Source organism: Triticum aestivum, chromosome 4A (genome assembly GCF_018294505.1).
Source record: "Triticum aestivum cultivar Chinese Spring chromosome 4A, IWGSC CS RefSeq v2.1, whole genome shotgun sequence".
Classification (NCBI taxonomy): domain Eukaryota; kingdom Viridiplantae; phylum Streptophyta; class Magnoliopsida; order Poales; family Poaceae; genus Triticum; species Triticum aestivum.
In genome coordinates, this window is record NC_057803.1 from 16,841,189 (window position 1) to 16,913,107 (window position 71,919).

A 71,919-nucleotide genomic window follows, 5' to 3' on the forward strand; every position below is an offset into this window, starting at 1 on the left:
TCACCCAGTTACGTTGTGACGTTTGGTAGCACACAAAGTGTTCCTCCGGCAAACGGGAGTTGCATAATCTCATAGTCATAGGGACATGTATAAGTCATGAAGAAAGCAATAGCAACATACTAAACGATCGGGTGCTAAGCTAATGGAATGGGTCATGTCAATCACATCATTCTTCTAATGATGTGATCCCGTTAATCAAATAACAACTCTTTTGTTCTTGGTTAGGAAACATAACCATCTTCGATTAACGAGCTAGTCAAGTAGAGGCATACTAGTGACACTCTGTTTGTCTATGTATTCACACATGTATTATGTTTCTGGTTAATACAATTCTAGCATGAATAATAAACATTTATCATGATATAAGGAAATAAATAATAACTTTATTATTGCCTCTAGGGCATATTTCCTTCAATAACATCTTGAGTTGCTGGGAAAATGGGTGTGTCACCTAGCAGTGCTTCAAGGACATGTGCTTTCTTGGCAACTATGAGGATGATCCTCAAGTTACGGACCCAATCCGTATAGTTGCTACCATCATCTTTCAGCTTGGTTTTCTCTAGGAACGCGTTGAAGTTGAGGGAAACATTAGCGTGGGCCATTTGATCTACAAGACATATTGTAAAGACATTTTAGACTAAGTTCATGATAATTAAGTTCATCTAATCAAATTATTTAATGAACTCCCACTTAGATAGACATCCCTCTAGTCATCTAAGTGATACATGATCCGAGTCAACTAGGCCGTGTTCGATCATCGCGTGAGACGGACTAGTCATCATCGGTGAACATCTTCATGTTGATCGTATCTACTATACGACTCATGTTTGACCTTTCGATCTCTCATGTTCTGAGGCCATGTCTGTACATGCTAGGATTGTCAAGTCAACCTAAGTGTTTTGCATGTGTAAATCTGGCTTACACCCGTTGTATGCGAATGTTAGGATCTATCACACCCGATCATCATGTGGTGCTTCGAAACAACGAACCTTCGCAATGATGCACAGTTAGGGGGAACACATCTCTTGAAATTTTAGTGAGGGATCATCTTATTTATGCTACCATCGTTCTAAGCAAATAAGATGTAAACATGACAAACATCACATGCAAATCATAAAGTGACATGATATGGCCAATATCATCTTGCGCCTTTTGACCTCCATCTTCGAGGCACGGCATGATCACCTTCGTCACCGGCATGACACCATGATCTCCATCATCATGATCTCCATCATCGTGTCTCCATGAAGTTATCTCGCCAACTATTACTTCTACTACTATGGCTAACGGTTAGCAATGAAGTAAAGTAATTACATGGCGTTTACATTGACTCACATGTCATACAATAAATTAAGACAACTCCTATGGCTCCTGCCGGTTGTCATACTCATCGATATGCAAGTCGTGATTCCTATTACAAGAACATGATCAATCTCATACATCACATATATCATTCATCACATCCTTTTGGCCATATCACATCATATAGTATACCCTGCAAAAACAAGTTAGACGTCCTCTAATTGTGTTTGCATGTTTTACGTGGCTGCTATGGGTTTCTAGCAAGAACGCTTCTTACCTACGCAAAAGCCACAACGGTTATATGCCACTTGCTATTTACCCTTCATAAGGACCCTTTTCATCGAATTCGATCCGACTAAAGTGGGAGAGACAGACACCCGCTAGCCACCTTATGCATCAAGTGAATGTCAGTCGGTGGAACTAGTCTCACGTAAGCGTACGTGTAAGGCCGGTCCGGGTCGCTTCATCCCACAATGCCGCTGAATCAAGATAAGACAAGTAATAGTAAGAAAATTGAACAAATCATCGCCCACAACTACTTTGTGTTCTACTCGTGTATAGAATATACACATAGAATCTACGCATAGACCTAGCTATGCGTGGCTAAGGAGGAGGTAGAGAAGAGCATGTCCGTCGAGGAATCGGCGGTGGAGTACCAACGCGAGCTCTGGCGTAGCCACTACTACGAGTACTACAACCTTGAGGGCGGCACCGAGGATGAGGACGAGGACGATGACACGGTCGACTTCAGCCTGGGGGACACGGAGTCCACCAGCGACGACATGTCACCAGGACAAGTCATCGACGTCTCATCTTACACCGACGAGGCATAAGGCGGCGCATTGGCGACTTTGTTAAAATTATGTGCACTTAGCCTTTGTTTATAACGCTGGCCTTTTGTTAGAGCAATGTTTAGGTCAACTGGCTCTATTTAATTACTTAAATTGCTCGATTCAATAAGTGTAGTTTGTGTGATGTAGGCTCTTTTGTGTACCCAAATTAGCAAGCGATGTTAAATTACGCAATGACATGGAAGAGCATAGTACCCAGGGAAATTTCCACCAAAGTTTGAATGATCAAACTCACCGCATGAGCGTAAAGCAGAAGAATCGTTTGCGATGCACACATTTGTTCAAAGTGAATGGTGTCCGGCGGCACCGTGCGCAAATTTCCCCTCACCTTTCGAATTTTTTGGCCTACCGATGAAATATCTAACTCTCCCCATTCCCACCCGCTTTTCTCCCCGACCACAAGTCACATTTCCCTTGTTTCCTCCTTCGTTCCCAAGCTATAGTCGCTTCCTCGCTCTCGTCGTCTCGCATTCGACCACTGCGGTCGCCATGGTATTCTTCAATGACCTCTCCAGCGGTTCCTGCTATGACAACGACTCTTTCACCAACTGGGTATGCCTCTCTCCTCTCTCTCTCTCGGGTTATGATTTGGAATAAAGGATTTTAACCGGCGACCGATTTGAGTCATTTCTTCCTCTTGTAGCTCCCTAGGACTATCACTTGCGATGAATGGAGTGGGTGGCTGAAGATCTACCTGCTCGTTGTCACCATCAATCTCCATGCATGAAGTTAGTTGCGTTTGAATCTGTGGACATTGGTAGGAAGTTTCTGGCATGTGTAGAGAAAGTTAGGCCCATTTTCGTTGTTACAAATCATTTGTTAGATGTGATTCAGACACTATCACTGTGTTATGTTATTCTGGATGTGACCTAGTATCTAAAAATGTTATCATCTCACTAGCGGTGCCTTGAGAAAATTATTTGGCACTGCTCCAGCAGTTTGTGCAGCCAATTTTGCCCCACACATCCGAGCAGCCAAGCAGTAAACTACTAAAACTTTATGGCATGAAGGAACTAGGCACCGGAGCAACTAGGTGCTCCGGAGTCCGGTTCCTTGAATTTTTCCTCTGGCATCGGCCCAGCAGTGCAGGACACCGGTGCCAAATGTAGCAACAGTTGTTTTGGTACCGATTTTGGCATACATAGTGGACGACCTTAGTGCTATTAGTTCCATGTTACTAAATTTGTGCATGCACACCTGTTAGTATCAATTTGACGTCATCCAAACACTGCCGATATGATGTTGCAGTTATATTTAGCTTCCTCATAAAATGTTCAATTTGTTATTTATAGTACAGGACTAAGAACTTGTAGCGTTGTTGCAGTCAATTATAACTTGTGATGTTTCTGAATTTTTTTGTTGTCTTAGTAACAATTAATTCATTTGCACATTGATCTTTTTTAGAAGATATGCCATAATTAATGTGTTTCTTCAGTTTTTCAAAATATGTATGTGCTGATTTTATATGTTGTTAGAAACTCATTTTCCCTATAATTGTTACTGATTTAGTTTTAAATATTGTAGGATGAACATAAGTGTCTTATCTGGAGTGGGTTGATCAAGAGTGGCCATAGTCTTTGAAGATGTGCCTAGCAAAGCTCTGGAGCATGTGTGAGGAAGAGAACATAGATAGCTTAGAGAAAGTGTTGTAAATGCTGAAAAATATTTCAAGATACGAGAGAAAAAGAGGAAGATGAAGAATGAGCTCAGATTTTTTTTGTTAGACTTTGCTAAAATGATGTTGGCGAAGGAGGATGCACTTTCCCAGTTGGTCAGTGCAAAACAGGTTCTTACTGAACTTAAAGTAGAGGTCGAGAAGACGAACATGGCTGATCATGCATCTGTCAATTAGGGAAATGAATATATTCTTCTAATATTGTGCTTATGAAGATGAACTAGCTATATGATGTCCTGTGGTGTTTTCATGTAGTTGTCGTACTGTGATGTTAAAATATATTTATGTGCCTGATATGAAATTGGCAAACAACATATGAAATGTGAATTTGTGTAATACTAGAATTATTAATTGTAAACTAATAAACCTGCTAAATGGGTCATGGAACTTTTAGAAATGGTTCTATCAATAAAAGCGTGTGTGACGGATAACCCAATGTCATACAGTTTTCTTCATCGAATCGTGTGTGATATATTTGAATAAGGCAAACAGTTAATGGAGGCAGAGCATGTGTGATCATTACACCTATCGCACACAAAGCTATACAGCAAATTGTGTGGGATATAGATACGAATGGAAACGTTTGTATGGGATTCACTGTGTGGGATGTGCATACAAACGGAAACGTTTTCTGAGATCCAGAGTTTCAACTTGGCAATGTTGGCCAAGCAATGTTGGAGACTTATTGATAACTATGGTTCTTTGTGTACACAAATGTTAAGAGCAAGGTATTACCCCATAGGAGACATCTTAAATTATCAACTGAAGAAGGGGTCATCTTATGTATGGCAGAGTATTTGGTCCGGCATCCAAACATTCAAGAAGGGATGTATTTGGAGAGTAGGTAATGGAGAAAAGATCAATATTTGGACAGATTGCTGGATTCCGAACAGTACTTCAAAGAAAATTATTACAGTTCGGGGTAACCAAGTACTCACAAAAGTTGGAGAGCTAATTGATCCCATAATGGGAGAGTGGGATGAGATGCTAGTTTGGGAAAATTTCTGGCCAATTGATGCGGATCGCATACTACAGATTGCATTATTTCATGAGACGAAGGATTATGTCGCATGTCATCTCACGAAGAGTGGAGTTTTTTTGGTATGTTCGACTTATTACAAGCAATGGGAAGCAAACTATGATCCAGAGGAGAGTGGGTTGGCTCGTTACTCCACAGCGCCCCATCCAGTTTGGAAGAATTTATGGAATATGAAAGTACCAGCCAAAGTGAAAATTTTCATATAGAGGTGTCTTGCACAACGCCATCCCGTGCTACAATGGTCTTATGAATGGCCACGTCGGAAGGGTTTCTCAATGCCCTTTCTGTCAAGCCAGGGCGGAAGACATTTTTCATATGTTGTTTAATTGTACTAGATCAAAAGCAGTTTGGGATGCTCTCAGGATCGCACCAGATATCAATTTCGCTAGTATGATTGATCCGTCGGGAGCAGAGCTCATGGAGTTTATCCTATGTGACTTATCTTGTCGGCGATTGTATTCTGGATCGTTGGAGTTGCCGGAGCTCATATCTACAGTGTGTTGGTACTTTTGGTGGCAACAACGGCAATTCGTTCGAGGAGAAGACATTTTGTCTCCAGAAAGAATTGCGCCGGCGGCCCTTGCTTTAGCTCTGAATTTTGCTTGTGCAGCGGAGATAAAAAACACGCCTAAAATCAACAGGTGGCCGGTGTTTCTCTCTGGACAACAAATTTTAAATGTTGATGCATCGTTTACTGAGGGTGATTACGCATGCTCATGTGGAGTTGTGATCCGTGATCATCGGGGAAGTTTTATAACGGCATCTACGGCAAGACTGAAACATGTAGCTGATGTGTTCATAGCAGAAGCAGCTGCCTTGCTTGAGGGGCAGAAGCTAGCAAGAAATATGGTATGCTCTAATCTGGTGGTCAGATCGGATAACTGCACGGTGGTGGATGCTATAAACTGCAACGAAGGGTATTCTATGGTGGCGGCGCCGGTTCTTGATGATTGTCGGAGTATTTTACTAGGTTTCGGGAGGGTTAATATTGAGCATTGTAGTAGAGAGACAAATTATGTAGCTCATGAGTTGGCTAGATGGGGACGTGAAAACAACTCTTCTCTTTGGGTTGATGCCCTGCCTAAGTTCATCATAAAAATGTTGGCGGATGATGTAACTATTATTTAATTAATAAAGTAAGCCTTATCATAAAAAAATATGAAAAAGATGAATGCTAATAAAGCTTCCTGGAGAAACTCTTCAAAGAGCTATATTAGTTCGGGCATGGCTATATGTAAGTCGCCTGACTACTAGGACTGTTCGATGAAGATCCTATGGCGCTTGGCCCTTCTTCTTCCCCAGACCGTCGCACGAGCCGCTGGCTGAACCGCCTACGACCACCACCTGTGGCCGCCGGCGCTCCCATGCAACATCGCCGCCTCGCCCTCCCTAAAACCGCCTCCCACCGTCGGTCTTGCTGTCGCCCCCTGGCCATCTCTCTAGCCGCGTCCATGTCCGGGTTTTTTCTCCGACGAAGTTACAAACCACCGCCGTCCTGCATCCCTCCACCACCGCCGTTCTTTCGCCCCCACCCCTTCCTTAAGATTGATGATGGGGCAGCCTGCCAGCGAGCTCCTTCCTTCCTTCGGCCTCCTTGACCCCAAACCGAAGTCAGACGACTGACATTTAGCAAATGTGGATTAGTTTCACCAGCTTTTGTATGCCCTAGCAATCAAGACCTTAATCCAATTATTCCTTGCCCAAAGGTAACGTGAACTATGCCGTTTTTATTCGCCATGGCAACGTGAGCTATGCTCAAGTCACTCAACCTCTCACCACATGCAAAGGTTTGAGAGAAATGCGGGAACAAACTGCGGGCTCATGTGTCCCTGTACAGACGAGCACTCAAGCCGGGCCGTCTCCATCCCGCTCAACGAAACGGCTGATGACTCGCACCAGCTCCCTGTCGGCCTCCGAAGCAGGATCCGCGCCGAAAAACCCGTGCTCCTGGCCGGCGAACACGGCGAGCTCCACGTCCTTCCCCATGGCCTTCATCCGCTCCGCGTACTCCACGTTCCTGTCCCTGAAGAGGTCGCGCTCCGCGGCGACGACGAGCATGCGGCCCACGCACGTTGGCTCCAAGCTCGGGCTGCCCGGCCCAAACGGGTTCACCAGCGGGTGGTCCCTGCTCGCTCCGGCGGGCATCCCGAGCCGGAAGAACCGGTCGAACATCTCCCGCGTCAGCCATGCGGTGTCCGGCGTGTCCAGCTCTGACTGCGTCGGCTCAGCCGAGAACAGCCCCGGCATGAGGAGGATGTACCCGGAGATGCTCGCGGCCGGCTCGAGCCCCGACGTGCCGAACCGGACGGCCATGTGGTGCGCCAGGCTGCCGCCGGCGGACACGCCCGAGACGAACACCCGGCGGGAGTCGGCCGAGCCGGCGAGCCACGAGTCGTCGGAGCCGGAGGTGAGCTGGTCGCGGAGCCATAGGAGGGCCGCGGCGGCGTCCTCGTGAGCGGCGGGGAGGCGGTGCTCTGGCGCGAGGCGGTAGTCGAAGGAGAGCACGACGGCGGGAAGCTCGGCGGCCAGGCGGAGGCAGACGGCGTGGTCCTTAGGCAAGGAGTAGGAGCCGAGGCAGAAGCCGCCGCCGTGAAAGTACACAAGCACGGGGTGCTTCCCGCCCTCTCCGTCGTCGGCCACGTCACGACGGTGCGGCCTGTACATGCGCAGCCCGAGGCCGCGGCCGGCGTCGTACACGGCGTCCTTCCACTGGACGCGGCCGTCGTTCACGTCAGCTGGTTGGAGTGGTGGCGGCCGGGAGCGGGCGACGGTGCCGTCGCTGAGCACCTGAAGTGCGCTCCCGAAGTCATCGACAACGTACGGCGCCGCCGCGTCCGCAGGAGAGGAAGACGACATTGATATATCCGTGGCGCCCTCTCTGAATTGTGGGTTTCCTGGTGCATGCGCTCTCTCGCGCGCGCGTAGGATGGCAATGGCCAATTTGGATTGACTAATAATCGATGGAGCTCTGCCGTAGGATTTATAATGTAGAGTAGCACTGTAGGTACATTGGTCTTTTCACACATTAAAAAATAGTTAATTATTAATATTATTATTATGAGAATATGCTTTTTTTCGAGAAAACTTTTAATCTATTCATCTTCTATCATGGCAGTACAACGAACACTAGAAATAATAAAAGTTACATCCAGATCCGTAGACCACCTAACGACGACTACAATCACTGAAACGAGGTGAAGACGTGCTGCCTCATCACCCCTCCCTCGCCGGAGTCGGGCACAACTTGTTGTAGTAGACAGTCGGGAAGTCGTCGTGCTAAGGCCCCGTAAGACCAACGCACCAGAACAACAACCGTCGCTGATGAAGAATAACGTAGATCGAAAGGATCCAACCTGAAGACGCACAAATATAGACGAACCACAACCAGATCCGAGCAAATCCACCGAGGATAAATCCGCCGGAGACACACCTCCACACGCCCACCAATGATACTAGACGCACTACCGGAACGGGGACTAGGCGGGGAGACCTTTATTCCATCTTCAGAGAGCCGTCGCCACCGTCTCGTCTTCCTGAGTAGGACATAAACCCTAACAAATCTTGAAGGAACCACTAACAACGGAACCCTCCCGTCGGCCCTTGCCAGGATCCACCGCGTCCCCATGGCCCTAGGGCCATCGGAGACGAGGCGGACCTGCAGCGAAGCCGGCGAGAGGCACGAACCCTAGCTTTTCTTGGAAGAGGAGGCGGGGGCTGGAAAGAGTTCCTGCGTTTATTATGCCAACTTTTATGAGAATATGCTTTTAGTCATATTAATTCAGGCCATCAAATTTGCATGAAGTTTATGTTAGAATTATGTGTCCTGCAACTATATTCAATTAACCTGAAATTGTTAAATATTCGGAATATCTCATTATGGAATTATACATGTATTTGTACATGGAATTGTTTCACATGTTCAGCATGGAATTATTACTTGCTGGAACATACTTAAGTTTTATATATACTTAAGAAAGCTGGTCGATTATCGGTGGAATACAATATATTATTTATATTGGAAAGACTACCCGGGTACACTGATGATTGGAAGGAGCTAGATCGTATAATTAGATTACAGCCTTAATGTTGATCTACATAATTAGAGGAATTTACACTCTATTATGACGCGTTGCTCACAAGCGCGTGCTCCGGGGACAAAACGGATAGAATCCGTTAAACAGACAAATATGATCGTGGTTGGTAGTTTGATCTGGACTCTATCCCGGAAACTAGTGGAAAAGACTAGGAATCTTATATTTGTATAAGAGGTGGACTCTTTGGAACGACAATATAAGAAGGTGCCTACTCTCTAGCCTCATATATGCGAATTGTGAGCGGTACCACGGATAAACGCAGAGGAATTAGGGGTAGACCGAAAATCCTAAATTTCTAACAGTTTATGCTTTGATTCCATTTATTAAATTTTAATGTGTCAACTACGAGCATCTTCCGAGAAAAAAAAGCTATGGGCATCCATCCAATCTAGCTGGTATGCGTGATTCTTTTCTTTCCATGTGTTTCATACCTTGGTTGCGCTCTTTTTGGCCATACATGTACTGAAATATCAATCAATCTCTCTGTGTGGATAGGAATGGCCAATGTCGACGACTAATCAATGGAGCTCTACCTTAGGATTTATAATTTAGCATTGTAGATACATTTTTCCTTTCACACGTTAAAAGAAGTGGTTAATTATTAATGTTGACCCTGCAATTTTTTATATTAATTTTGAATATATGCTTTTCAATCATATTAATTCACGCCATCCATTTGCATGAAGTTTATGCTACGATTCCATTTGAATTTTAAGTGTGTCAAGTATAAGCTTCTCCGAGGAAAAAAAAGATATGGCATCTAACCAATTTAGTCGGCATGGGTGATTCTTTTTTTTTCGCGCATGTTTCAGACCCATGTCAAACTCTCTTTGGGCATACATGCAGTGAAATATCAATCTCTACTAATAAGTGAAGTAGCACTGTAGGCACATTGGTCTTTTTCACATATTAAAAAGTGTTTAATTATTAATGTTGGATGCATGCTTTTCTTTTTCTTTTTTTGCGAGAGAAATTTCCAATCTATTCATCAACCATGACAGTACAGAGAACATAAGAGATAATAAAAATTACAACCAGATCTATGGACCACCTAGCGACGACTACAAGCACTGGAGCGAGCCGAAGGCACGCCATCGTCATCGCCCCTCCATCATCGAAGTCGGGCAAACCTTGTTGTAGTAGACAGTCGAAAAGTCGTCATGCTAAGGCCTCAAAGGACCAGCATGCCAGAGCAGCAACCATCGCCGATGAAGAGAGTTGTAGATTGGAAAAATCAAGCCTGAAACCACACGAACAGAGACGAACAAAAATTGGATCCAAATAGATCCATCGAAGATCAGTACCAACCGAATCCCATGAGATCCGACGAAGACACACCTCCACACATCCTCTGACGACGCTATTTGCACCATTCAATTTGTGTGAATCTTATTCTTTAATTCCATTTAAATTCATATTTGTCCGGAGAAGAGGAGGGCCACATTAATATATATGTGGCGCCCTCTCTGAATTGTATACAGGTTTCCTGGTGCACGCGCTCTCTTTTGTGCGCTCGTAAGATGGCAAAGGCCAAACATGGATGACTAATCAGTGGAGCTCTACTATAGGATTTTTAATAACGTTGCATTGTACCACATTGGTCTTTTCACACATTAAAAAAGGTTAATTATTAATTTTGAAAATATGCTTTTCAATCAAAGTAATTCACGCCGTCCAATTTGCGTGAAGTTTATGCTTTGATTCCATTTAATTTTAAATGTGTTAACTATGAGCATCTTCCGGGCAAAATAAAAAACTATGGGCATCTAACCAATTTAGCCGGTATGCGTGATTCTTTTTCTTCATGTATTCTAGACCCTTGTCACGCTCTTTTTAGCCATACATGTACTAAAATATCAATCAATCAATCAATCAATCAATCTCTCTACATGTCCCTATCCCAGGATAGCAATGTCATATGTCGATGACTAATTGATGGAGCTCTACCGTAGGATTTATAATTTAGCATTTTAGGTATGTTTTTCTTTTCACACATTAAAAAGTGGTTAATTATTAATTTTGACCCTGCAAATGTTTATATTAATTTTGAATATATGTTTTTCAATCAGATTAATTAATGCCATCCATTTGCATGAAGTTTATGCTATGATTCCATTTAAATCTACGTGTGTCAACTATGGGCATCTCCTAAAAAAACTATTGGCATCTAACCAATTTAGCTGGCACGTGTGATTAATATTTTTTCCAGGTGTTTCAGACCCGTGTCAAGCTCTCTTTGGGCCACACATGCAGTGAAATATCAAAATATCTCCCTCTCCCCACCTCTCTCTCCCCCTCCCTCCATCTCTCTCTTTCTCACTCTCTCTCTCTCACACACACACACATGATAGCAAACGACCAATGTCAATGACTAATCATTGGAGTAGCATTGTAGGCACAATGGTCTTTTACATGAAAAAGTGCTTATTATTAATTTCAAATATATGCTTTTCAATTGGATTAATTCACCCATCCAATTGGTGTGAAGCTTATGCTTTGATTCCATTCTAATTTAAATTTGTCAACTATTAGCATCTCCCGGGCAAAAAAGTTGCGGGCACCTAACCAATTTAGCCGGTATGCATGATTGTTTTTTCTGCATGTTCCGGGCCCATGTTGTGTTCTCTTGGGCCATACATGCACTGAAATATCCATCTCTCTCTTAGGATAGCAATGGCCAATGTCGAGGACTAATCAATGGAACTCTATCGTAGAATTTATAATAGAGTATTGTAGGCAGATTGGTCTTTTCACATATTGAAAAAAAAGTGGCCAATTATTAATTTTGAACATCTGCTATTCAATCAAACAAATCACACCATCCAATTTGCTTGAAGTTTATGTTTTGATTTCATTTAAATTTAAATGTGTCAACTATGAGCATCTCCTGGGGAAAAAGAAACTATTGGGCATCTAACCAATTTAGCTGGTATGTGTGATTTTTTCCACGTGTTTCAGATCTATGTAGCGCTCTCTTTGGCCATATATGCATTGAAATATAAATCGTTGATGACTCATCAATGGAGCCCTGCCGTAGGATTTATAATGTAGCATTGTAGGCACATTGTTCTTTTCTCAAGTTAAGAAAGTGGTTAAATATTAATTTTAAATAGTTGCTTTTCAGTAAGATTAATTCACATCATTCAATTTGTGTGAATTTTATGCTTTTGGTTCCATTTAAATTTAAATGTGTCGACTATGAGCATCTTTCGGGCAAAAAAACTATTGGGCATCTTGATTCTTTTTTCTTTTTGCGTGTTCCCACCCCTCCTCTCTCTCTCTCTCTCTCTCTCTCCCTGAGGATAGCAATGGCCAATGTCGATGACTAATCAATGGAGCTCTACCGGAGGATTTATAATGTAGGATTGTAAGCACATTGTTCTTTTGACACATTAAAACGGAAAGTGGTTAATTATTATTTTTGAATAGCTGCTTTTCAATCAGATTAATTCACGCACATCCAATTTGCGTGAAGCTCATGCTTTGGTTCCATTTAAATTTAAATGTGTCAACCATGGGCATCTCTTGGGCAAAAAAAAAGAGCTATGGGCATCTAACAAATTTAGCCGGTATGCATGATTATTATTTTCGCGTATACCATACCTGTGTCGTGCTCTCTTTGGCAATACATGCACCGAAAAATCGATCATTCTCTAGTTTTAGCTTTTATGGTATCACATCGAAGGTTGCAAAAAGTTTTTGAGAAATCACCGCCGGGCAAAGGCACATTAGCAGGTGTAGAAAGGCATGACTGCCACGAGAAGGTAGCTCCCTTGTTAGCCATCTTCTTAACCCGGTGAGTCTTTTGTGTAAGGTCTTCGATGATGAGGTGCAACCTGATAGAGTTGTGGTGATAGTTGTGGTCGAGAGTCATGGCGTTCCTATAGGCTTAAATCTTTCAAAGGATGTTGAGTAGCACCATTGGCCAAATACCTTCCGAGTGAGGCACCCGACAAACCCATAGGTTATGGAGGTGGAAGGGCAGATGACTGACGATCTCAGGGCGGAACCACTATAGCGTGAGGGTAGTGGTGCACTGCTCATGTGGTTAGATTTCTTGTGATGGAACCAGCCCATCAAGGTTCAAGTTCTAGATATTTTTCTAGATTTATTTCAGCATTTTCAGCGATGTTTGTTCAGTGGAAGGAGACTTTTCTGTCGACTACGATGGCGCCTGTGGTGACTTTGTCAATCTTAAAATATTGTATTGGTTTGGAGATGCTCGTAGAAATAATGTGTGTGTGCGCGTTTATAAAGATGAGTATGTGTGTGTGTATGTGGGCATGTATGAGTGATCGGAGTGTTTGGACGAATAAGAACCCATGGAGGGTGGAAGGACGAAAGCGGAGAACGGCGAGAGAGACGTGGGGGAGCGGGACAGGGAACTTTATATATTTTTTTAAGTTCTTTTTATTTATTATTCAGTACATATATAAATTTGCCGTCTTTTCTTGGCCATGGTAAGGTGAGGCTATGCTTAAATCTCTCACCCTCTCACCACATGCAAAGGTTAGAGAGAGAAATGCGGGGACAAACGGCGGGCGCGGGCACCCTGCTCCCTCTCTCCCCTCTCCAATCCTACGGAGAATGGGAGCGAGCCATTTTCCCTCCTGTTTACAACCAAGAACCAAGACTTCCTCCAAACCTCTTTGGGGATCTTTTCCCCGCATTTCTGGGCCTCCCGCCCGATCCCGCCATACGCCCCTCTCCCGCATCCGCCCGAGCTGTTGATCTGGAGAATCGCAGCTTCTTGATTTGAGATCCGCAGCAGCACCGGTATGTTCCGCTTCCCGATCACAATCTTGTTTGAATCTGCACGACATGCTGATGCTGTGCGTATGAGAACCCTGAATGGTAAATTGGTGCGATTTCTTTGCAGGATAGATTAGATCAAAAATCGAGGGTTCTTGCCACCAATCTGTATGTGCATTGGCGACTGGGGGAAAACCTGTTACTAGGCTGAGAGCATCGTGATTATTGCAGAAATTTGGCTCATCGGCAAAGTTTCGTTGGGAGAAAAGGTTCCATCTTATGGAACCTGATGTTGGCATGAGTAACCAAGGTTGCAGGACTGTTGTTTCCTCATTTACAATCTGGTGTGATCTGAGCATCTTTGTGCCGCACTAATGGGAGGTTCACAGGACAGGCCGGGCATTTGAGCAACCTACGTGCAAATTGTCGGTGCCCTGATCTTTCATGGCTGCGAAAGCTCGTGCGAGGCCGCGAGACTCTTGGCGGCGATTCTGGCTGGTGCTGGGCCATGCCTTGAGCGAGTGCTTCCTCATCGTAATGCTGCTTGTGGTCGCCGTGGTGTCGTATACCGCGACGAGGTTCGCGCGCATCTGCAGGATCCGGTCACCGTGCATGCTGTGCTCAAGATTGGACAAGGTTCTGCATGGCAAGGCCTGGTTCTCTGAGGAGCTGATTTGTGCAGCACACAGGGTGGAAATCGCGCGTTTATCTTATTGCCAGATTCACAGTAAGCTCGCACATTCTGATGATCTATGTGGAAAGTGCTTGCTTTCATGTTCTGGACCAGTTGGTAAGCCAGGTAACCCAACAAACATGAGCATTAAGGAGAAGGCGGGGCACACACACCGATGTTCTTGTTGTTCAGAGCCATTCACGAAGAGAGACAACGCGCACAAGTTATTTGAGGAGGTGAATGGCAGGTCTCAGAATGATGGAATGAGCAAAGTGAAGGAGAGAAGCATGGCCACGGCAAGCGTTGGGCATTCTTCGGATGAGGATTTTGATCAATTGCCTCACGGAGGTTACAGAAAGCTAAATGCCTGTCATGACTCTCAATCAGAGATTCATGTCTCAGATGATGATGTTGGCGGCTATGCAAAGCCTTATGAAGCTAAACGTCGAACCAGAGATCTCGACGAGCACTCGAAGGCTGTGCCTCAGCAAATTCGTCAGGAGCTTCCGAAAGAGAAAAGTATGTATCGTCTTCCAAAATGCTATAATCCTTATCTAACCCAAACTATTTCTGAGAATGTCAAATTTGTGAAATGTAGCTTTTCTGGTTGGTGTTGAGGAGGTCGGCGATTTAGAGGGTGTTTCACGAAGCCCTGACCAGGAAGCTGCAGAGGCTTTTGCTGCTTCTGCATCTAACGAGGCCCGCTCAACTACAAACCATTATATCAACCGCAACAGTAGCATGAAGAATGCTCCTGGTGGTAGAGGCAATCTTAGGTCTCCTCGATGGTCTGAAGTAATCTCCGCTAAGGAAACCAATTCAACAACACATGAAGAAGTGAAGACATTCATGTCCCAGTTGTCTTCTGCGCGAGGCCTCGATGGTCCTTGGAGTGAGGTGGCTGCTAGCCCCAGAATCAGCATACAGATTGATGAGTACAGTCAATCTGATGCCATTGATGGCAGACAGTTCCTTGATCTGGAACCATCTGATGTTCCAACTGAAGCTGAAGGTGAAATCTCCCCTGAGTCCCTGAAGAAGCAATGCGAGCTTAACAAGAAAAAACTAAGCATCCTTTATAAGGAGCTCGAGGCAGAACGGAGTGCTTCGTCTGTTGCAGCAAGTGAAGCGATGGCTATGATCAATAGGTTGCAAGTGGAAAAGGCTGCAATGCACATGGAGGCGCTGCAGTATCTCCGGATGATGGAAGAGCAGGCTGATCATGACCAAGAAGAAATTGGAAAGCTAAATGACTTGCTTACAGAAAGGGAGAAAGAAATGCTTGACCTGGAAGCTGAACTCGAAAGTTATGAGAGCAAGTTCCGCATCGAACCATTTGATCTCGGGAATTTTGACGCTGTTGATGGAGATATGGCACTCAGTGTCTTGGATAGCTCAGATTTTGTGAGGAATACCATCTTTGGTTTTGAAGATGAGAAGGCCAAAATTTTGGAATCCTTGAGCAGATTAGAGGAAACACTTGGCGTGCCTTACACAAATAGATTTGATTTGGGTGGCGCAAGTGACATCCTACAGAGTGGGTCACTGAGAGATCATCCAAGTGATGGGCCTGGCCAACATGTAGAGAACTCAGAATTGGAATGTGGGAGTTCACTATTGCCTCAGGAGCACATGAACGACGAATCACACTTGAACGATGACTCACTGAGAGATCATCCAAGTGATGGACCTGGCCAAGATCTAGAAAACTCAGAATTGGAATGTCAGAGTTCACTATTGCCTCAGGAACACATGAACGATGAATCACACTTGAAAGATGACTCAATGAGAGATCATCCAAGTGATGGGCCTGGCCAACATGTAGAAAACTCAGAATTGGAGTGTCGGAGTTCACTATTGCCTCAGGAAGACTTGAACGATGAATCACTAAGAGATCAGCCAAGTGATGGGCCTGGCCAATACGTACAAAACCCAGAACTGGAATGCCGAAGTTCACTGTTGCCGCAGGAAGACCTGAAAGATGAATCCGTCTCATTACAACGAAATGATGAAAATCAATCTGTTGAGAACCAAAAATATGTTGGCTCATGTTCGCGCTCAGATGATGATAAAATTAGTTCCGTGGAAAGCATTAAACAAGAAATTTCGCTCTTGAATAGTAGACTCATGGCACTTGAAGCAGATCAGAAGTTTCTCAAGCAGATATTGAGTTCTCTTAAATGTAGTAGTGATGGAGAACAATATGTGCAGGAGATAACTAGTCATTTGAGGGAGCTGCGAAGAATCGTTACCAAGCAGAGAGATAGGACAGCTCTATGAGCTCAAAATTATTCAGCATTCAGAAGGTAATAATAGGCCATAGTTGTAGCCCATCTGTTGGCAATGAGTTTGAGAACATGCTGTGGAAAAACAACGTATAGCTTATAGGATGTGTATCAGGATAGGTTGATGTTCAGGAGACCTTATGCATTGTATGAGGTCCAGCAAATGTATTGCAAATATCTTTTGAAATTATTAGCCTTAGGTTGATTCTTCCATCAAAGCGCCTCAGTCAATAATCTCACAGGACACATCTCACCAATTATCAGTGTAGTGTATGAACTTCCAGGCATTCAGTCACTTGGTGTTATATAATGTGATCCCTAGCATTACTCTACTCTCTTTTCTTGTAACCTACAGCAACAACTCGTTGAATCAGCGTGATCATTAGATCTTACACAGTTCCTCCATTGTGTGTCCTTAAGTAACCTCTGACCTTGTGTCATATCCAAATGGAACATATAGCACAAGTTACTGTTTTTTGGACTGGAAAGAAACAAGTAATTGTTCCAGCAGTGTCGAAATAACCGAAGGACTTGGTAGCGTCTCATGATGTTTATTGACATACTATTACATATTACAATGTGGAGATTCTTTTCCAGTCTCTATTTTCTTTGTCTGTCGACGTGTGTCGATCAGCGACAACACGCGAACTTCATGATGCCTAGTGCCTCCAGTTGGGAAGTACGGCAGTAATCTCTCTGTGGCCTTGCAAAACCTGGGATACGATGCATGCTTTTGTGTCGCGACGAGGCGACTGGGGAACAGGAGAAGGGACATGGAATGTGACTAGGCTGGAGGAGAAGTGGAACATCCTTGGAGCAGAAAATAGCACGAGCGCTTCGAACTTGTTCCCCGGGTTGACAGCCACAGTGGAGCAGTCATGCTTCCACCAGGGCCTCGGATTTCAGTTTGCACTACATGTAGGGAAGATCGCCATCCTGGGAGCTGAGGTAATCACCCAGTTGAAGTTCATCTTGTTCCCCTCATCGTCACACCGCGACAAGGGGGGCAAGCTTCAGACGAGTCGACAGCGCAGGCAGCACACACTGCATTTAGGGTTCGTCATCACTGTTTTGATAGTCAATCTCAGGATCTCAGTCCATGGTGTCATCGTAACTGAGACATAACCGTAGTTAGGGCAAAGATAGACGGCCACTGCACAGTTATCAAAAGATCACACGAAGAAAGGGGGAAACTACCAAAATCACCTCTCTTTTTTTTATCAAATCATCATATGGAAGATGACTTCGCACCACACTTGCCACTTGGTAAAATCACATTCTCATCAACAAAAGGCTTTCAAAGAAGCCTGGGCTTCGAACTATCGTTCATCACCTGAGAGCAGCATGATGAACCAGTAAAAATAAAAAAGAATCTATACGGATTTAAAAAAAAATACAACAATCTACTACTCAGCATGGCATCAAGCCTGGACGGTGCTTCGCTCCGGTGCCACCTCTAGCATCGACAAAAGGTCGGAAACCACACCGCTAACAGGGACAACATTCACAAAGCGCTCACTGGAACCATTGACTGGCGTCTTGGACAGGACTGAAACTTCAGGACAGACTGAGCATCCTTCAACCAACTCAGTCCATGTTTTTCCTTCCTCGTTGAGATCGGATTCTCTCAAGAGATTCAGTACTTTATCTAGGTGAGCGACATTCCTGCCTGCTCCACATCCAGTGGCGGTCGCAGCACCGACTGCATTTGCTAGTACTAGTGTGCTAATCGCCGACAAGCCGTGGAGGAACCCGAAAGCTATAGCAGCAGTGAAGCTATCTCCGCATCCAACCGTGTCCACAACGCGGATCTATGGAAATACAAAGCATGGTGAATACCAAAAATATGACAATTCAGGAAAAAATAACTTCCATTACTTGTGCCAAGAGTACAAAGATCCTTCGTCAGCACAGCAAGTACCTTAAAAGAAGGTGCACATGAAACAGCGCTTTCGGTGATCAGGATTGATCCCTTAGAACCCATTTTGATGACAACCCATTTTGTCCGGGTTCCTCTTCTTAGCAATTCTTGCCCTGCCTGAATTGGGTTTCCGATGTTGGTTAGGGACTCAGCCTGTCAAAGCAATAAACAGGAAGTGGTGAGAAATGAGGCGAGAAAATGCTAGAATAAGTACAGCACACTCAGGCACTGTCCTCTAAGCCAGGTTAAATTCAGCAAATAAAATTCTTCAGAAAAGCAGTTGATGTTTGCCAGTGGAGTATCTCTCAATCTTATTTCAGGATAAGTGTTTTGCATTTTATTTAATTATTGGAAAAGGCAAATATTCAGAGAAAAGTTCAATGTGCCAAATAGAAAATCGTTTTCGTTGGAAAGATAGGCACGACCCATATAGTACTGATCATTGACAGTTACACATGGAATCACATGTATGAAGACAATCTGGAAGAGTGAACGCAAAAAGGAATCTGGAACATATGCTGTTTGATTTGTTTTTACCAGAGAAGTCCATCAAGCAAATGAATGTGACTACAAGATATCTATTGCGCTGGATATATATGATCGCTCTTCTGTAAACAGAAGTAACACCAACTTTCAGGAAGGCATGCAAAGCTGCTTCAGTGATAAAGGTTTATGAAGGCAGCCAAATCAGCACAGAACTTGAATATAAAATGGGTGATAACTCGGATATAACCGTGTGCACAAGCAGCATACATAACCAAATAGTAAATCAGCCATAATCCTGCAAACCCATCCAACTTCAGGGCTTATAATATGGGTGAACTAACCTCATCTGCCGTCAAAAGGAGAACATCGCTGAGCCTCAGAGCGTGCTCAAGCGCTCTCTGTTCATCCAGGTTCCCATGTAAGAGAGACCTTCCACGAGGCCCAGGATCAAAGAATACTGATGTTCCCGCATCAATCGCACAATCAATAGCAGATGCGATCACATCAGGGGAAAATTCATCAAAAGCATATCCATTGCTAAACAATATTTTAGAGTGATGAATGGCTATCTTGGTTTCTGCTGGAAGTTTACGTATCCAACTGAAAGCTGGCTCTTTACTAAAGTCTGCACGGCTGAATTTGCAAAGAAGGAAAGACCAGTAAATATGAAGTAAAAAAACACGTAAATCATACGAGCAAGAATATTGGCTAATCTATTTAATATAATAGGGGGTGCATGAGAACTGACCTGCAGAATCCATGCCTCTGGAATGGATCTACAAGAACCCAGCATAGAAGCGTCTCATAGGCATGTCGACATGCAGTAACATCAGCATTTTCAAGCATCCCGACAACACTAATTCCTTCTGCCTCGAGCACATCAAGAAGAAACTTTCCATAAACCTCCTCTCCAACATGCCCCAGTGTGGAGCAGCGAAGCCCCAGCCTAGCTGCAGCGAATGCCAAGTTGCAGTTCCCACCAGCCTCCCAATATTTCTGTTCAGTTGATAAAGACATAATCAGAACAGCTAAAACGAATGGATGTTGCATAATAAAACAACAACTACTGATGAATCATGAACCTCAGCAGTTCTGACACCTACAATTTTCATCGCACGCTCACATTTCCCTTCACAATACAACAATAATCAGGCAAAGATAGTATGTGTACAGTTTTATATCTCAGTAAAAGCCCCCACTCCCCTCCATCCACACAGTTTACAGGCAGATATAATTAAGCAAGAAGGCTGTAAAATTTAGCGATGGCAGCATGAGCATACCCTAAATTGTAACGGAAGGTAAAGCCATGACAATTCTCGCCCGATAGCATTTCTAACGGCAAATCATAACGACTGATCAGCAGATGAGCCCTAGACTATTAAGTATCAACTACCGCGGAACAGTTAGGGGGCGAATACAGAGGATTCCCGCACCGCAACAAGCGAACGGGGGCTGGGGCTCGACCTGGTCGGGCGGCGAGGCGGCGAGGCCCTCCATGTAGGCCAGGCGCTCGTCGCGGTGCGCGGGCGGGAGGCAGGGCACGCTGAGCACGACGTCGACGCAGAGGTTGCCGAGCGTGGCGAGATCCGTCTGCTTCGCCTCCCCGCCCTCCTGCGGCGGGCGCCTCCTGGCCTCGTTGACCGCGGCGGCGACGGCGGCGCGCGGCCGGACGCCCCCGCCGGCGACGCGGCGGCGGGGAGGGAGGTGCGGGAAGGGCTGCGGCGGGTGGCGCCGCGCGAGGGGGAGCGGGGCCCGGGAGGCGGTGGCGGGGTTTAGGGTTTGGAGGGCCATCGGAGAGGGGAATGGGGGGGGGGGGGGGGGGGGGGGGGGGGAGGTGCGGAGGCGGGCCGGGGAGGAGATGGGGCGGGAGGGAATCGCAAAATTGGAAGGTGAGCTGAGAGAGGGATGCGATCGCGTGAATGGAACGGCTCAAAGTTGCATCATCGGTGTGGGAATTCTCTCTTGGTTATCCGAATCTATTCGATTAGGGAAAGCAGTTGCAATATTCCTCAGCAACTCGGAAAACTTGTACAGGTGGAAGAAGAAAACAAAATTGTGGTGGAGTGAAGAGCATTAAATTCTGACGGAAATTTACGAATAAAGCGAAGGATCGCAAAAGTATATGATATTTGTAAACGTGTGAAGACAAGAAAGTGATCGAATGGGTGTTCGAATGTCATTCCCTTCCCATGCTTCGGCGATGACCCACAGGGGTGCCGTTCTACCCGCCCCCGTCGACGAGACCATGTGCCTCTTCTGCCTCCATCTGTCACGACGTCGAAGGGTGGGGCGAAGAACCCCCGATGCTTCGTTTTAGTGGTAAATTTAGGAATAAGTTTAGTGTGTGTTGTCTTTGGTGTTTGATGGTGAGATGATGACGTTGTCGTTGGCGTGGAACAGATCTTGTCCTTCTCGTCTTGGTTCCGACGATACTTCATGTTGTCATTGGAAGGCAACGGGGTGTGTGTGCGGGGGGGGGGGGGGGGGGGGGGGGGGGGGTGCTGGTGGAGTGTCCCCATTTTTTATTGTTCGTATCCGATCTCTTTTGAGCAGATATTTCTTGCCGGTGTTACCTTGCTGAGCCGAGGACGTGGATGTGTCTTGATCCTACAGCTTTTAATTTTGTTAGGTGAAGGATGGCAACTCGAACTTGTTGCAGGAGCATGTGAGGTTTGTGTTCCCTATGTTTTCTTTTTTTACATGAAAAGGATAATGGGGTTATATTGTAGGTTAAGACTGAGTGTCCGTTCTATTTTTTGTTGTTGTTGTTTTCGACGTTTTGCATACTAAAACATCTAACTAATTTTTTTTAGAGGAAACATCTAACTAGGTGCTAGAAGAAAATGTGAAGCTAACATTTCTCATTAAGATATTCTTTGGCGATTTGAAAGAAACGCCTAATGAACTAGTTAAAAGGCATTGTGAACAACCCTAAATATCTGTCGGCTTGTAATGTCGTTCAAAGAATATCTAATGTATCAAATGCTATAGAGTACTCTAATTTTCTTTTTTGCAGAGGTTCATGGAAAATAAACCGGATCTGTGATCCACACTAAAAATGATTAAAACGCCGCATCTTTTTTTTTGTGTTCCAAATTTCCTTCTATGTTGCGATAGATACCATTTCAAAATCAGTTGAAAAGAAAACATTTCAAACCCCTCTTCCCCCAGAATCCCCAATCTCTCTCCCCGTCACCCGCCGCCCGCGTCGTCTCTCCCGGCGACGACGTGCCGGCCTCTCCTCTCCTCCCAAGCTCCCCAGCCGACCACCCCGCCCGCCCCTGACTTCCTCTTTCCCGCGCTTCTCCCTCCCACAGCCACCGCCGCTCGAGCTGCCACGCCAGCCGCAGCGGCTACAGCCCTCCCCTCTGCTCCCACCGCCGTCGAGGGTGCCCCCGCGGCGCTCCAGTCGCCGCCGTGATCCGCAGCAGGCCACGCGCAGTCGAAACCCATCGGAATCCCCGCGCCGCCATGCTTCGCCTCCAAAGCTGCATCGCCTCCCATCTCCTCTCGTCTCCATCCGCCCATCTCCGCCGCCTCCTCTCCGCGGCCGCGCCCGCCGTTTCCCCGAGCACGGGATTCGCTGCGGAGGAGTACCTCGTCGCCACCTGCGGCCTCACCCGAGCGCAGGCCCTCAAGGCTTTCCCGAAGGTCTCCCACCTCAAGTCCCCCTCCAATCCCGACGCCGTCCTCGCCTTCCTCGGCGGCCTCGGCCTCTCCAGAGCCGACGTCGCCGCCGCCGTCGCCAAGGACCCCAGGCTACTCTGCGCCCGCGTGGAGAGTACTCTGGCCCCCAACTTCGCTGCGCTCAGCGGCATCGGGCTGTCGCGCTCCGAGATCGTGCGCCTCCTCCGCTTGCGCTGCAGATCTGTCGTCTCCAAGCTGCAGTACTACCTGACCCTCTTCGGCTCCTCCGAGGCCTTCCTTCAGGCGCTGAAGTTCAACTGCAACCTCCTCACACACAGCATCGAGAGTGCGGTCGAGCCCAATGTAGCGTTGCTGCGGGAGTGCGGGCTGGGTGATCGCGACATTGCCAAGCTATGCGTTGGTATGCCATGGCTGCTGACTGCCAACCCAGAATGCATCGGATCAATGGTTGCTCGCGCCGACGGTCTTGGCGTGAGCCGGGAATCTCCCATGTTCAGGCACGCGATGCATGCTGTTGCATTCCACAGCGAGGAGAAGATTGCTGCCAAAATGGAGTACCTGAAAAAGACGCTCAGGTGGTCGGATGCTGAGGTGCGCATTGCTTTGTCCAAGTCTCCAATGATGCTGAGGAGTTCTGAGGGCATGGTGCAGCGCATGTCAGAGTTCCTCTACTCTGAGATGGGGTTGGAACCAGCATACATTGCTCATCGTCCGGCAATGCTCGCTTACAGTCTGGAGCGCCGGATCAGACCCAGGTACTACGTTGTTAAGTATCTTAAGGAAAATGGATTGGTAAGTCGTGACCGGGACTACTATTCCGCACTCACGCCGTCCGAGATGGTATTCTTGGAGAAGTACATATGCCCTCACAAGCAAGCTGCGCCGTACCTTGCTGAAGACTATGATGATGCTTGCAGAGGACAAGTGCCCGATAGGTTCAGATTTGCATGAACCAAGAACAAGGTATTCAAATTTTGATGCTTACTGTACCACATATTCCAATCGCTGTCCTTAATTCATTTGTTCTTGCCTAGCTAACTGTTGGTTGTCACATGCTGGAGCTGCTAACACTTGATGAATCTAGTAATTAGGTTCATGAGTCCTAGTATGTGGTTTGGCCATGTCATCACTTAATAAAGAAGAAATCATGGCATGTTATGAGCTTGTTCATTCTTATGTCATGTTGGCAAACATAGTGAAAGTAAGGGTGTGAGATCAGGTCATTTTGGAGATGCATTGAAATCTCAGCGAGTAGTATATCTGCACTCTTGATATCATTCCATGAAGAAAGGCCCTCAGTTTGGCCATGGAAATGATACAAGATAGTCCAATTTGAAATGAACTCGTAAAATTTCCCTTTGAATGACAAGTCTGGACCCTTCTTTAAACAATTCCGGACTTGTTGATGGCCACAATATGTTAATCACTGCTGACTGCCGAGGATGCAGTTTTGATCTGGTTGTTGGTTCCTTGCTCTAGTTCTTGTAAGCTGAAAATACCCGATCTTTCCGCAGCATCTTTGTTTGAACATATTAAGGGCCAGTTCTTTTGTGGCTTCTACCAGCTTATGGCAGAAATAAGCTAGAAGCCCAAAAGAACTCGTTTTGAGAAGCTGGCTCAACTTATTTCCACCGCTAGTTTCTTCACGATGGAAAAAAGCTGGGGGCAGAGTAGCTTCCCGCAGCTTATGACTTAAAACTGAAGGGGTATACCAAAATGGCACTGTTGTTCGCTCAAATTACAAAGGAAATACCCCTCCCAGGTCCCAGCCCGCGTCACCCGACCCGACCCCCCGCAGAAAGGAAACCCGTCGCCTCGCTCGATCCCCTCTCGCTCTCGCGCGCCGCGAAGGCTAGGGTTCCTCGCCGCCGCCGCCACCGCCGGTCCCTGGGCTCCTCGTCGCGGCTAGCTCCGGCCACATGGAAGGTGAGTAGGAGCCTATCTTCCGCCGCTTCTCTGTCCTCTGGCGCGGCTCCTCCCTCGCAACAGCTCCTGGTCGGTCCGGCCAGGGCACCACTCCGGCGGACGGCGCCCCACTCCGGAGCACCGAGGCGCGTCGCAGCTGGCCGGGAGCCCGAGCCAGATCAGCCGTCGCCAAGGCCCTGGTTGTGCGCCCCTGCTGTTCCCCTTCCATACTATTCAAGGGTATTACAGACTATTCACCTGACAGATGAGGAAATAAGCTAAATGAAAGGAAGTGAAAAGAACTGGATAGCTTATTTTCATGGGCTTATTTCCACAACAGCTTATCTGTGACTTATTTCTAGAGTAGCTTATTTCCACAGCGGCACTCAAAAGAACTGGCCCTAACTGTTGTGAAAGTAATTCACGATTCAATAGTTTCTATCAAGCCCCCCCCCCCCCCCCCCCCCCCCTTTTTTTTTTCTCCTACATTTCTGAATGGCTAGGCTGATGCTTTCAGTTCTAGGCACAAAATTGATCTGAAAACTAAATAATGCAGTAATACAATTTCTGTATATGGCCTACTATCTCCCCCCAATACTATGGCTGGTAAAGAGTAAGCCTCCTTTGATCTGCACCAATCAAAGGGCTACATGTGTTCCTTTTTTATGGCCAGCAATGCAACAGGTATGAACGAAGTTATGTTGCTAATATGTTATACCATGGTATAAGCCCAGCAAATGGTTAGAACATTTACCCTTGGTGTTCACCGTAGTATCCAATCTGCCTACATTGATCTCAGGTGTTACATTCACAGGCTATAGCTTTATGCAAACAGAATTAGGCAGTAACATATGCAAGTTGGCTCCTCTAGATGGCATCTGTCCTGTTTTCAGTGTAGTAAAAATATATCTCCACAACCATATCAAGCTTGTACCGCGTCACTTTGTACTAAACTTGTTAAAGCCGGATGTGATACTGGACAGTATGAATTATCAGCTATCTAGAATTTTTCTGTCAGATTGCAAAATCTAGCTGCATATTTAACAAATTTTTAGCTTCCATCTGAACTAGAATTCCTGTTTTCATCTAGGCATGAAATGTCACAATCTTCTGCTATTTCTTAGCATACAAGATGTCAACAAAATTATATGAAAGTGTTTCTTCTCTGCCAAATCGAATTTCTTCATATATGATAGTTGTTTGATCTACTTTAGATAATGGTCCACTTATTCAGTAGGTAATCATAGTTGAATTTATCATTTACATCTCCTTTCGCAGGCCACTGTTGTTGTGTAGCAAGATCCTCCTCCTTGCTACTCCCTCCGTTCCAAAATAGATGACCTAACTTTACACTAAAGTTAGTGTAAAGTTGGGTCATCTATTTTGGAACGGAGGGAGTATATAGGAGTATTAGCATTCTCTTAATCTTTGAGTGTTTTTAATCTGTGGGCATGCACCTGCAATACCTCATGACAAGTGATGTGATCCCTTTGAGTAGGTACTGCTTTTCTTATATTTATATAGTTTCATGTGCACATTGAGGGTTATGCCCTTTTTGTGCTGTTATCAGACTGTGGCTGTATACCTTTTGAAATCGTGAGCACCTGGTGCATTACGAGTCAAACTCTTAATAATCTAATTATACTAGGAGAGGTTGTTATTCCTTTCTGTCTCCGATCATAGTTAAGAACAACTTTATTTGGAGGCACTTGAACATGGTTTAGAGCAATGATTACGTGGCAAGATTGCATCTTGGCTGTCCATCAGTTAGACTCGTCACCAGTATAGATTGTTGATATCAATGGATGTGTTCGTAGTATATAAATAATTGTTTTTGTTAAACAGTAGTACTCCATTGTCATGCATATTTTTGCCATTTAGACCTCACAGTTTCATCAGAATTCGATGTTGTATGGTTCTTCTTTCTGAATTGAATTGTATTACGCTTTACCTTTTCTCGCAGGAAATTACTAATTCTGCACTGACATTTCAATTCAATCCCAGGTTTCCCGTTTGTCTATTAAAAGTGTTCCTTTATCCTTATCAGTGTGCCAGCTCATACACCGTACCGAGCCCGTCTCTGTTGTACTTCGTAAGAATGAGCTATATACTGACTACCTCTTGACCTTGTGTTGGCATAGCAGAGTACTCATGGATGGGCAAGAACACACCTCTAATAAGATGTTTGATGCAGCAGTAGTGTTTTTTTTTTAAGTCTGCAAAAATGTGCATCTTCTCATAAAGCCTCCGCAACTTCTTGCAGGCCGGGTACTGGTATATGGAACTCGGATGTCAGGTTAGATATCATAAGCGTTGCAATGCCTTCCAACAATAATGATGGTGTTCCACGTCTCCAAGTCCGACCAGGGAGGCGCCGCTCGAGTCGAATACCTAGGAAACTGTAAACCCTGTCCGCCATTTGTGCGGATCCCAGGCTTGTAAATGTGGAAAATTTGGCTGAATTATTGACTCCCGGTTGGTTAAAACAGAACCAGAGTCGTTCCCCTGCACTTGACAGGTTTTTCTCCCGTACTGATCTGAGTTTGGACGGACCAACCACGTATCTGGAACGATCCCAAACACCCGCCGTCGTCGGGGAGCTGCCACGGCTAGCCGCCGGCCGCCCGGCCGGCTGGCAAGAGGCCTCGAACCTGGCTGTAGCGGACATTGACATGCTTGTGTAGACTGATATTCGTTCATTCATTTGCTCCCGGTTCGTTTGTACAAGAGCTCCCATGCGAAAACCGGAGCCTTGGAAGCTAATAGCAGAGCTGATCACATTCTAGTGCTATCGTAGTGAATAATAAACTTCAATAAAACGTAGACGTGAGGTCTTGTAACCGAGCTGATTAGTTTATTAATTAACGGGTCAACCTGTGCAGAAAGATTTCCACGGCATGCCGAGGACTTTGCTTCCACTTTGAGCTCGTTGTTCAGGTCCATTTGTTGCACTTCGATAGGCCAGCATTTGCCGATCGTTCAAGGTCATCTCTTTGACATCTCGCGCGCCGTTGGTAACTGAATATCGCTAGTAAAAAGCATGATGTCTGAATTCCTCGGACAAGCGTGAACAGTCTAGTTCAATTCAACCTGAACGACATGTTCTTTGTTTATTCAAAATATGTAGGCAGTCAAGTTCTTTTGGCCCAAAATACTAGTACTCTACACGTCTCAAACAACGTACGGACTGCATGCAGAGACCTGAGAACTTTTTTTGTCTTGTTTCCTACTCCGTGTAAAATATAAGACATTTTTGTAGGCTAGTTTATCCTAAAAAAGGTCTTATATTTTGATATTGGGGCAGTATTTTTTTCTGAAAAAAAAACGTTTATGCTAGCCACGTTATTCGTGGCATTGGCACGAGACACATTTCTAACAAATATTATCAAGCAGAATATCCTATTGGCTTTCAGAATTAATTAACTTGTCCGAACATTTTGGTAATCTACCGCAAATATTATCAAGCAGAATATCCTAAGATAGTTACACATTTGCATGACCCTAAGGATTGTAACTCCGTACAAATCCACACATCTGTACTTCAAATGTGTACTACCATCTCGCTTTGGCCCCCTCAGGCCTAGCCGCGCGCTCTAGCAAATTGTGCCATGTCTGCAAAAGGTGTGAAGGCCACCTCTCAGTATGCGATCGAGTCTTATTTTTGGTACATGAAAATGCGTCACACTTTCTCTCCTTTCCAACATTATTCCAAATCATGAGCAACAATCTTTCACTCATGGATACGAGATCATACGAATAGAAATATGGAGATCTTTATACACTTTGGTCAGTTGTTACGGACCAACACCAAAGACTACTTTATTACAAATTCACGTACTAAAACTAACCAAATTTGAAACAACTACTCTACCAGGGTTCCATCGTTTCATGCAAGCCCTATAATTACATGTACAGAATGAACGAACAAATGAACGAAGAAAATCAATGAAACCGGACCAACTTCCTTCATCTACGCATGTACGCATGCAATTGACTAGCGGAACTCTGCCGGCGGCTAGCCGCCGTGGCATACCGCGCCAGGCGGGTTGTTGTTGACGGGGTCGTGGGTGCAGGGGTTGGGTGCTCCTGCTCCGGGGGAGTGGCCGGCCAGGGTCTGCATGATAAGCGCCCCGGCGGCGCCAACGTCGCCGTGCAGCCAGCCGCCGTCTCCCTCGAGCAGCCTCGCCGCCAGGACCACGTTGCAGCACTGGACCAGCAGCACGGCCAGCACCACCGCCCTCACCATCGTCGCCATATACGTGTCCCTAGTCGAGCTCTCTGTCTCCGAGCACACACGTACGGTGCGTACGGTTGAGCAGCTGTTGCTGATACGGGGCTGGATTGATGAATGCCTGGCTTGAAGTGGCTGATGGAGGAGAGACAGGATGGTGGATTCCTTTTATAGGTTGCTGCATGCGCGCGCCTGGTTGAAACCTGAAAGATTAGGGTTCTACGGGTCTTGTAGTAGGACAAATGGGAAATGGTGGACCTGGTCTGTTCTACGGGTTGTACTTTTACGCTCGTCTGGTCGAGCCAGCAGCGTGTAGTGTAGGCCAGATTCACGCGCTACTCAACCCGGTCCATCTCCTAATGAAGGCTGACCAGCAAAAAGAAAAGAATTGAAGATTGATCAAAGAACACTACCACTACAGAGAAGCAGGCCGTGCTGAAACACCCCATGGCTGTCGGGTAACTCACAATTTGTAAACATATGCACCTTCATATTCGAATGTGGCCTCATATGATTTGAAAGCTAGGGGAAAGAGCTCAGAGACAGTACGGTGTCAACTGGATACACTTTGGATATTGTAGTTTGCAGGCTAAGACGAGGTAGTTCATTTACGGACATTCAAGAGAAATTGCTAGTTAGTCTCCCAAGATAATAGCGCCTGTACTATCGATTATGCATGGGTGCAATGTAGCCAGAGAGAAGACTTTCGGATTGCTAAACTGTAGCGCTACAGAAAGCCATGCGTGGCAAAATTATATATAGACTATAACCTAACTATATGGAGTAGAGCGTTTTGGAGACCCAGCTCCATGCAGGCCTTAATTTTGAAAAACTTAAAATTCAATTTTTTCAGTTTTAAAAAAAATCTGAAAAACAATTACACATATATACAAAGATAAAATGTGTATGTGTGTAAAATTTAAGGTGAAATACCTTGAATTACGAGCTGCACACAAAAAAAATCATGGACTTGGAGGATGAACAACACATATGCTAAAAATCCACATATTTGTCTTTTTTGTGCAACTCTTATTTTTTTTGCGGGTGTGTGCAACTCTCATTTCAACGTATTTCGACCTGAAACTGTATATATATATACAGCATGTCTCTAGGTATATGTGTATTTTTTTCAGAAAATTTTGAAACCGAAATGTTTGAATTTTATAGTTTTCGAATTAAGGCCTCCATGAAACTCGGCCTCCATTTGGCATTTTCAAACTATATAAGCTCAAACCAGCAACTATATATCTCGCATTTAGACAAACCAAAACAAAGTAGAACTACGCTGACTTTGCTGTCACGTGAAAAGGGGGGGACAGGACCGGCCGGACAGTTCGTTGGATCTGCAGCAGTCGCCGGTCGCGCGCCACCCCCACTTTCTCGGAAGCCCTCTCTATTGATTGCTACTCCCTCCGTTCGAAATTACTTGTCTCGGAAATGGATGTATCTAGAACTAAAATACGTCTAGATACATTCATTTCTGCGACAAGTAATTCCGAACGGAGGGAGTAGAATTTTGATAGGGGCTGGACGACTGCAGAATTTGGTCCGGACGCAGCAGCGGCTCACGAGCTCCGTCGTTCGACACTGCACGACCAGACTGCTCATAACGCTATACACATGTACCGACCAGCACGCCGGCCGAGAATTCGTAGACCCAACATCAACAAGTTCACAGAACATGCATACATTACGAACCAACAACGTGTCTAGTACGTAGCGTACTCACGTAGTATATGTCACTGTGCCTTTGTACGCACGGAGGTCACTGTTTTAGTCGTACTAGTACTACATAACCAGCTGCGACTCGGCCGTGAATACCGAGGAACAAACTAGGTCTGTCAAAAGGACCGACCGGACTCAAAGTCAATACTACTACTCCAGAAATGCGTCAAATAACTTGTACCCCCTCCTTTCCTAAATACAAGTCCTTTTAGAGATTTCAATACCGACTATATACAGATATAGATAGACACACTTTAGAGTGTAGATTCACTCATTTTTCTCTGTATGTAGTCCATATTAGAATCTCTAATAGACTTATATTTAGGAACGGAGGGAGTAGTACAGAGTAAAAAAAAGAAGAAACTAAAATTGAAAAGTCAATTCTAGGGTGTGTATAGATTACATTATATTCTCTACACCTCAAATTATTCGAAGTCCTAGTTTTATCCCACGTCAAACTTCTCTCTCTTCTTTGATTCGTAGAAAAAAACACCTTTCTCTTTATGTATAAAAAATCTATTGAAAATGTGTTAATAAGCTACACATAGAATAGAAAAGTCTAAAAAAAAACTTTAACCCCACCATGGTCTTCCTAGCCAGCCGCCGTCTCCAAAAAGTTAGGGTTCTCTGCCTCCCGCCGGCGCCGGTCCATCCCGTCTTCGGTGGCCTTAGGGCATTGAGATGGAGTGGATCTCGGCCCTTGCCGGTGGGAGGGCTCTGTTTTTAGATCTTTTTCCGAGCTTTGTTAGGGTTTGTGTCCTGTTCAGAAAGGCAAGACGACGGCGGCTCCATAAAGATGGAATAAAGGTCTCCCGCCTAGCCCCTGTTTCGTTGTTGCGTCTAGCATCATTGGTGGGCGTGTGGAGGTGTGTCTCCGACGGATCTATCTTTGGTGGATTTGCTCGGATCTGTTCATCATTCGTCTTCGTTTGTGTGTCTTCAGGTTGGATCCTTTTGATCTACACTCTTCATCTGCGGCGGTTGTTGTTCTGGTGCGTTGGTTCTATGGGGCATTAGCACGACGACTTCCCGACTGTCTTCTACAACAAAGCTTGCCCGACTTAGGCATGGGAGGGGCGATGACAGCGGCGCGCCTTCGGCTCGCTTCAGTGCTTGTAGTCGTCGCTAGGTGGTCTACGGATCTTGATGTAATTTTTATTATTTCTAGTGTCCGTTGTACTACCATGATTGAAGATGAATAGATTGAAAGTTTTTCCCGCAAAAAAAAGAATAGAAAAGTCTATTTCATCACAAATCAAATAAAACTAATTTAATTTTCTCGATTTGAATATACTCTATCTGTTTCATAATATATATTGTTTTCCAAAAGTCTAACTTTGTATACGTCACATTTACAGTACCAAATACATATCGATAATATATATTGTTTTCCACGTAAACTTTGACCAAGTTTATATATAGAGAAATACTCACATCTACAGTACCAAATACATATCATTAGATACATTACGAGGCATATTTTCATATTGTATCTGCTAGATATTGTAGGTACAAATATTTTTTCCTATAAAGTTGGTCAAAATATATAAAGTGTGACTTCCACAAAAATGTATATGCATTATATTATTGAACAGATGGATTATTTTTTAAATATAGATTTGGTCAAATGTAAATTAGTTTAACTAGCTTAGGATGAAGCTAGAACCATACATGATTTGCATGTGAGGCAGTAGCTAGCTAGTCTAAGATTGCTAAGCAAGCTTGGAAACCTTAGACGCTTATTGTGGAGAGTTAGGTATAGCACGTAGACTAACGTGAGCGTTATTACTAAAATACTAGTACTAGTACTACGTTCATGGTCTGTTGGGTTAGCTTGCATGCTTTCTTGACCCCGAATTGGCATGCTTTGGTCGATCGATCAACACTAGTATTGCTAGTCGTTTATTCAAACTCTGGAAATGTATGCCCCGCGCTGAAAACCGCGTATGTATGCCCGGGAAAAGTTTCGTAGCGCCTAAAATGAAGTGAAGAACAGAGACCCGGTCTGGTCTTATTTTTGAAACGGGCGCAATTACGCTTTTGTTTGACGGTTAAACAGGCATGCATGCACACATTCTCATTCCCAGCATATACTCCTATAAAAAGGAAGCCACCCTAGCTGCCTCTCTTGCAACAACCAGTAGCTAACCCAGCTCAAGTCTTATAAAAACATATTACAATCCTAGCTGCTACGTGGCTAGCTACGTGATATAGTTTGTCTGTAATCACTTGACTGAATTTCTCTAGCCAGCTAGCAGAAAATAGTGCACGTACCGATCCATCGACGAAATGGCGCCGGCGGCGAGGATGGTGAGGGCGGTGATGTTTGTCGCCGCCCTCGTGCTGATGCAGTGCTGCAACGTGATCGTCGCGACGAGGTTGCTTCAAGGGGACGGCGGGCGGCCGTGGCTTCGGCAGGGCGCCGGGTCGCTGAACATGATGCAGGTCCTGCCCAGGGGCACTCCGCCGGCTGGCTCAGGCAACCAGGTCTGGGTCGACCCCAACCACCCCCGGCCGTAGCTTCTCCCGACGTTTTCACAAACTTATGTAGACTGATATTCGTTCATTCATTTGCTCCCCCGTTCGTTTGTACTTGTACAGTAGCCCTTCGCGTCTAAGAGCTCCCATGCGAAAATCGGAGCCTTGGAAGCTGATAGAGCTGATCACATTCTAGTGCTATACAAGTGAATATTAGAAGTTTAGGTCGTGGAATTCAATAGAACGTAGCGTCTCTAATCTAATATAACGCCGGTCTTGTAACCGAGCTGATTAATTAATTATCAGGTCAACCTGTGCAGAAAGATTTCCACAGCATGCTGAGGACTTCTTACATCCAATTCCAGTTAGGCGTGTCGTTGATGAGGTCCATGTGTTGCACCTCGATCAGTGCTTGCTGAATACTATCGTTCAAGGTCATCTCTTTGACATCTCGTCCTTGGTAACTATCTGAATACCACTATTTTAGTCGCTATGAAAGCATGATGTCTGAATTCCTCGGACAGTCCAGTTCAACGCAGAACGACATGAACTTTTCAATTCAACTTTTATGTTACTTCTTCGTACTCAGTCAATTTCGTTTGGCTCCAAATAGTACTCCACCTACACCCACGCTAGCCAACTACGTACTGCATGCATGCAGAAACCTGAACACCCCCCCCCCCCCCCCCCTTTTTTATTTTACAACTAAAAAGATCGTGTATGTTAATTAATCTATCAGAGACAATCTACCACAAACTCTAGTGGTATGAAGCTCTAATCATAGGGAGTTCGTGAATATGTTGAAATATATAGCCCACACTTCTCCATCAGTTTGGACTTTTAAATTGATTGATTGGAGCATGGATTTCATAGAATAGACTGGATGATTGTGAATAATTAAATGTGAAGGCACTTTTCCTAGTAATGATATTTTATAAAGATGTAACGAACTTAGTAGCTACTTTTAGCCCACCGCTGTCATATGTGACCTTTCTGTTCTTGTTCAAGTCCAACGATGAAAGGTCAAGCTAATGCATGATGCATGCTTGCTAGCCCGTTAGAGATTGACATGCAAGCTAGTCCACCTGGATACCCTTGTTTATTACTAGTGCTTGATTAACTATTGGTTGCCTGCTACAATATTTTGTAGTACTCCCTCCATCACAGTTTGTTGGGCGCATCTTGAAAACCAGATTTTTTTCACAATCCCACTGAAATAGGGCGCAGCTCCTTAACTATCCTATTAATTGGGGCGCATTAGGTTGCTTCCGTTTCTCTTCCTCAACCGCATGCAAGTGTGAACATGAATGGTTTGTGCAGAGTAGTCGGAGGAGGAAGATGCTCGAAACCAGCCGTGCCGATGGAGAAGGAAGGAACACCCGCGCGTCCGGTGAGACCAAGAGGAGGAAGTCCTCCGGGCGACGGTGCTCTGGGCTGGAAAGCGACCCTAGAAAGCCCACGGAGGCCAAGAGGAGGGGGCCGGCGATCTGCTGCACCTTGCTGCGGCGGCGCCATTGGAGCACTAGTAGAAAAAGGGGCTTTGGTTCAGCCAGAAAAGAGCATTAATACCGGTTGCATTATGAACCGGGACTAATGTGAGCATTAGTCCCGGTTCGAGTGGCGAGGGCACCGTACAGGCATTACTCCCGGTTCAAATGGGACCTTTAGTCCCGGTTGGTGCCATGAACTGGTACTAAAGGATTGGATGCCCATTAGTACCGGTTCGTGGCACGAACCGGTACTAAAGGTCTACCGGTACTAATGAGGTTGAGACCTTTAGTACCGGTACGTGCCACGAACCGGTACTAATGGTGCAGTTTTGTAAAAAGCAAAAGAAAATGATAAAAACTTCAAATGTTAAAATCCTTCGAGATGTAGTTATGTTACCACATCTACTAGTTAGGAAATTTTAAAAACTTAAATTTGGACATGTTTTGCAAAAAGTGTAGGAAAATGTAAAACGGCTATAACTTTTGCATACGATGTCGGTAAAAAACATATAATATATCAAAATGTTCAGCACGAAAATCCGCATCCGATTTTGACTGCCTACAGCTTGTTTGCAAATTTTTAGAATCCTCAAATTCCAAAAGGAAAAAAATATGCTCAAATTTCAATTTTTTTTAATTTTTCGTTAAATCTGGTCAAACTACGGACAAACTACTTATTCAAGAAGTATTAGTGTTACTAAATAATTAATCAGGAATATTAGTGTTACTAAATAATTATTTTAGTTTTTTTGAATTTTGGTCAAATCTGGTCAAACTATGGTCAAACAATGGTCAAACTACTTATTCAAGAAATATTAGTGTTACTAAATAATTATTGTTTTTAAGAACAATAGTTTCAAACTCAAACAGTGAAATGTGTGACTTCATGCTCAAGCTAAACTCCTGAGAGTTAATAGAATTGACATCTTACTATTGTCAGGAAAACAACAAGTGCAGACTTGGAAACGAGAGAGAATAGAACCAGGAAGTTAAGCGTGCTCAGGCTGGGGGAGTGGGAGGATGGGAGTGGGAGGATGGATGACCGTTCGGAAAGTTAGATGATTTGGAATGATGAGGGGTGATTAGAGATTAAATTGAGCAGTGATGAGGGGTGATTAGAGATTAGAGGTTAAAATAATTTAGAAATTTGAAAATCGGGAAAAAATTTCAAAAAAAATTCAAATTTTTTTATAAAAAAATCCTTTAGTACCGGTTGGTGTTACCAACCGGGACTAAAGGTGGACCTCCAGGCAGCAGCCACATGGAGGGCCTTTAGTCCCGGTTCGTAACCGGGACTAAAGGCCCTCTAGAACCGGGACCCTTTAGTCCCAGTTCCAGAACCGGGACTAAAGGCCCTCTAGAACCGGGACAAAAGATCCTTTTTCTACTAGTGGAGAGAGGAGAGAAGATGAGCGTTGTCTATTCGTGTCCCTCCTTCGCTACTTATAGAGCGGAACACCGACGGGAACATCGGCGGGAGCTATTTCAACTCCGAAAATTTCGTTTTAGATTTGGCAGCGGAGATCGATCGGCTCCTTCTTTTACTGGACCGGGAGGTTACAAAGCGTTGGTTTAGCGATTCATTAGGCGCATCTCCTTCAATTTCGCAGCTCCAGCGCCTCCTTATTTTCTGCCAATCACACCGCACCTTGGGCCCAAAGATACGCGAGATGCGCCCAACAAACTGTGATGGAGGGAGTATGCACTTGTTAAACTGTACTGATTGTATCATCAAGCAAGAGAAAATAGGGGTAGTAGAATATTACACGGACATGTAACAAACACTACAATTTAAATTCGACCGAACACGCTTCTTTGCATACACATATATTCATTTCAAGACACAATGCAATAAACAGAAATAGTTTGTGAAGAAACCAGGTAGAGCATTGCCTTCTCACTAATTTTATAAAGTGGAAGAGAGATAATTACATATTTGCATGACCCTGAGTATTTAAACCCTGGTAGTAACCCACACATCTGTAATACTCCATCCGTTCGAAAATAAGTGTCGTAGTTTTAGTTGGTTTTAGTTAAAATTTAAACTAAAACCATGACACTTATTTTTGAACGGAGGAGTACATAGTACTGTCAAATGTGTACCATCTCGCTTGCTTTGGTCCCTCGCTCAGGCCTAGTCGCTCTAGCATATTGTGCTATGTCCGCAAAAGGTGTGACGGCCTTCTCTTGGTAGGCGAGTCATTTTTTGTTGAAAATCCGTCAATCCCGTGCTTCCAAATCACATACAACATTCTTTCATTCATGGTTATGAATATAAATATGAAGATCTTTATACACTTTGGTTAGTTGTTACAGACCTACACCAGAGACTACTTTATTACAAATTCATGTACTAAAACCATTCAAATTGAACAGCTACCAGTGCTCCATCATTTCACGGGAGCCCTATAATTACATTTCAAGAATGAAAGAACCAATGAAGAAAGAATCAATCAAACGGGCGATGTACGCAATTGACTAACCGCCGCCGGGGTTGCATGTCCCGCTGGGGGCATGGTTGGGGTTGTTGGTGCAGCCAGGGCCGGCCCATAGGCCGGGCAAACGGGGCGCCCGCCCTGGGCCCCCGGTAGGCAGGGGCCCCGGCCCAGGTATTATTTCCTCTATAGGTAGGAAGCCTAGAAAAATAGTGACAGTAAAGAGAGGGCCCTCAGCGTCGATCTTTCCCGTGCTTCTCGTCTCCTCTTCCCCAAATTTCAGACTCCCATAACAGCGTCGTCGTTCCCGTGCCGTCTTCGATTCCCAGATCGCCGCTAGCCATTAATGGAGACTAAAGGTGCAAATCGGCTCCCCCAATCGTCTCTCCTTCCTTCTTCAAGGTTCTGCTCGTTCCCCATCAGCTAGACGTTAGAGAGGAGACGGTACGTGTTCTTCTTTTCTTCCTCCCCATAACCCCGTTCCTCCTGTCAATTATATAGGCGCGCCCTCCTCCGACTCCATACCTGACATCTCTTCTTCTTATCTCCTGCTCTTCAAACTTCAGTGGATCTAAGTTTCAGCGCTCGGGAACCAGGAGATTAGGAGAACTGCTGAAGTGGAGAAGGGGGGGAAACAATTCAGTTCATGGTGTTGTGTTCTTGTTCGTGCTGACTGCAACCTCCAGATCTACTGATTTGGCCACCTACAACCACATTCAGGTGCTTTTGTTCCTTGTTTTAATCATTTTATGCTGCTTGTTCTTGTTTAGTGAGAGGTCCTCTATAAAGCATTTATCTGGTAGTGCCAAAAGGAAGAGAAAAAAGGAAAAAGATGAAGAGGTAAAATTCCTAAAAGGATCACTTAACAATTTTTTCAGACCTATTAGTTCTTCTAGAGATCCCCTGGAATTGGCCATAGTAAGTGTTGAAGAACAACCAACTGAGAATACAAATTCTACTGATGATGATATGAATGAGGGTAATAACAATTCCAGTGAGCAAGAAAATGTAACTCATTCACCGAATGTCGATAAACAACAACCATTCACTGTTGATATTTTTGATCCACAAAACTGGGATGATCTGGATGATAAGGCTAGGGATATTTTAGTTGAGAAGGGTCCCGTAAGAAATGATGATATTGTGTACCCTCCAGATATTAATTCTAGGCATTTTTCACAATCTTATTATTCCAGAAAGTTGAGCAACGGAGAGGTACATGACAGGAAATGGTTGGTTTACTCTGAACATGCTAACAAAGTGTATTGCTTCTGTTGCAAGCTTTTTAAACCCCATAGCAACAAGAGTGCGTTAGCAGGTAATGGATTGAGTGACTGGAAGCATCTTAGCGAGAGGCTTAAAGAACATGAAAATGGTGTAGAGCATATTAAAACCATGAACACTTGGAATGAGTTAAAAGTTAGATTAGCCAAAAATAAGACCATTGATAAGGATTTCCAGCAGCAGATCAATAAGGAGAAAGAACGTTTGAGACAAGTGTTAGTGAGATTAGTAGCCATTGTTAAATATCTTGGTAAATGTAACTTGGCTTTTCGTGGATGTAGTGAGAAACTTTACCAACACAATAATGGTAATTTTTTGGCATGTGTAGAGATGATTGCTGAATTTGATCCAATAATGCAAGAACATCTTAGACGAATTCAAAATGATGAAATTTATCATCACTATCTCAGCCACAAAATCCAGAATGAGTTGATTTCTCTATTGGCCTCTAGTGTTACTAGTTCTATCTTACAAATTATTAAAGAGGCTAAATATTTCTCCATAATTCTTGATTGTACTCCAGATGTTAGCCATCAAGAACAAATGACCCTAATTATTCGATGTGTTAACATGTCAAATAAGAAAATAAAAATAGAAGAGTTTTTTATGGAATTTTTGACAGTGGATGACACTTCTGGTTTGGGTCTTCTTAATGTACTTCTTGATGCAATAGAGTCTTATGGCTTAAATATTGATAATGTAAGGGGCCAAGGGTACGATAATGGTTCCAACATGAAAGGAAATAAACAAGGGGTACAAAGTCGTTTACTTGAAAGAAATCCAAGAGCTCTATATATGCCATGTGCGTGTCATAGCCTCAATCTTACTTTGTGTGACATGGCAAGTTCTTGCAGTAAAGCTATATCCTTCTTTGGAATTGTGCAATGAATTTATGTTTTATTTTCAAGTTCCACAAAAAGATGGAAAGTTTTACTTGACCATATTCCTTGTTTAACCGTGAAAGGTTTGTCTAATACTCGGTGGGAGAGTCGAATCAAAAGTGTAAAAGCTATTAGATATCAAGCTCCACAATTAAGGCTAGCTTTGTCCGAGTTATGTAAAATTTGTGATGATGCCAAGTCAAAGAGCGACGCAAAAAATTTATTTGATGCACTTGGTAGTTTTGCGTTTTTACTTGGCATGGTTATTTGGCATGATATATTATTTGTTGTAAACATGGTGAGCAAGAAGTTGCAGTCTGCATCTATGTGTGTTGATTCTACCTTGCAACAAATTGAAGGTGTAATGCACTTTTTTGATAAGTATAGAGATGAAGGATTTGCATCCTGTTTGACTATCGCCAAAGGTCTTGCAATTGACATGGGCATAGAACCATCATTTCCAATAAAATGTAATGTTACTAGGAAGAAATAATTTGATGAACCTGATAACGAAGAAGAAGTTCTAAAAGCTGAGAAGGCGTTCGAAGTTAATTATTTCTTAGTTGTGGTTGATATTGCAAAGGTCTCTTTGACAACTAGATTCAAAGAACTCAAAGTGTTCAAAAATATATTTGGGTTCTTACTTAGCTCAAAAGACATGAAGTTATTGGATGATGTTGAACTACACAAATGCTGTGCTAAGTTCGTAGAAACATTTTCACGAAATGGTTCATGCGATGTTGAGTTAGATGATCTTTTTTCTGAATTAAGACTGCTGCAAATGACTTTACCAGAATCAGATTTGCCATTGCATGCTATGGAGATTTTTGAGTTTGTTAGAGATATTGACTGTTTTCCAAATGTTTTAATTGCTTATCGAATTTTGTTCACTGTACCAATGACCGTAGCATCAGCAGAGCGTAGCTTTTCGAAGTTGAAATTGTTAAAGAACTATTTGAGGTCAACAATGTCACAAGAAAGATTAAATGGTCTTGCTACTTTATGTATTGAGAAAGATAAGTTGGATGAAATAAATGTTGATGCAATAATTGATGACTTTACTTCTAGAAGTGTTAGACGAATTTCTAAGTTCTAGTATAGACGTGAAATGCTCAGTTTCCTTTACTATGCCTTGAGCAGGAATGTTTGGAAGAATTGAGTTATTATCCTGGTGAAGAACCTTGGAGTGAAGAACATGGCCAATTGGGGAGGATCCAGAAACAAATGTAAGTTCATGCCTAACTTTTTATCTGATGGTAACACAAAAGATATAAGCAGCAACCAGTTTTGACAGGAACTATTGTTTTGCAGAACAAAATGAAGTCTCCATTTAAATTTAGGAATGCAAGCTTTTGGGGAAACCAAGCTTTTGCCGAACTACATCATTTCATTGTTAGCATGGTGTAGTTCACTTGATCAAATAATAAATTGTATTGTCAGTTTTAGAGTGCAAATTAAGATCATCAGACTATGTTATGTACTGGATATTACTTTACTTTTGAAATATAAATATTTTAAGCTTTTGAGTAAACACAAGGGCCCCTTTTTTTGTCTTGCCCCGGGGCCCCGTATATCTATGGGCTGGCCCTGGGTGCAGCCGTTGGGTGCTCCGGAGAGTTGCCGGGCAGGATCTGCATGATAAGCGCCCCTGCCGCGCCAACGCCGCCCCGCAGCCAGGCGCCGTCTCCCTCGAGCAGCCTCGCGGCGAGGACCACGTCGCAGCACTGGACCAGCAGCACGCCTACCACCACCACCCTTTCCATCGTCGTCGACGACCCCATAAAAATCTTCCTGATCGTTTAACTTTTGGGTCTTTGAGCACGCACGTACGCACACGGGCGGATTGGTCGAGCGAATGTTGCTGATACGGGGCTAGAATGATGAATGCCTGGCTTGAAGTGGTTGTTGGAGGAGAGATGGGGTGGTGGATTTCTTTTAGAGCATCTCCAACAGCCGCGGTAAAAAGCGCGCGCGCGGTAAATCGAGTCTTTTGGACGCGCGGAACATTTCGGCGCGCTCCAGCGGTGGCGGGAAAATCGCGCGCGCGGGAACGTTTTGCGCGCGCGGGGAAAAGGTGGCAGGTCGCGCGCTTTTTTTGTCGCACCGCTTCCGGCGCGCCTATAAAATGCGGCGCGCGCCACACGCCTACTGCACACGCTTCTCTTCCTCTTCTGTTGCCACACGCCCCTCCACCGTTTCCTCGGTTGCTTCCGCTGCCACCGCTCCAGCGCCCCGCCACCATGCCGCCGCGCCGCCGAGGAGTGTCGGGCTACGGCGGCGTCCGCCAGCGCCCCAACGGCGGGTTCTACTCGGAGATACGGTCCGGCCAACTCCGGCTCGGCCTCGGCACCTTCGAGACGGCGTACGAGGCCGCCCGCGCGTACGACGCGGCGGCGTGGCGCCTAGGCAGGCCGCGCCAACAGATGAACTTTCACGATGTCCACATGCTGCAGCAGGCGCTGGACGTCGCCCCACCGCCTCGTCTTCACACGACACAAGACCGTGCGGAGCACGCTGAGCGGCAGAACCGCCTCCTCGTCGCCCATGAGGACGAGCGGGTCATGGCGGAGTGGCGCCAACAACACCCGGAGGACGTATCCTACGAGCAAGCCTACTGGGCAAGGCGCCGTGAGGAGAAGACGCAAAGGCGCTGCGCTGAGCGGTTGGACAGGCGTCGGCGGAAGGCCCTGGCGCTATCCGAGTGCGATGTAGTTGAGAATGGTGGTGAGACGATCTTTACATCTGATGATGATCGTTGGGAAGACATGTGGCTCGATACCTTGGATCAGACCAGCGAGGATGGCGACAATGACGATGACGACGACGACTGGGAGTAGGCTATAGCTGCACTAGTAGTTTTTATCTATGTCCTTGCATTATCTAAATAATTTTTATCTATCTATACTATGGAACTATGTAAAATATCTATGTATCGTTTTTTCTATCTATGAATTTTATTAAAAAAAATGTACGCATTGTTTAGCGCGCGCTGTATTTTAGCACGGCCGCTGGAGCTACGCGCGCGCGCTCAATTTTGACGCGTCTGCTGAAGCCACCGCTGTCGGCTACGCCAAACCAGGCGAACGGCGTGCGATAAATGACTTTTTTACGCGCGGCGGGTTGCGTGGCTGTTGGAGATGCTTTTATAGGTTGCTGCATGCGCGCGCCTGGTTGAAAGATTAGGGTAGTAGTATGGCTAGTGAGAAACGGTGGACCTGGTCTGTTCTACGGGCTGTACTTTTACGCTCGGGTTGAGCCCACAGCGTGTAGGTCGGACACGCGCCACGTTACGCGCTACTCAACCCGGTCCATCTCCTAATTAAGGTTGACCAGAGTACTGTCCAACAAGAATTCAAGATTGGTCAAAGCAATCCACTAACAGCCTGTTTGGTAAATACTTGGGCAAGGGAATGAGAGTTTGTATAAAGGTGTTTATGATGAGATTAGGCATGGGAAGTAGATTTTTACTCCGATTTCCTTGTTTGACATATGATGGGAATTGACGTTGGATAGAACTCTGCTCACGAATTAACAGGCTACCCCTGAGAAAAAATCGGTGGGAATTGGATTCCATAATCCCAGTCCCCTTCCCACTTAAACTCCCATTCCCTCTAATCAAACAATGGACTTTTAATCTCCTTACCCCTCAACTCACATTCCCCATTTCTAATTCTCCCGAACCAAACACGATGTATGAAGAAGCAGGCTATAGTGGTTGGGTGGTTAGAGGGACAGTGGTATCTTTAACCCACCAGGGTTTAAGTCCTGGAGCTCATATTATTTTTGGATTTAGTTTAGGATTTCCGGCGATACGCTTTTAATGGGTGGAGACGTTTCCGTCAACGACGAGGCGCCCACGGTAACTTTGTATATGCGTGTATGTATGCGCGCCTGCGTCTATACTATGTTTAAAAAAAAAGCAGGCCATACTCAACACCCACTCATAATTTGTAAATACACCTGTCGTGTACCGCAGATTAGAAGAGCCCCTATACAATCGATTATCGGTGCAAGAAGACTTTTGGATTGCTAAGCTGTAGCACTAAAGTTACCGAAAGCCATGTGTGACAAATTATATATGCAGACTACAAGCCAAAAATGCCCGGTGTAGCCGTGTAGGACGGGCTACATATATACAGGCCAGTTTCAAATACCATTCTCCAAAGTGCACTTTCTCTTAAAAAATGTGCATACAAAAATACATATTCAACACATTTGATATTTTTTTCTACAACAATATACTTTCAAACGTGGTGTAGACAAAAAAAAGACAAATGCGTACAAAAAAATGGGTCAATTTTTTTTGTTGGGTCATATTTTTACCTTTTGTTGCTTGCAAATCATAATAGTTTTGAACGAAAATGTACAGATCCGTCACGAATATGCACAAGTTATCACAGGATTTTTTTTCTTATTTTGTTGAAATTTAGAAATACCATTTCTGATTTTATTTTTTAAAGAACTGGCTACATGTTGCTCGTCCTACACAACTTCGCACTTGACTATCTATGGTCAAAAAGAAGAGAGACCAACCAAAACAAAATAGAACTATGCTGACCTTGTTATCACGTGAAAAGGGAACATGACCTGCTGGACAGTTTTTTTTAACACAATACAGACGCAAGCGCTCATATACACGCACATACACTCACCCCTATGAATGCACACATGCACACCTATTCCTATGAGCACCTCCGAAAAACTGAGCCGACATATCATCTTAAAATTTACGAGTCACTGTAGGCACCTCGACGTCGATGGAAACGTCTCCTCCCACTGAATATGTATCGTCAAAAATCCTAAAATAAATCCAAAAATAAATGCGAGTACCAGGACTTAAATCCTAATAGGCTGAGATACCACAGTCTCTCTAATTATCCAGGTTCGCCCGGCCCAACAGTTCGGTTCATTCGATATTCGGCAGTCGCCGGTCGCGCGCCACCCCCACTTTCTCGGAAGCCCTCTCTATTGATTGCTAGAATTTTGGTAGGGGCTGGACGACTGCAGAATTTGGTCCGGACGCAGCAGCGGCTCACGAGCTCCGTCGTTCGACACGACCAGACTGCTCGTAATGGTATACCGTATACACATGTATCGGTTCGTATGTATACCGATCAGCACGCCGGCCGAGAATTCGTAGGCCCAAGATCAACAAGTTCTCGGAACATGCATACATTACGAATGAACAACGTGTCTACTACGTATAACGTACTCACGTAACTATATGTCACTGTACCTTTGTACGTACGGATGTCACTGTTGTACTCGTAGTACTAGTAGTAGTACGACATAACCAGCGACCATGCCGTTAATACCGAGGAACAAATTAGATTAATCAAAAGGACCGACCGGACTCAAAGTCAATACTACTTGGGAGTTGGAGACTACAGACTATAGTAATACTCTTTACACCTCAAATTATTTAAAGTTCTAGTTTTGTCCTATGTCAAATTTCTCTCTCTACATATAACAAAATCTACTGAAAAATATGTTAATACCAACATATGGACTACAAAAGTCTATTTTACAATGAATCAAATAAAACTAATTTGATGTTGTAGACGTGAATATACTCCATCCGCTCCATAATATAGTGTGTGTAGGTTTTTTTCTTCAAAAGTCAAACTGCGTAAGCTTTGACTAGGTTTATAGAGAGCGCATCTACAGCATAAAATACATACCATTAGATACATTATCAGACATATTTTCATATTGTATCTACAATTAGGTATTGTAGGTATAATTTTTTTATCGGTCAAAGTCTGTGAAGTTTGACTTTTATGAAACCTAAAGGACGGAGTATTTTTATAGATGGTACTTTGCTAATTCTCATAATGACGTTGATGCTTGGTGTGAGAGAGTTAGGTATAGCATGTAGACTAACGTGAGCGTTACTAGTACAATAGTATTGGCACTACGTTCACGGTCTCTTGGTTAGCATGCATGCTTTCTTATACCCTGAATTAGCAGTGCGTGCGTGGCGTTGGTCGATCGATCAACACTAGTATTGCTAGTCATTTATTCAAACTCAGGAAACGTATGGCCCGCGCTGAAAACCGCGTATGTATGCCTGAGAAAAGTTTCGTAGCGCCTAAAATGAACCGAAGAATAGAGACCCGGTCCGGTCTTATTTTTGAAATGGACGCAATTACGTTTTCGTTTGACGGTTAAACAGGCATGCATGCACACATTCTCATTTCCCAGCATCCTATAAAAACGAAGCCACCCTATCTGCCTCTCTTGCAACAGCCAGTAGCTAGCCCAGCCCAAGTCTTACAAAAACACGTACAACAATCCTAGCTGCTACGTGACATAGTTCATCTGCAGTCACCTGGCTGATCACTTTCTCTAGCTAGCTCGTGGCAAAGACATCGCATCGACCAATCGACGAAATGGCGTCGACGGCGAGGATAGCGAGGGCGGTGGTGTTTGTTGCCGCCGTCGTGTTGATGCAGTGCTGCAACGTGATCGTCGCGACGAGGTTGCTCCAAGGGGACGGCGGGAAGCTGTGGCTGCGGCAGGACGCCGGGTCGCTGATCATGCAGATCCTGCCAAGGTGCACTCCGCCGGCTGGCTCAGGCAACCCGGTCTGGGTCGACCCCAACCACCCCCCGTCGGCGAGCTGCCCGCCATGAAACTAGCACCGCCGGATTGGCTTGCTTGTCCGATCGCCCTGGTGATCGGATGGGCCGGCCGTCTGGTCCGGGTTCTGTTGTATGTAGACGCGTATACGGACGTAGATGTAGATGGAGATGTGTTTCATTCATTTGGTTTGTATATGTAGTAGTTCGTACGTCGGAAATAAGAGTTTCCATGCAGAAAATGGAGCCTGGAGGCCAACAGAGCTGTTCCCCAGTAGATGGTTTATAGTCGGTAATGCAAAAAAGGTTGGTTTATCTTCAGGTAATTTGAAATTTGAAAAGATGCAATGTGCCCTACAATGTTTTTGTCTTTCTTTTTGATACCACAAACAACTTCACACCTACCTATCCACTACAACATATTGTATATGTTATTTTCTTTCACCCTTTATATGATGGTGATAAAGTTTGGTAAGAACCGCACATGTACCGTACACTACCGGACTCGCCCCCTAAGCCGACGGCTTAGGTCTATGCCGACGCCAGCCGTCGGCATAGATCACGTCAGCGTAGTCTTGTCAGACTGTCGGCATAGATAAGCCGTCGGCATAGGAGCCTATGCCGACGGCGCCCGTACGACCGTCGACATATCATCCCCGTCGGCAGTGATTTTCATCTGACGACAACGGACGACGCCGTCAAACGCGCTGACAAACCACGGGCTGCCACATGGCAGAGATATGCCGACGGCCAAGTCGTCGACATAGATTCTCATCGGTGGCCAAGCCGTCGGCTGCTGTAGGCATAGGCTGGGGCTAAGCCGACGGCTGACTTGTGCTGACGGTGGCCGTCGGCATAGCTCTGGATAGCCCGACGGCCACCCTACGCCGGCAGCCTTGTTTCAGATGTCGGCATGTCCAGGAGTAGGCCGACGGTAGCCGTCGGCACCGGCCCCTGTTTCGGTAGTGGTAAAAAATCTCTTTGCAAAATCAATCAAAGTAGCACAAATTTATTTTTCCAAAGTGCAAAAGAAGAAGAAGAAGAAGAAGAAGAAGAAGAAGAAGAAGAAGAAGAAGAAGAAGAAGAAGAAGAAGAAGAAGAAGAAAGAGAAGCACAATTTTCTTGCACTCATTTTTTGTGAAATTAAAGGACCCTAGAACTATATATGAGAGAAATCCAGTGATACAACAAACAAAGAAAGTACATCCAGGTCCCTGGGGAGCCAACTCACCACGCACACCGTTGAGGGAGGAAGACGTGTCGCTGCCGCCGTCGTTGCCACCACTCCCTTCTGGAGCCGGCTTACCCTTGGATACAATAACTAAACCATATGGCAGAAGGGAAGTCTTCAATCTTCGGCCCAAATGGACAAGCACGCTGCAGTCGAAGCAGGAAGCACCAGAAGCTTCTCAATGTCTCCATTACTGATGACCAAGAGGAAGAAATAACTCATTTGTGGTGTATAATGTCACCCAACTTCATATCTTCCATTGTCTCATGGACTGATGAACTGACCCAATTGAAGGACCACACCAATGGAGAGTGATTCTAACTTGTCTGTTGCAGATAAACTTGTACGAGATCAAATATGAACTATATGTGTAGACAAAACTAATGCGAAATTCTCGACCATTACAGTGAAGTTCTATTATTCAGATTTAATTTGGGTACATGTGAACTTCTGGAACTTAGCAAAAGTAGCGTTTTATGTTTTCAAAAAATTACAATTCATCTCTTACAAGTAGAAAATTGATAGAAAAAATTATACACTTTTTACATTTTGTCACAAACTAGCAAGATGCCCATCGTTGCACGAAACATCAAGATGCATTTGCATGAGTAGTATATCTTGTGGGAGAAAAGGATGAACGAGGAAATGCCTTATTTGTAAATGTGGAGAGGGGTGTGGGTATCTTTTTGCAAAATTACCATAGTTTCCTTCCTATTCGTCGGATATAAATCGGACGGCCTATATTGCAGGACGGCAGGCACACCATCATCACCAACTCTGTTTTTTTTATAAGAGTAGAGAATAGACCTGGATAGTATAAGGATGGTATCCTTCCAAATGGGATATCAGAATTTTTATTAGTCTCTTTCTTTCTCTCAATTCAATAAGTAATTGGAAATAAAACAACAAATACATAAATGTGAAGTAAACCCTAGTATAGACTGGTACAATTCAATTCAACATCTTGTTCATTCGGGTTTGATTGAGACCTATTAAGAGCTTTTAAAATGAAGATTAGAGACTAATTTGTGTTGTGCCATATGCCTATATCTACCAAAGAGTGTATGATAATGATGGATTTGGTAAATCAAATCCTTGGTTTAATAATGAACCGTGTTAACTTACAATAACAACAACCTCAATTCCTACCAAATTGCTATATGATTAAACACACACAAGGTGTACACATTGTATATGAATGCAACAAATTCCTTAATTTAAGCACACCTTAAATTTTCTTTAACGATTTGATCTAATTGATCTACTACTTTAAATAGAAAATTAAAGCAAAGAGTAAATAATAAAACATAATATTCCATCTCATAGCTTTGAAATATAGTTGTTTATTTTTACAGTGTTACTACTCTTAATACTGCATATATTATCCTACTATCTTAATTAGATTCTAATTGGTAGTATTCTCATTTTTATTTAATAGTATACTATATATAATTATTAAATATTAAATACATGACAAGATATCCCTTTCTATACCGCAATTGAATATTCCTTATTATTATTTTTATGGATTTTAAATAATAAATAAAAGATAGAATTATCTTAATTGAATATCTATATGTATGCAACTAAGTGTATTCAATTGAATAAAAGATAACACAATTGAATATTCCTTAATTGAATAGAAGAGCCGTTGTCAACGAGACAGTCGCCGCCTCGGCCTGCCATTTAGCGTGCTTCCAAGAAAGTAAGCTGGAGGCAATTGACCCCACGATTGCTGCCTTCCTGGGTGGCTACAGGCTCAAGGGTTGTGCGCAACGATCGGCTGTAGGCACTCGCGGTGGAATCCTTCTGTTATGGGACGAAGATTACCTCAAGCTTGAAAATGTGCATTTCGGAACCTACACCCTGTCGGCTAAGATCACCATTATCAGTTCCAGTACATCTTTCAACTTCACCACGGTCTATGGGCCAATGAGAAATAACCTCAAAGAAGATTTCTTTAACGAGCTTATGGCTGAGAAGCCGTCTTCCGGCGAAGGTTGGTTGGTCTCGGGCGACTTCAAACAAATCTACCGTGCCCGAGACAAGAATCGTTCTAATGCAAAACGTAGCCGCATCGCCCGCTTTCGAGACACTCTCAATGCTTGTGAGCTCAAAGAAATCCACCACCAAAACAGGAAGTTTACTTGGAGCAACGAGCAAAGCAACCCAACCATGTCCAAGCTTGATGGTTTCTTCTGCAATGAGGACTGAGACATCATTTTTGAGAAGCATATCCTTCAGGCTCTATCATCCTCCCTCTCAGATCACTGCCCGCTTTTGCTAGCTAATGTTGATGGCCCCAGACGGCCAAAGACTTTCCGCTTTGAGAACTTCTGGACAAGCATGCCCGTCTTTCGTCAAACCGTCCAGGATGCTTGGTACGAGCCCTCCGTGCACTCTGAGGCGTACCAAAGGCTCTTCCACAAGCTTAAGCGCACTAGCCAGAGGCTCAGCACATGGAGCAAGTGTTGGAAATATGCCCTAGAGGCAATAATAAAAGTATTATTATATTTCATTGTTCATGATAATTGTCTTTTATTCATGCTATAACTGTATTATCCGGAAATCGTAATACACGTGTGAATACTTAGACCACACAATGTCCCTGGTAAGCCTCTAGTTGACCAGCTCGTTGTGATCAACAGATAGTCATGGTTTCCTGACTATGGACATTGGATGTCGTTGATAACGGGATCACATCATTAGGAGAATGATGTGATGGACAAGACCCAATCCTAAGCATAGCATAAAAGATCGTGTAGTTCGTTTTGCTAGAGCTTTGCAAGTGTCAAGTATCTCTTCCTTCGACCATGAGATCGTGTAACTCCCGGATACCGTAAGAGTGCCTTGGGTGTACCAAATGTCACAACGTAACTGGGTGACTATAAAGGTGCATTACAGGTATCTCCGAAAGTAGGTGTTGGGTTGACACGGATCGAGACTGGGATTTGTCACTCCGTATGACGGAGAGGTATCTCTGGGCCCACTCGGTAATGCATCATCATATTGAGCTCAATGTGACCAAGGTGTTGGACACGGGATCATGCATTACGGTACGAGTAAAGTGACTTGCCGGTAACGAGACTGAACAAGGTATTGGGATACCGACGATCGAGTCTCGGGCAAGTAACGTACCGATTAACAAAGGGAATTGCATACAGGGTTTGATCGAATCCTCGACATAGTGGTTCATCCAATGACAACATCGAGGAGCATGTGGGAGCCATCATGGGTATCCAGATCCCACTGATGGTTATTGACTGAGAGAGTCTCGGTCATGTTTGCATGTCTCCCGAACCCGTAGGGTCTACACACTTAAGGATCAGTTACGCTAGGGTTATAGGGATATGTATATGCAGTAACCCGAATGTTGTTCGGAGTCCCGGATGAGATCCCAGACGTCACGAGGAGTTCCGGAATGGTCCGGAGGTAAAGATTTATATATGGGAAGTCCTGTTTCGGGCATCGGGACAAGTTTCGGGGTTTATCGGTATTGTACCGGGACCACCGGAAGGGTCCCGGGGGTCCACCGGGTGGGTCCACCTGTCCCGGGGGGCCACATGGGCTGTAGGGGGGTGCGCCTTGGCCTAATGGGCCAAGGGCACCAGCCCCACATAGGCCCATGCGCCTAGGGTTTAAGGGGGCAAGAGTCCTAGGAGGGTAAGGCACCTCCTAGGTGCCTTGGGGGGAGGGAAAACCCCCCTTGGCCGCCGCACCCCCTAGGAGATTGGATCTCCTAGGGCTGGCCACCCCCCCTTGGCACCCCTATATATAGTGGGGGAGAGGAGGGACTTCATACCTGAACGCCCTGGCCTTTGGTTGCCTCCTTCTCCCTCCCCAACACCTCCTCCACCTCCATAGTGCTTAGCGAAGCTCTGCCGGAGTACTGCAGCTCCATCAACACCACGCCGTCGTGCTGCTGCTGGTGCCATCTCCCTCAACCTCTCCTCCCTTCCTTGCTGGATCAAGAAGGAGGAGACGTGGCTGTTCCGTACGTGTGTTGAACGCGGAGGTGCCGTCCATTTGGCGCTGGTCATCGGTGATTTGGATCACGTTGAGTACGACTACATCATCACCTTGCAAGCTTCCGCACGCGATCTACAAGTGGTATGTAGATGCAAACTCTCTCCCTAGACTCGTTGCTTAGATGAACTCATAGATGGATCTTGGTGAAACCGTAGGAAAAATTTTAATTTTCTGCAACGTTCCCCAACAGCAAGACCCTCTTCTCACAGGCCAAAGTTCAGCTACACATGGCTCTAGAGATCATCTTGCGTCTTGATGAGGCCCAAGATTTTAGAGAGCTTAGTGCGGAGGAGGTGGACCTTCGGAAAAGACTTAAGAAAAGAGTGGTCGGACTAGCTGTGTTGGAAAGAGCGAGAAAAAGCAAAACTCGCGGATAACAAATATCAAAGCGGGGGATGCTAACAGCTATTACTTCCATCTTCGGATCAATGGGAGACGTCGGAAAAACTTCATTCACAGACCCAAGCACGGAAATGGCTGGGTGACTAGCCATGATGATAAAAGTAATATTGTCCAGACACATTTTGCAAACATTATCAAGAGGGGTTCCCCGCGCTTCAAAACTATCAACTGAGCAGCTTTCCCTCCTACGGGTCGTGATCTTACCGACCTTGGGGAGCCCATCACGGAGGAAGAAGTCAAACATGCTCTCTCTGCACTTCCTGGGGACAAGGCGCCGGGGCCTGATGGTTTCACCAAGAAATTCTTCAAAGTTTGTTGGGACATTATCAAAGACGATGTCATGCTTGTGATCAACAAATTCTCTAATCTGCATGCAGAAAACTTCCACTGGTTCAACTCGGCGGATATTGCCCTCATCCCTAAGAAAGATGGCGCCGAAGACATATCAGACTTTAGACCCATCAGCCTGATACGTGCCGTTGCAAAGCTCATTGCCAAAGTCCTTGCAACTCGGTTGGCCCGTCACATGAATAGTATCTTATCCATTGCGCAAAGTGCCTTCATCAAAACAAGGAGTATTCATGACAACTTCATCTATGTTAGGAACTTGGCCAGGAAGTTCCACCAGACAAAAAAGCCTATACTCCTCTTCAAGCTAGATATTAAGAAGGCTTTTGACTCTGTCAGATGGGATTATTTAATGGAGCTTCTAAACCACCATGACTTCCCGAGCAGATTTAGAGGGTGGGTTTCGGCCCTCCTGTCCTAAGCCTCCTCCAGAGCTTTGCTCAATGGTATTGCTGGCGATCCGATCAAGCATGGATGTGGCTTTCGGCAGGGTGACCTGCTCTTGCTGTTGCTCTTTGTGCTTGCCATCGACCCGCTGCACCACATCCTGGAAAAGGCCACCTCCCAGGGTATGCTACACTCGCTAGGCAACTGCTTCACAGGCATTAGGGCCTCTTTATATGCTGACGACGCGGCAATTTTTTGCGCACCTATCAAGGATGATGTCAGTTTCATTGCCATCACGCTTTCCTCCTTTGGTGAATCAACTGGACTTGTCACCAACTATGCGAAGAGCTTGGTTGCCCTCATCCAGTGCGCAAGTCTGGACCTTGATGACATTTTACAAAACTTCCCAGCATGCAAATCTTCCTTCCCAATTCACTACCTGGGCCTTCCACTTGCGATTTGATGACTCAAAAGAATCCATTTACAACATCTTGAAGACAAGACGGCTGGGAAGCTTGCGCCTTGGAGAGGGAGACACGTAGCTACTGCGGGCCGAATGGCCCTGGTCAAGGCAGTTCTCACGGTGGTGGCCATCTATCATATCACCCCTCTGGACCTCCCGTTGGAGGTGCTTCAGAAGTTGGACAGACTGCGGAGAGCCTATCTTTGGGCCGGTACTGACACTTGTTGGGGAACGTAGCAGAAATTTAAAATTTTCCTACGTGTCACCAAGATCTATCTATGGAGAAACCAGCAACGAGGGGAAGGAGAGTGCATCTACATACCCTTGTAGATCGCTATGCGGAAGCGATCAAGAGAACGGGTTGAAGGAGTCGTACTCGTCGTGATCCAAGTCATCGGAGATCCTAGTGCCAAACGGACGGCACCTCCGCGTTCAACACACGTACAGCCCGGTGACGTCTCCCATGCCTTGATCCAGCAAGGAGAGAGGGAGAGGTTGAGGAAGACTCCATCCAGCAGCAGCACAACGGTGTGGTGGTGGTGGTGGAGGAGCGTGGTACTCCAGCAGGGCTTCGCCAAGCACTGCAAGAGACGAGGAGGAGAGAGGTAGGGCTGCGCTAGGGAGAGATCAAATCATGTGTCTTAGGCAGCCCAAAACCCCCCACTATTTATAGGAGAAGGGGAGGAGGGTGCGCCCCCTCTAGGGTTCCCACCCCTAGGGGGCGGCAGCCCTAGATGGGATGGAGGGGGCGGCCAAGAGGGGGAGAGGGGGTGCGCCCTAGGGTGGGCCTTAGGCCCATCTGCGCCTAGGGTTTCCCCCTTCTCCTCCTAGCTGCGCCTTGGGCCTTGTGGGAGGCGCACCAGCCCACTCAGGGGCTGGTCCCTTCCCACTCTTGGCCCATGCAAGCCTCCGGGGTTGGTGGCCCCACTTGGTGGACCCCCGGGACCCTCCCGGTGGTCCCGATACGTTACCGATAAAACCCGAAACTTTTCCGGTGACCAAAACAGGACTTCCCATATATAAATCTTTACCTCCGGACCATTCCGGAACTCCTCGTGACGTCCGGGATCTCATCCGGGACTCCGAACAACATTTGGTAACCACATACAAACTTCCTTTATAACCCTAGCGTCATCGAACCTTAAGTGTGTAGACCCTACGGGTTCGGGAACCATGCAGACATGACCGAGACGTTCTCCGATCAATAACCAACAGCGGGATCTGGATACCCATGTTGGTTCCCACATGTTCCATGATGATCTCATCAGATGAACCACGATGTCGAGGATTCAATCAATCCCGTATTCAATTCCCTTTGTCTAGCGGTATTGTACTTGCCCGAGATTCGATCGTCGGTATCCCGATACCTTGTTCAATCTCCTTACTGGCAAGTCTCTTTACTCGTTCCGTAACACATCATCCCGTGATCAACTCCTTGGTCACTTTGTGCACATTATGATGATGTCCTACTGAGTGGGCCCAGAGATACCTCTCCGTTTATGCGGAGTGACAAATCCCAGTCTCGATTTGTGCCAACCCAACAGACACTTTCGGAGATACCTGTAGTGTACCTTTATAGCCACCTAGTTACGTTGTGACGTTTGGCACACCCAAAGTATTCCTACGGTATCCGGGAGTTGCACAATCTCATGGTCTAAGGAAATGATACTTGACATTAGAAAAGCTTTAGCATACGAACTACACGATCTTTGTGCTAGGCTTAGGATTGGGTCTTGTCCATCACATCATTCTCCCAATGATGTGATCCCGTTATCAACGACATCCAATGTCCATGGTCAGGAAACTGTAACCATCTATTGATCAACGAGCTAGTCAACTAGAGGCTTACTAGGGACATGGTGTTGTCTATGTATCCACACATGTATCTGAGTTTCCTATCAATACAATTCTAGCATGGATAATAAACGATTATCATGAACAAGGAAATATAATAATAACTAATTTATTATTGCCTCTAGGGCATATTTCCAACAGTCTCCCACTTGCACTAGAGTCAATAATCTAGTTCACATCGTCATGTGATTAACACTCACAGGTCACATCACCATGTGACCAACATCCAAAGAGTTTACTAGTGTCACTAAACTAGTTCACATCATCATGTGATTAAGACTCAATGAGTTCTGGGTTTGATCATGTTTTGCTTGTGAGAGAGGTTTTAGTCAACGGGTCTGCAACATTCAGATCCGTATGTACTTCGCAAATCTCTAGGTCATATTATAAATGTTGCTTCCACGCTCCACTTGGAGCTATTCCAAATGGTTGCTCCACTATACGTATCCGGTTTGCTACTCAGAGTCATTCGGATAGGTGTTAAAGCTTGCATCAATGTAACCCTTTACGCCGAACTCTTTATCACCTCCATAATCGAGAAACATGTCCTTATTACTCCAAGGACAATTTTTGACCGCTATCTAGTGATCCACTCCTGGATCACCTTTGTACCCTCTTGCCAGACATGTGGCAAGGCACACATCAGGTGCGGTACTCAGCATGGCATATCGTATAGAGCCTATGATAAAAGCATAGGGGACGACATTCGTCCTTTCTCTTTCTTCTGCCGTGGTCGAGCTTTAAGTCTTAACTTCATACCTTACAACTCAGGCAAGAACTCCTTCTTTGACTGATCCATCTTGAACACCTTCAAGATCATGTCAAGGTATGTGCTCATTTGAAAGTACCATTAAGCGTTTTGATCTATCCTTATAGATCTTGATACTCAATGTTCAAGTAGCTTAATCCAGGCTTTCCATTAAAAAACACTTTCCAAATAACCCTATATGCTTTCTAGAAATTCTACGTCATTTCTGATCAACAATATGTCAACAACATATATTCATCAGAAATTCTATAGTGCCCCCACTCACTTCTTTGGAAATACAAGTTTCTCATAAACTTTGTATACACCCAAAATCTTTGATCATCTCATCAAAGCATACATTCCAACTCCGAGATGCTTACTCCAGTCCTTAGAAGGATTGCTGGAGCTTTGCATACTTATTAGCATCTTTCAGGATTGACAAAACCTTCCGGCTGTATCACATACAACCTTTCCTCAAGAAAACCGTCGAGGAAACAATGTTTTGACATCCTATCTGCAAGATTTCATAAATAATGCAGTAATCGCTAATATAATTCCAACAGACTCTTAGCATCGCTATGAGTGAGAAAGTCTCATCGTAGTCAACTCCTTGAACTTGTCGGAAAACATCTTAACGACAAGTCGAGCTTTCTTAATGGTGATACTTACCATCATTGTCCGTCTTCCTTTTAAAATCCATATGTACCTAACAGCCTTACGACCATCAAGTAGTTCTTCCAAAGTCTACACTTTGTTTCCATACATGGATCCTTTCTCGGATTTTATGGCCTCGAGCCATTTATCAGAATTCAGGCCCACCATTGCTTCTCCATAGCTCGTAGGTTCATTGTTGTCTAGCAACATGACTTCCAAGACAGGATTACGTACCATTCTGAAGTAGTACGCATCCTTGTCATCCCACGAGGTTTGTTAGTGACTTGATCTGAAGTTTCATGATCACTATCATAAGCTTCCACTTCAATTGGTGTAGGTGCCACAGGAATAACTTCCTGTGCCCTGTCACACACTAGTTGAAGAGACGGTTCAATAACCTCATCAATTCTCCACCATCCTCCCACTCAATTCTTTCGAGAGAAACTTTTCCTCGAGAAAGGACCCGATTCTAGAAACAATCCCTTATTGCTTTCAGATCTGAGACAGGAGGTATACCCAACTGTTTTGGCTGTCCTATGAAGATGCATTTATCCGCTTTGGGTTCAAGCTTATCAGCCTGAAACTTTTTCACATAAGCGTCACAGCCCCAAACTTTTAAGAAATGACAGCTTAGGTTTCTCTAAACCATAGTTCATACGGTGTCATCTCATCGGAATTACGTGGTGCCCTATTTAAAGTGAATGTGGTTGTCTCTAATGCCTAACCCATAAACTATCATGGTAATTCGATAAGAGACATCATGGTATGCATCATATCCAATAGGGTGCAGTTATGATGTTCGGACACACCATCACACTATGGTGTTCCAGGCTGTATTAGTTATGAAACAATTTCCACATTGTCTTAATTCTATGCCAAACTCGTAATTCAGATATTCATCTCTATGATCATATCATAGATATTCTTGTCACGACGATCTTTCAACTTCACCCTGAAATTACTTGAACCTTTCAATAATTCAGACTCGTGATTCATCAAGTAAAATACTCAACATCTACTCAAATCATCTGTGAAGTAAGAACATAACGATATCCACTACACGCCTCAGCACTCATTGGACTGCACACATCAAAATGTATTACTTCCAACAAGTTGCTTTCTAGTTCCATTTTACTGAAAATGAGGCTTTCAGTCATCTTGCCCATGTGGTATGATTTGCATGTCTCAAGTGATTCAAAATCAAGTGAGTCCAAACGGTCCATTTGCATGGAGTTTCTTTATGCATATACACCAATAGACATGGTTCGCATGTCTCAAACTTTTCAAAAATGAGTGAGTCCAAAGATCCATCAACATGGAGCTTCTTCATGCGTTTTATACCAATATGACTCAAATTGCAGTGCCACATTTGTGTGGTACTATCATTACTATCTTATACCTTTGGCATGAAAATGTGTATCACTACGATCGAGATTCAATAAACCATTCATTTTAGGTGCAAGACCATTGAAGGTATTATTCAAATAAACAAAGTAACCATTATTCTCCTTAAATGAATAACCGTATTGCAATAGACATAATCCAATCATGTCTATGCTCAACGCAAACACCAATCTTGATGGTAGAGGGAGCGTACGATATTTGATCAACCTTGGAAATACTTCCAACACATATCGTCATCTCACCTTTAGCTAGTCTCCGTTTATTCCGTAGCTTTTATTTCGAGTTACTAACACTTAGCAACCGAACCGGTATCTAATACCCTGGTGCTACTAGGAGTACTAGTAAAGTACACATTAACATAATGTATATCCAATATACTTCTACCGACCTTGCCAGCCTTCTCATCTACCAAGTATCTAGGGTAATTCTGCTCCAGTGGCTGTTCCCCTTATTACAAAAGCACTTAGTCTCAGGTTTAGGTTCAACTTTGGGTTTCTTCACTAGAGCAGCAGCTGATTTGCCGTTTCATGAAGTATCCCTTCTTGCCCTTGCCCTTCTTGAAACTAGTGGTTTCACCAACCATCAACAATTGATGCTCCTTCTTGATTTCTACTTTTGTGGTGTCAAACATCGCGAATATCTCAAGGATCATCATATATGTCCCCGATACATTATAGTTCATCACAAAGCTCTAGCAGCTTGGTGGAAATGACTTCGGAGAAACATCACTATCTCATCTGGAAGATCAACTCCCACTCGATTCAAATGATTGTTGTACTCAAACAATCTGAACACAAGCTCAACAATTGAGCTTTTCTCCTTAGTTTGCAGGCTAAGAAAATTGTCGGAGGTCTCATACCTCTTGATGTGGGCACGAGTCTGAAATCCCAATTTCAGCCCTCGAAACATCTCATATGTTTCGCGATGTTTCAAAACGTCTTCGGTGCCTCAACTCTAAACCGTTTTAACTGAACTATCACGTAGTTATCAAAATGTGTATGTCAGATGTTTGCAACATCCACAGACGACGTTCGAGATTCATCACACTGAGTGGTGCATTAAGGACATAAGCCTTCTATGAAGCAATGAGGACAATCCTCAGTTTACGGACCTAGTCCGCATAATTGCTACTATCATCTTTCAACTAAATTTTCTCTAGGAACATATCTAAACAGTAGAACTGAAGCGCGAGCTACGACATAATTTGCGAGGATCTTTTGACTATGTTCAGGATAATTAAGTTCATCTTATGAACTCCCACTCAGATAGAAATCCCTCTAGTCATCTAAGTGATTACATGATCCGAGTCAACTAGGCCGTGTCCGATCATCACGTGAGACGGACTAGTCATCATCGGTGAACATCTTCATGTTGATCGTATCTACCATACGACTCATGCTCGACCTTTTGGTCTCTTGTGTTCCGAGGCCATGTCTGTACATGCTAGGCTCGTCAAGTCAACCTAAGTGTTTCGCGTGTGTAAATCTGTCTTACACCCATTGTATGTGAACGTTAGAATCTATCACACCCGATCATCACGTGGTGCTTCGAAACAACGAACTGTCGCAACGGTGCACAGTTAGGGGGAACACTTTCTTGAAATTTTAATGAGGGATCATCTTATTTACTACCGTTGTTCTAAGCAAATAAGATGCATAAACATGATAAACATCACATGCAATCAAATAATAGTGACATGATATGGCCAATATCATATAGCTCCTTTGATCTCCATCTTGGGGCTCCATGATCATCTTGTCACCGGCATGACACCATGATCTCCATCATCATGATCTCCATCATCGTGTCTCCATGAATTTGCTCGCCAACTATTACTTCTACTACTATGGCTACCGGTTAGCAATAAAGTAAAGTAATTACATGGCGTTGTTCAATGACACGCATGTCATACAATTAATAAAGACAACTCCTATGGCTCCTGTCGGTTGTCATACTCATCGACATGCAAGTCGTGATTCCTATTACAAGAACATGATCAATCTCATACATCACATATCATTCATCACATTCTTCTTGGCCATATCACATCACATAGCATACCCTGCAAAAACAAGTTAGACGTCCTCTAATTGTTGTTTGCATGTTATACGTGGCTGCTATGGGTTTCTAGCAAGAACGTTTCTTACCTACGCAAAAACCACAACGTGATATGCCAATTGCTATTTACCTTTCATAAGGACCCTTTTCATCGAATCCGATCCGACTAAAGTGGGAGAGACAGACACCCGCTAGCCACCTTATGCAACTAGTGCATGTCAGTCGGTGGAACCAGTCTCACATAAGAGTACGTGTAAGGTCGGTCCGGGCCGCTTCATCCCACAATGTCGCCGAATCAAGATTGGACTAGTAACGGTAAGCATATTAAACAAAATCAACGCCCACAACTACTTTGTGTTCTACTCGTGCATAGAAACTATGCATAGACCTAGCTCATGATGCCACTGTTGGGGAACGTAGCAGAAATTCAAAATTTTCCTACGTGTCACCAAGATCTATCTATGGAGAAACCAGCAACGAGGGGAAGGAGAGTGCATCTACATACCCTTGTAGATCGCTATGCGGAAGCGTTCAAGAGAACGGGTTGAAGGAGTCGTACTCGTCGTGATCCAAATCACCGGAGATCCTAGTGCCGAAGGACGACACCTCCACGTTCAACACACGTACAGCCCGGTGACGTCTCCCATGCCTTGATCCAGCAAGGAGAGAGGGAGAGGTTGAGGAAGACTCCATCCAGCAGTAGCACAACGGCGTGGTGGTGGTGGAGGAGCGTGGTACTCCAGCAGGGCTTCGCCAAGCACCGCAAGAGACAAGGAGGAGAGAGGTAGGGCTGCGCCAGGGAGAGATCAAATCGTGTGTCTTAGGCAGCCCAAAAACCCCCACTATTTATAGGAGAAGGGGAGAAGGGTGCGCCCCCTCTAGGGTTCCCACCCCTAGGGGGCGGCAGCCCTAGATGGGATGGAGGGGGGCGGCCAAGAGGGGGAGAGGGAGGCGCGCCCTAGGGTGGGCCTTAGGCCCATCTGCGCCTAGGGTTTCCCCCTTCTCCTCCTAGCTGCGCCTTGGGCCTTGTGGGAGGCGCACCAGCCCACTCAGGGGCTGGTCCCTTCCCACTCTTGGCCCATGCAAGCCTTCGGGGCTGGTGGCTCCACTTGGTGGACCCCTGGGACCCTCCCGGTGGTCCCGGTACGTTACCGATAAAACCCGAAACTTTTCCGGTGACCAAAACAGGACTTCCCATATATAAATCTTTACCTCCGTACCATTCCGGAACTCCTCTTGACGTCCGGGATCTCATCCGGGACTCCGAACAACATTCGGTAACCACATACAAACTTCCTTTATAACCCTAGCATCATCGAATCTTAAGTGTGTAGACCCTACGGGTTCGGGAACCATGCAGACATGACCGAGACGTTCTCCGATCAATAACCAACAACGGGATCTGGATACCCATGTTGATTCCCACATGTTCCACGATGATCTCATCGGATGAACCACGATGTTGAGGATTCGATCAATCCCGTATTCAATTCCCTTTGTCTAGCGGTATTGTACTTGCCCGAGATTCGATCGTCGGTATCCCGATACCTTGTTCAATCTCATTACTGGCAAGTCTCTTTACTCGTTCCGTAACACATCATCCCGTGATCAACTCCTTGGTCACTTTGTGCACATTATGATGATGTCCTACCGAGTGGGCCTAGAGATACCTCTCCGTTTACACGGAGTGACAAATCCCAGTCTCGATTCGTGCCAACCCAACAGACACTTTCGGAGATACCTGTAGTGTACCTTTATAGCCACCCAGCTACGTTGTGACGTTTGGCACACCCAAAGTATTCCTACGGTATCTGGGAGTTGCACAATCTCATGGTCTAAGGAAATGATACTTGACATTAGAAAAGCTTTAGCATACGAACTACACGATCTTTGTGCTAGGCTTAGGATTGGGTCTTGTCCATCACATCATTCTCCCAATGATGTGATCCCGTTATCAACGACATCCAATGTCCATGGTCAGGAAACCGTAACCATCTATTGATCAACGAGCTAGTCAACTAGAGGCTTACTAGGGACATGGTGTTGTCTATGTATCCACACATGTATCTGAGTTTCCTATCAATACAATTCTAGCATGGATAATAAACGATTATCATGAACAAGGAAATATAATAATAACTTATTGCCTCTAGGGCATATTTCCAACAACACTGTGTCCGGCAGCAAATGTAAAGTTAATTGGGAGAATGTCTGTAGGCCCAAACAGTTTGGGGGCCTGGGAATCCTCAATCTGGGAAAGTTTGCCACCGCTCTCCGTCTTAGATGCCTCTAGTTGGAGTGGGATGACCCGCCAAGGGCATGGTACGGTACGGAGATCCCTTGTGGCAAGGAAGATCAGGACATTTTCGCGGCCGCCACTAAAGTCATGCTTGGCGATGGCTCCAAGGCCAAGTTCTAGGAATCATCTTGGCTAGATGGCATCCGCCCCAAAGACATTGCACCAGAAATATTCGAGCTATCCAGGAAGAAGCATGGCACGGTTGCTTCGGCCCTCGCAGATGACAACTGGGTAAATTTGATCGACACGAGTGCGGGATTATCTCTAGTTCACATAGAACAATTTGTTGCTCTTTGGAACAAGCTCTCGTCCGTTAATATCCAACCAGGTGTCCCATACACCATCCTCTGGAAGCTCTCAAACGATGGGTGTTACTCTACCAAGACGGCCTACTTGGCGCAATTTGCTGGCCTTGTTCAATTCAACTTGCAAACTATTGTCTGGAAGGCTTAGGCACCCCTCAAATGTAATTTTTTTGCATGGTTGGTCACGCAAAATAGGATCTGGATGGCGAACAGACTTCAATGTCACGAGTGGCCAAACTGTGATCGATGCCCACTCTGCAATCAAGTGCGTGAGTTCGCGGCGCACCTGTTGTTCAAGTGCCGCTTCTCTATTCGGGTCTGGAAGGAGGTCCTTGCATGGCTGCACCTGGATGTCAATACCACCCCTTGAATGAGCTACGACACGGTGAGATCTTGGTGGGATGGGATCCTCACCAATAACGCGCAGCCAAGGAAAGCCTTGGCCTCCCTACTCCATCTTGTAGGCTGGGAGATTTGGAATAACCGGCAAAAAATGGATTTCTGGGGGCGCGACTGGGCCGTTGACTGAGCCGTTTTTTAGGCGCTGCCGTTAAAAGGGGCCTGGGGGAGCCTGTTGGGGGCGCATCTGGAGATGCTCTAAGCATGACAATCCTATCTGTCTTCGCATGGTAAATCTGATTGTCAGATTTTTTTTCGTAAAAACTCTTGCGTTAGATTTTTTTCACATTTCTGATAATTAAAGGTGATGACCAATGCCTAGTAATAATATTTCATAAAGATGCAATGAAGCTAGTTACTTAGTTACTTGTAGACCCCAGATTTGATTTTGCTATTCCAACCGCTGTCACATGTGACATTTCTGTTCTTTTTCAAGTCCAACTATGAAAGGTCAAACTAGTAGGCATGCTTGTGAGACCCGTTGGAGTTACTCTTTTTGCAGATGATGTGTTAACATCCAAGCTAGTCCACCTACAAGATGGAGTAGGGAGGCCGCGAAAGAAGGCGGGCCCGCTGAGTCAGCGACCCTCGAGCCTCGTCGTCCTCATCGCCTCGGTTTCCCGCGGGGAATCAATGCTAAGGTTGCCGCTGGTCAGCCTTCCATTGATTCCTCACGGGTGGCGTGGTGTGGCGACGCGCCCCCTCCCGCCATGCGTACACACGCATTGCTGCCCCCCGACCGCTATAAAAACCGCCCCCTCCCTCGCCGGTGGAATCACGCCGCCTGCAACCCTCCTTCTCTCGCTGCCGACGCCGCGAAGAGCGAGCTCGATGACGCGCTCGACGACGAGGCAGCCATGAAGTGGGTGCGGGAAGATTGGGCACGGCTGGAGATGGAGCGCCAGCGCTGTGCCATGGAGGAGATCGTCGCGCGCCGCCGTGGGCGCGAGGAGGGCGGCGTCATCATGCTTGAGGACAGCGACGGCGACGCGCCGCCGCTGGCCAAACCAGTCCGCCAGGGCGACCCCGGCCAGGGGTCCAGCAGGGACGGCGGCGTGAAGAAGGAGAAGGACGACGACGACGATGACGGCGGCGACGCCGCGTTTAGCGAGTTCTTCGGCCTTTAGGCGCGGCCCTTTTGTTTTTCTTTAGTTAAATTTATGTTTTCTATGTAAAAAACTGCCGAACGCCTAAATATATGTCGTGTTTGCCGAATTTATGGCGTGTTTGCCGAATATATGCTCCTGTTTTTCCGAATTTTGACCGAATATCATTTTCAAAACGTTAAAAAAAGGGCATCTGCGGTGGCTGGGAACCGATCGCCCTCACGGCGAAAATATCGCCGGTTCGCCCTCAAGTGACGCTTTTTCATGCTGCTGGAGATGCTCTTATGTATAGGAATTTTCATGCTCTAAAGTGAAAATTGCCATGTAATATAAAATTTTGTCAATTTTTTTTCATGCTGCGGCAATTAATTGCCATGCATTCGATTGGGATGTGACGTACTGGAGGGCGGCATCCGGCTTACCTGCTCCCTTCCCGTGCTCCCACCTCATCCTACAGATTTTTGACACCAACGATTTGTATCGAGATCCTTAATTATGTATAATCACTCAGTTTATTCAATATCTCCCCATGACTGGGGCTTCGTAGCGCTCGGATTTGCGGTAGATTATCAAAGTGTTCCGACGTATTAATCTCTAAAAGCCAGTAGGATATTATGATAATATCTGTTAGAAATGTGTCTCATGACAAAGTCATGAATGACGTGTCTTTTTTCATAAACAAATGTGTCCAAGCTAACGCCGCTACGTGGGTGTAGCCATGTAGGTAGAGTACTATTTAGAGCTAAATAGCCTTTTTTTTTAATCTGAAGAGCTAAAAGGACTTGACTGCGTACATGTTTTGAATAAAAGAACATAAATGTTGAATAGAAAAGTTCATATCGTTCCCGTTGAACTAGACTTTTTCACAGTGTCCGAGGAATTCAGACATCATGCTTTCACAGCGACTGAAGATAAAGATGTTCAGTTGCCCTCCAGCGTGCTACCAACGACGAGCTGTCAAAGAGATGACCTTGAACAACATTCAGCAGGTACGGATCGAAGTGCAACAAGTGGACCTGATCAACGAACTGAAATGGAAAGAAATTCCTCCGCATGCTGTGGAGATCTTTCTCCACACGTTGACCTGTTAATTAATTATTAATCAGTTCGGTTACAAGACCGACGTCAGGGACACCACGTTCTGAACTTCTAATATGCACTACTATAGTACTCCCCTCCCTTTATAAATATAAGATGTTCTAACTTTTTTATAAATCAGATATATGTACATATGTTTCAGTGTGTTTGTTCACTTATTTCAGTCTGTATATAGTCTATATTAAAATATCCAAAACATTTTACATTTTTGTGAACAGAGAGAGTATATCACTAGAACGTGGTCGGCTCTATTAGCTTTCAAAGCTCCAATTTTCGCATGGAAGCTGGCTGGACGCGAAGGACTTTCGACACATTGGTCCCGGTCCGGCGATCAAGCAAGGTAAAAAGGTCGAATATACGCGTGCACTAGTCTAGGAGTAAGAGTATACACATGAATGCATGGTTCGACCGATTGGTCCAACCACGGGATCACATGTATTGTGCTCGCTTCATGTCTGTAATCGTCACTAGATGATCTATAGATTTGGATATAATCTCTATTATTTCTGATGGTCATTGTACTAGCATGATTACACCCTACATCCCTAAAAAAAAGGACCGCATGCATATATACCAATTGAGAGTTCGTCACATATCCCAGCGGCCGGGCACGCGTGAATAGACCCGGCACATCTACGTACGATTCGGATGGACCAAAAGTGAAAATGATAAACACACCAAAAAAATGTTGAATGGACAAATGGTTTGACCAAGAAAACCGAGAATTTGGTAGCACAACAAATGGTACAATGCCGTACAAGCTCGGTACCTGCTTGTCCATCAATTGACTAATGTTCACGAACTGCAGCACTACATAGGTCTAGTGGCCTAATTGATCTCTTGACGCCTCGTGGTCGGTGTCGAACAGGAGTACGTAGTTTTCAAACAAACTCAAGGAGATGGACCGGGCTGAGAACCGCGTAACATATGCATGGCGCACGCCCGAGCTACACGCTGGTTGGACCAGAGAAAATTAAGCGCAAAAGATACAACTACTGCTGCAATCTGAAGAACAGACCAGGTCTCCGTCTGTCTGTTCCACCTTTTCTCTTTCAAACGGCGCACGCAGGAACCTATAAAAGGAACCCGCCATCCTGTCTCTCCTCCAGCAACCACTTCAAGCTAGTCATTCATCCACCAGACGTACGCAGAGCTCGGCCTGTCTCTGTCTGTCTGCAACATTCGCTCACCACCAATCCCTCCATCCGCTCTACTAAGAAGACGTATATGGCGTCCTCGGCGACGATGGCGAGGGCGGTGGTGATGGCCGTGCTGCTGATGCAGTGCTGCAACGTGGTCCTCGCGGCGAGGCTGCTCGAGGGAGACGGCGGTTGGCTGCGCGGCGGCGTTGGCGCCGCTGGGGCGCTTATCATGCAGGTCCTGCCCAGGGGCGGCGGCTCTGCGGGAGCACCCAACGGCTGCACCAACAACCCCAAACACCCACCCGGTGGGAAATGCCACGGCTAGCAAGCAGCAGGCAAAGCTCGACTAGTCAATTAGCATGGAGGAATACATGTACATGGTGCACATGCGTAGATAGAGTCATTGATTCATTATTTCTTTAATAATGGTAGTTACAGGGCTTCTGTGCATACTTTGGAGCCCTCGAGTTGTTCAGATTTTAGTTACCTCATGCAGCCAAGTTGTATATAAAGATTTTGATATATTCTACTCATCAGTTGGGTATGGCACAACGTAGATATCTTATATATTTAAGAAATTCACCCCCACTACTTGATTTATCTCAACATGCAACATAGACACATCAGCATCCATTCACATCTTGCCATGTCACACCTCATGCAGTCCACTCAAGCCCATCTCCTCAGGTCAGAACAAATATTTTCATCATCATTTGTTTTCTGAAATAATTTTTTACAAGTACTAATTAGTTTTCACACCGTGGGAGACAAACCATCCACCCATCTCTCCTACTCTCGCGTCCCCTCTTCTCCGCCCCTATCCCTTCCTATTCTCCCTGAAATAAATCAATAAATAATTCCTTTCCTAAACTCCCATGGCTGCGGGCATCCATCTCCGTGTGACGCACTCCTCCGGCACAATCCGTCCGTCCTGCGCCGCACACTACCTCCGGCGCAACCGCCGGTCTAGATCACCTCCGCCGCTCACCAGGATTCCTCCTTGCGGTGTGATGCGTGCGTCGTCAAGCGGGCGTCGGATCCATCTCCGTGTGAGGCGCTCCTCCGGCACAATCTACCCGTCATGCGCGCTCACTACCTCCGGCACAACGATCGGTCCAGATCACCTCTGCCCAGTCGTCAGGGGCTCAGTCAACAGCGGCCTCCACCCCGGCCTCGCCCTGCAACATGTCTTCGTCAAGTACGTCGACCTCGGCCGGAACTGCGTCCAAGGGCATCGCGAGTGCTGGTACATCGCCGACCTCGATCACTGGTTGGTTCATTGTTTAATGATGACTGTCGATTTTTTCTTTGGTCAAACAGATGGAGGCGGTGTATCTACTATCTAGGGGATGTTGAGCCACCACACATGCCACGGTGGTAGCCATTCTTGTGGCAAGCTGAGCACCTGCATGTTAGTATGAAATCTTGGCCTTGTGCGTCCGTGATGGGTTTGCAGCAAGGGCGGCGACAGGTTCTATAGTATGTTCTTCAGGATTTATTCAGTCTTCAGTACTTCTGTCTTATAAAAAAGGTCACATTAAGCGTAGAATACCGATCAAAATCAGCCCTCTCGTGCCTTTGGCTCCAGCTGTAACTGACTGACTGATCGAGACAGAAAGGATCCCATCACGACGCTTTTTGTCTCCATCGCTCCCTTGGCGCGTGCTACACCAATTTCTCATCTCCCCCACTGACTAATTATGTCTTTCTTTTAATAAACACAAGTGCACGTAGGAATCCAAGTAAATAGCAACGGCTGTTATTAATTGGTTACAAATCTTTTCCCTTTGTCTCTCTCCAACCTTGATCGGAAATAGTTCTCCACAACAATTGAATCCCCCTGCTGAAATTGCTAAACTGGTCCATCGTTTCAGCTTCAAGTTCATCCATCTCTTTAAACTGACCACGAGAAGGAGGATCCATCAAGGCTATGGAGTATGGACGCCTGTACATCGCTCATGACCACCAATTCTTCATCACTCATGACCACCAATTCTTAGTTTGTATATAGTGTGATCATCATTTGATGCCCCCACATGCTCAAGCCGTTGTCTTTGCCACTAGCTTGCACTTTGGAATAGTTGTCCACTCCCAATTTTCATCTTCCCATGCTACTTCTGATCACTGATCTTATGGCTTTAATTTTTCAGGTTACGCTCTTACTCGAAAGGTACCCGAGGTTTTATGGGCAAGGGCCACCACTGATTCATTGTTTCTTAGGTATCTTGCTATTCGCTCTCATCTCTTAATTTTCTTACACACTGAATGAGCAGACACATCTATTTTGTCTTCTTTTATGTTAATTTTGTTGTCCGCATGAAAGCCCCATCTCTGAATTTAAGTAGTGACATTGGATAAGCTTGCAACCTTTGTTTGGAGTTGATAGCATAATAGTTTGGTCCCCTGGATTCTTCCATCCAATGTATTTATTCAAATAGTTATAAACCAAGGCAATTTCCTCGAAAAATACCTGCTCCCCTTAAGGAAATTTCCATTTGTATTACTTCGAGCTATCTTATTAGTCATCCAGTCTAATATTTCTTTTTTGGGTAAGCTAACTGTACAAGTTTAACCTTTGCAATAATGCCATTTTCCCACCATATGCAGGACAGTGTCAACCATGCATGCAAGAATCTCATGAACTACTCTGCTTTGCTCCAAGAATTAAGAGTACTGTTGCTTAAATTATGAATAAGTGATCACTAGGTTGTTCAACTTCAATTGTAGTAAAAAATAGCACTCCCAATTCGTGATGATCCAATGCATGTATCCGCATGAATAGAAAGTATTTCGTTTAGGTAATTTACAATTGTTTGTTCATTATAAATTTATTTTTTATGTTTAAGCAACAAATTATTACATAGAATTCAGAAGGCTGAAAGGCACTATACCATCCAGCCCCTCTCCATTTAGGACTAGATTCCCTACATGGGTAAAACTACATACAGACTTGGGTGTACATTTATAGGCAAAGCTATGTATGGATTTGGGTGTACAAAAATACACCTATTATTTTTTTCAAACTTCTCAATACCTTTGTATGATTCATGTATATAGAACAACATACATCAAGAAATCAGGAAAAATGAGTAAAATTGTAAATCTGAAGGACTATATACACCATTGTTTTGATGTTGGCTCCACCACCAATCCACTACAGTTCATATATGACAAGAATGTGGAGATGCATTATTCACATATATTCTAATTTTATTTTTGAAATTTCATACTATAAATTCTCGCAGCAACGCGCGGGGTATTATCTAGTTTATAGAAACATGTTTGCTATAGGTAAGTTGCCCGAAAACATCATTTGAGTAAGTCAGTTTCCGGTGAGAAGAAGGGAATGCGCGTGTGGAACTCCTATGCCGAGCGGGCGACGTAGCCGGCCATGGCGTCCATGGCTAGGCCTCATCAGGATGAGCCGGAGCCAGTAACGACGCAGCTGGCTGCGGCGTCTCTGGGCAAGGTGAGGTCGCGGGCGCCCTACATGTGCGGGGCTTAGAGGGATGGTCGGGGCAGCAGCAACACATTGAAGAGGACGAGTCGGGGAGGCTGGGGTGGCAAGGTGGCACGGGGCAGCATCCGCCGGTCGTGAGTGGAGGCTGCACATGGTCTGGTCAATGCAGGTGAGCTATTTAGGGTGGTGAAAGATCTAGAGGATGAGGAGGAAGAAGATTGCTCATCCGTTGGGATCCAACGGCTGGAGCATAATTGATTACACTTAAAAATCAAGTGCCTTAAACATAGTCGAGCCTATGACTGCGTTCGGTGGTCCTTTGTTAGACAAATTCTTGTGGCTCGAGGCTTTAGTGAGGGGTATGTCCATCGTATTATGCAGTTCGTCTAGGATGGCTACACCTCTATCTTCATTAACGGGGTTGTTGGCCCTTTCTTTAGGAAGGGTTGTGGCCTCGAGACTATATCTCCCCTTTCCTGATCAATTTTTTCGCCGATGCTCTCTCTCATATGCTCAACCGTGCATTTTAAGGCTGGCCAGCTCCAGGGTGTTGTTTCATATCCTTCCCTCTGGTCACCTTCAGTACGCTGATTATACAATTATCGTTATCGAGAAGAACGACTTCCAACTCGCCAAACTTAAATTTATTCTTCTCTGTTTTGAGGCCACGTCCAGATTGAAAATTAATCTCAATAAGAGTGAGGCCATTGTGGCGCCTCTCAGCAAAACCGCATTGCAAATCTTCTCAATTGTAGACTAAGTTTTTTCCCGACTCAAAGTCCAAAAACAAGCAAAAACAACAACTGCGGACACCCGATTAATAGGTTATTCCAAAAATTAATAAAGTTAGTGTCAAAACATGCTAAACTGATATAAATATAAGATGAAATAATAAAAATTTATGAAGACGTTTGAGACGTATCACATGTATATAAAATGAACTATAATTTCAAGCAAAATCTATATTTAGATCCTTATATATATATATATATATATATATATATATATATATATATATATATATATATATATATATATTGGTAACTCTTCCAAAAAATAGAGATACAAAATTCAAAAGTCTGCTCATGAAAATCAAAATGAACACATGCATTTTATTTTGTTGAGTCTTCGAGTGTCTTGTGAAAAACACTCGGCAAAGTCCCTGATTTATTGGGTGTTTTTCTTTGCCGAATGTAACACTCGGCAAAGCACATGTTTGCCGAGTGTTGTCCCCAATATACTCGATCGAGAAAGGGCTTTTTTGCCGAGTGCCTGATGAGATACACTCGGCAAACAGCTCGACATTCAGCACATAACATTTTCCCCGTAGTGTGGGACTAGTTGGCCAGGTGATATATAGGAGAATTGTACTCCATCCACCTATAAGATAGCGTGTATCGGTTTTCTCATGGGTCAATTCTCAGTAACTTTGATCAAGTTTATACAGAAAGCTATATTTCATAACAAATCCAATGGTATTGATTTGGTATGTTAGATGTTACTAGTTTCTTCTATAAACTTGATAAAAATTATTAAGTTTGAGTTTAAGAAATCTGACACGTGTGCAGTTAAAGGCCAGGCGACCAAGCAAGCCAAAAAAGGACAAACATATATGTGCACCAGTGAGGAGTAAAGAGCATGGGCATGCTGCATGCATGCATACACGGTCCATACATGCATGCATGCATATATCAATCAATGGGGAGTTCACATATCCAACTGACGAGGGCACGCGTGTGAATAGACCGTTGCAGCCGGCACACCTACGTACAATTCGGGTGGAACCAACGTGAGCTTGAACGTTAAACCCACCAAAAAAATAATGTTGAATCGTGTGACTAAGACCAAAAAGACTGAGAATGAACTAGCCCAACCAATGGTACAATACCGTACAAGCTCGGTACCTGCTTGTCCCTGACTTGATTGATGAGCTGAACTGCAGCACTATAGGTCGATCTAGTGGCCTATTTGATCTCCTCTTCATGCTCGATGTTGAACAGTACGAAGTGTTCAAACTTACAAGGATATGGACCGGGCAGAGAACCGCGTAGCATGCATGGCGCGTGTTCGATTTACACGCTGGCTGGACCAGTGAAAATCAACCTTAAAAATGCGACCAGTGCTGCAATCTGAATAATAGACCAGGTCTCCATCTCCATCAGTTTGCGACTTTTCTCTTTCAACCACGCGCGCACGCAGCAACCTATAAAAGGAACTCACCATCCTGTCTCTCCTCCAACAACCATCTTCAACACTTCAACTCTTCAAGCACGTCGTCCATTCGCCGTTCCTCCAACGGACGCACGTAGAGCTCAACCTGTCTGCAACATTCTCTCAACGAATCCGTCCATCCGTACTACGAGTTCAACTAAGAAGTAGTATATGGGGTCGTCGGCGACGATGGCGAGGGCGGTGGTGGTGGCCGTACTGCTGGTGCAGTTCTGTAACGTGGTCATCGCGGCGAGGCTGCTCGAGGGAGACGGCGGTTGGCTGCACGGCGACATTGGCGCTGCCGGGGCGCTTATCATGCAGGTCCTGCCCGGCGGCTCTCCGGGAGCGGGGGCATCCAACGGCTGCACCAACAACCCCAACCACCCTCCCGGCGGGAAATGCAACGGCTAAGCCGCCGGCAGAGCTCCACTAGTCAATTAGCATCTGATGCATGTACATGCTGCACATGCGTAGATAGAGGTCGTGTTCATTGATTCTTTCTTTCTTCAATTGTAATTACATGGCGCCCGTGGAAATTTTGGAGCCCTGGAGTTGTTCAGGTTTAGTTAGTTTTAGTACAGGGAT

At 45.0% G+C, this 71,919-nt stretch overlaps 4 protein-coding genes across 7 annotated transcripts; 2 read left to right on the plus strand and 2 right to left on the minus strand.

The window, feature by feature from the left end:
* Nucleotides 1-6,545: 6,545 nt before the first annotated feature.
* LOC123081594 (probable carboxylesterase 15) lies at nt 6,546-7,798 on the minus strand. The gene has a single exon (XM_044504146.1). It carries the CDS (start codon nt 7,721-7,723, stop codon nt 6,713-6,715), a length of 1,011 nt encoding a protein of 336 aa, XP_044360081.1. The 5' UTR covers nt 7,724-7,798; the 3' UTR covers nt 6,546-6,712.
* Nucleotides 7,799-13,498: 5,700 nt separating this feature from the next.
* On the plus strand, nt 13,499-17,054 carry LOC123084830 (probable myosin-binding protein 4). Of its 2 annotated transcripts, XM_044506340.1 has the most exons (4): nt 13,499-13,737; nt 13,841-14,905; nt 14,985-15,938; nt 16,059-17,054. In XM_044506340.1, exons 2-4 carry the CDS (start codon nt 14,158-14,160, stop codon nt 16,664-16,666), a joined length of 2,310 nt encoding a protein of 769 aa, XP_044362275.1. In that variant the 5' UTR covers nt 13,499-13,737; nt 13,841-14,157; the 3' UTR covers nt 16,667-17,054. The 2 variants fall into 2 exon arrangements, with proteins under 2 accessions (XP_044362275.1, XP_044362274.1); XM_044506339.1 differs by having other exon boundaries at nt 14,985-17,054.
* Nucleotides 17,055-17,862: 808 nt separating this feature from the next.
* On the minus strand, nt 17,863-20,873 carry LOC123084832 (fructokinase-1). The gene is made up of 5 exons (XM_044506341.1): nt 20,543-20,873; nt 19,827-20,074; nt 19,420-19,711; nt 18,593-18,745; nt 17,863-18,482 (listed from the first exon to the last, which is right to left on the minus strand). Exons 1-5 carry the CDS (start codon nt 20,867-20,869, stop codon nt 18,093-18,095), a joined length of 1,410 nt encoding a protein of 469 aa, XP_044362276.1. The 5' UTR covers nt 20,870-20,873; the 3' UTR covers nt 17,863-18,092.
* A 1,368-nt stretch (nt 20,874-22,241) lies between these two features.
* Nucleotides 22,242-27,156, plus strand: LOC123084833 (transcription termination factor MTERF4, chloroplastic). 3 transcript variants are annotated; one of them, XR_006439425.1, is made up of 3 exons: nt 22,242-23,689; nt 26,636-26,723; nt 26,895-27,156. XR_006439425.1 is itself a non-coding variant. In XM_044506343.1 (3 exons), the coding sequence occupies exon 1, from the start codon at nt 22,550-22,552 to the stop codon at nt 23,675-23,677; it is 1,128 nt and encodes a 375-aa protein (XP_044362278.1). In that variant the 5' UTR covers nt 22,242-22,549; the 3' UTR covers nt 23,678-23,689; nt 25,910-25,945; nt 26,030-26,886. The 3 variants fall into 3 exon arrangements, 2 of the variants coding, with proteins under 2 accessions (XP_044362278.1, XP_044362277.1); XM_044506343.1 differs by lacking the exon at nt 26,895-27,156 and adding an exon at nt 25,910-25,945 and having other exon boundaries at nt 26,030-26,886; XM_044506342.1 differs by lacking the exon at nt 26,636-26,723.
* Nucleotides 27,157-71,919: the final 44,763 nt, after the last annotated feature.

Coding starts and splice junctions, on each gene's coding strand:
- LOC123081594 (XM_044504146.1), bottom strand. CDS start 7,723: ATGTCGTCTTCCTCTCCTGCGGACGCGGCGGCGCCGTACGTTGTCGAT.
- LOC123084830 (XM_044506339.1), top strand. CDS start 14,158: ATGGCTGCGAAAGCTCGTGCGAGGCCGCGAGACTCTTGGCGGCGATTC. Junction 14,906..14,984: donor GGAGCTTCCGAAAGAGAAAA/GTATGTATCGTC, acceptor TGTGAAATGTAG/CTTTTCTGGTTGGTGTTGAG.
- LOC123084832 (XM_044506341.1), bottom strand. CDS start 20,869: ATGGCCCTCCAAACCCTAAACCCCGCCACCGCCTCCCGGGCCCCGCTC. Junction 18,746..19,419: donor TCCTTTTGACGGCAGATGAG/GTTAGTTCACCC, acceptor TTGCTTTGACAG/GCTGAGTCCCTAACCAACAT. Junction 18,483..18,592: donor CATGTGCACCTTCTTTTAAG/GTACTTGCTGTG, acceptor GTATTTCCATAG/ATCCGCGTTGTGGACACGGT.
- LOC123084833 (XM_044506342.1), top strand. CDS start 22,550: ATGCTTCGCCTCCAAAGCTGCATCGCCTCCCATCTCCTCTCGTCTCCA.